The sequence below is a fragment of the Camarhynchus parvulus genome, chromosome 1A, assembly GCF_901933205.1.
Source record: "Camarhynchus parvulus chromosome 1A, STF_HiC, whole genome shotgun sequence".
Classification (NCBI taxonomy): Eukaryota; Metazoa; Chordata; class Aves; order Passeriformes; family Thraupidae; genus Camarhynchus; species Camarhynchus parvulus.
The window spans coordinates 21967932-22028879 of record NC_044586.1 but is presented as its reverse complement, the minus strand read 5'-3'; the positions used below and the strand labels follow the sequence as shown (position 1 = coordinate 22028879).

At 53.3% G+C, this 60948-nt stretch overlaps 6 protein-coding genes across 6 annotated transcripts; 2 read left to right on the top strand and 4 right to left on the bottom strand.

The window, feature by feature from the left end:
* Positions 1 to 369: 369 nt before the first annotated feature.
* Positions 370 to 16480, bottom strand: TRIOBP (TRIO and F-actin binding protein). The gene is made up of 14 exons (XM_030960821.1): positions 16428 to 16480; positions 12745 to 12801; positions 12328 to 12396; positions 11821 to 11910; positions 10075 to 10184; positions 9070 to 9625; positions 8353 to 8463; positions 4966 to 5113; positions 4354 to 4465; positions 3734 to 3893; positions 3290 to 3403; positions 2908 to 2994; positions 1874 to 2031; positions 370 to 1175 (listed from the first exon to the last, which is right to left on the bottom strand). Exons 1-13 carry the CDS (start codon positions 16431 to 16433, stop codon positions 1876 to 1878), a joined length of 1776 nt encoding a protein of 591 aa, XP_030816681.1. The 5' UTR covers positions 16434 to 16480; the 3' UTR covers positions 370 to 1175; positions 1874 to 1875.
* Positions 16481 to 17814: 1334 nt separating this feature from the next.
* On the bottom strand, positions 17815 to 21575 carry LOC115910029 (TRIO and F-actin-binding protein-like). Its single transcript, XM_030959810.1, has 7 exons — positions 21466 to 21575; positions 21383 to 21403; positions 20626 to 21066; positions 19742 to 19874; positions 18400 to 19365; positions 18033 to 18128; positions 17815 to 17847 (listed from the first exon to the last, which is right to left on the bottom strand). The coding sequence occupies exons 1-7, from the start codon at positions 21573 to 21575 to the stop codon at positions 17815 to 17817; spliced, it is 1800 nt and encodes a 599-aa protein (XP_030815670.1).
* Positions 21576 to 29029: 7454 nt separating this feature from the next.
* On the bottom strand, positions 29030 to 32356 carry NOL12 (nucleolar protein 12). Its single transcript, XM_030960226.1, has 6 exons — positions 32215 to 32356; positions 32026 to 32131; positions 31880 to 31928; positions 31315 to 31457; positions 30343 to 30443; positions 29030 to 29798 (listed from the first exon to the last, which is right to left on the bottom strand). Exons 1-6 carry the CDS (start codon positions 32292 to 32294, stop codon positions 29627 to 29629), a joined length of 651 nt encoding a protein of 216 aa, XP_030816086.1. The 5' UTR covers positions 32295 to 32356; the 3' UTR covers positions 29030 to 29626.
* Positions 32357 to 33323: 967 nt separating this feature from the next.
* Positions 33324 to 40391, top strand: LOC115910170 (arf-GAP with dual PH domain-containing protein 1-like). The gene is made up of 11 exons (XM_030960087.1): positions 33324 to 33642; positions 34631 to 34761; positions 35640 to 35731; positions 35830 to 35912; positions 36618 to 36730; positions 37360 to 37506; positions 37920 to 38003; positions 38338 to 38400; positions 38910 to 38981; positions 39472 to 39703; positions 39791 to 40391. The coding sequence occupies exons 1-11, from the start codon at positions 33552 to 33554 to the stop codon at positions 39817 to 39819; spliced, it is 1137 nt and encodes a 378-aa protein (XP_030815947.1). The 5' UTR covers positions 33324 to 33551; the 3' UTR covers positions 39820 to 40391.
* Positions 40392 to 42897: 2506 nt separating this feature from the next.
* Positions 42898 to 44001, top strand: LOC115910426 (urotensin-2 receptor-like). The gene has a single exon (XM_030960577.1). The coding sequence runs from the start codon at positions 42925 to 42927 to the stop codon at positions 43999 to 44001; it is 1077 nt and encodes a 358-aa protein (XP_030816437.1). The 5' UTR covers positions 42898 to 42924.
* A 2333-nt stretch (positions 44002 to 46334) lies between these two features.
* On the bottom strand, positions 46335 to 50054 carry LGALS1 (galectin 1). Its single transcript, XM_030960389.1, has 4 exons — positions 49926 to 50054; positions 48320 to 48399; positions 46937 to 47108; positions 46335 to 46543 (listed from the first exon to the last, which is right to left on the bottom strand). The coding sequence occupies exons 1-4, from the start codon at positions 49932 to 49934 to the stop codon at positions 46400 to 46402; spliced, it is 405 nt and encodes a 134-aa protein (XP_030816249.1). The 5' UTR covers positions 49935 to 50054; the 3' UTR covers positions 46335 to 46399.
* Positions 50055 to 60948: the final 10894 nt, after the last annotated feature.

Below are 60948 nucleotides of genomic sequence, written 5' to 3'. Positions count from 1 at the left end.
ACTGTTTACTCTGCCAGCAATTTGCAGTGCCATGCACCCTTCCAATACCGGATTTACTAATGCAGCCCAGGCTCAGCTCTTCCTCCATGAGGCTCAGGGTCCATGTGGAATTTTGGGAGCAGTGCAGTGAAGCACATTATTTTCCCCCTCAAACCCAAAGGTGGGGCAAACTGCTGGATAACAGCACTGCAAGGCTCCTCTCCCTCTCTGGCCAGGAGTGCTCCTGTCGCTTTCCCTCACCAAATCCTGAAGAAAGGAAGCAACTGGTCACTACACACTAAAACCTCAAAAAAAATTACACACAAACACACACAGAGCCTTAACCACTGGATTTGGGCCATATGGCAAGACTTCTTCTCAAGGAATACATTTTTCTCAGCGAAAGGGGAAGATTTTATTAAGTTAAAAGTTGAAGGGCACAGCGGAGCAGCAGCAGCTGTCACCCTGAGGAGGTTGGCTCGGGCGGGTGCAGTAGCAGCCTCACAGCTCCTCTTCCCCAGAAAGGAGAAGTCCCGTGGCTCTGGGCTCCTGCCAATGCAGGTTCTTGCAGGAGCCAAAAGGGCAGCCACGGAGAGAGAGCTCGGTCATGTGGACTCTTGCCAAGGTGTCCGCTTTCAGCCGCCTCGGGCAAGCACACCCACGGCAGACAGCCCCAGCGGCTCCCCCTATGGCTTTCGTGTCTTCTCCGCAGGTCCCGGGGGTGGCACGGGGAGGGGGAGCACGGTCCTTGCCCTACATCCCAGGGGGACCGTGAAGACATTTGGAAGAGAGGGAATATTTGCCAAAGGTGGCTGTGTGTGGCCAGGAGAAATGGAGCCAGGAAAGGGGGAAAAACCAGGTTCTCTTCTTCAGGTTAGAAAAATGTTGGTGATGTAGTAAAACTTTTCCTCCTCCTCTTCCCCTCCTTTCCATGGGGAAAAAAATTCCTCTATAAAATATAATTTTCACATATAAAATCCTGAGGAAGGTGCATGTAAGGAGCCAGTCCAAACAACGTGCTCAGGTATGCAGGCAAAAAGGGTTCATCAAAAAAGCTTTGGGAGGGGAGTGAGGAGGTTGGGGTGTGTGGGATTCCTCACCAAGGTGGACATGGATAGGGATTCAACCTCCCTCTCCCCACGAGTGAGGAATGGAGCAAATACAAAACAAGAACAGATAACAAATGTAGAGCAGACCTAGAGAGAGACAAAACCAGACATGGTTTAGAAAGAGTCCAGTGAGTGCAGAAACGCCCTCCCTTCAGCTCCCTGGGGAGGTGGCTGTGTGGTGCCCTGCTGCACTCCCACTCATCTCAGCAGCCATCAGCAAGCGCTGGTGGAGCAGGGTGAGCCCAATACAAGCAAGAAGCAGAAGCACTCTGGACAACAGGATGCCCTCATTCCCATCACCCTGCTTCCCCCATCTGTGACAGAGATGCCTGCAGGTGAGTGTGGGAGAAGGACTGGGTCTAGTCAGGCCTGCTTTGATGCAGAGCTAAAATTATTGTGCTGCGATAGGGAAACCACTTCAAAGGTGAAGGGAGCAGAAACACTGCCTACACAGGGAATGTGTAACCACCCACGCTGTCACTCAAGCCACGGGGCGAAGGCCAGCATTTGCCTGGCTCCCACAAGCAGCCTGGCTGAGGAGTGATTGGTGCTGGCTGCATCAAGAGCACCATGAAAAGGTGGCTGGAGCCCTTGGGAGCACATCAGGGACAGCAGGAGGGCCAGCAGTGCAGGCCAAGAGGATGCGAGAAGCAGAGAAGGATGAGTTTAAGCCTAAAGTTTCAAAACTGAGTGGAACAGGAGAAACTGGCAGCTCCCACGGCCCTGCAGCAGCCAGTCTCAGGCACCTGCCCCCACAGGGGACAGCCCAGCGTGCCCAGGCTCACCGTTACTTGCTGTTGCACAGCGACTCCTTCTCCTGCAGAGCCGCCATGGCCAGGCGCAGGTGCTCCTTCAGCTGCTCGATCTCGCGCTCCGAGCGCACCTTAATGTGATTCAGCTCTGCATACACGTCTTGGTATTTCCCTGAGGCAAATCTCTTGTCCTGCCAGGGGAGGGAGAGGGGTCAGGCAGGGCAAGTTTCTCCTGATTTTAGGGAGGGTGGCAGCAAGGTGAGCCCAGCAGAAGAGCCAGCAAGTGAGGAGGGGAGAGCTAACTCTGGGTTTGAAGCCTATCCTAATCTAGGCCAGGCAGAAACCATTCAGAGGAAGAGCATGGAGATACCACTTTGCAAACACCAGGCCAGGGAGGAACGCAGAGACACTGGCCCCACAGTAGCAGCAGGGATGTACAGCACCAGGTTGAGGAGGTTATGTGGGCTGTAACACAGCTTGTGTGCATGTGGGGCAGCCACATGGGAAACATAATCCCACCAGGAATGCAGGCCACTGAGAGAGCTGGGTGCAGCTGCTTATATGGCCAAAAACTTATGTAAGTTATAAACTCCTGGAGCACCACTGAAGTCCAAAGCCTTTTCAGGTTCCCCTTTGGCAGAGGCCTTTGAAAATTCCTCTGAAGGAGCTGCTGCCAGTGGAGGGAGCAGCACACCCAGAAACAGTGCCCAAGGAAACCCGTCCACTCAGAGAGGGGACAGCTAGAGGAAGCAGCATGCCAGGCAGCCTTCATCCAGGTTTCCCACTTTGCGAAGGCGGCCTCCTGGCTTGTCCATGCTTATGTGTGCATACATCTGGGAAAACCAGCAGCTCTGTGACTCCTCCCTTGTACAAGGTCAGCCTTTGCCGGTCCGTGCTGTTGGAGCTGCTCTGTGCTCTGCAGTCAGCACAGACAAGCAGCACAGGCAACAGGAGGGTTTGTCTCGAGCATCCCAACAAACCCAGCCAGAGCCTGCTGATATGCAGCCCTGCTGCTTCCCTGCCTTCCCTCTCCTGCTCTTTCCCAATTGCTCCAAGAAACCACTGACCTTTTGCATCATCTGCAGCTCCTCCCGGAGGCACTGCACCTCCTTCTTTACGTACTGGAGCTCATTCTCCTTCACCCGCAGCAGCACCTGGGCAGAGAGGGGGGAGAGGAACCAGAGGTGACTCAAGAGCCACCGCCTCGGAAAGGCCGGCAGGCCCTGGCGCAAGCGCAGCGGCGGAAAAGGAAGGAAGGGCCAGAAGGGCTGGGGCAGGAAACGGCGCGAGCAGCCGGAGAGAGCAGCGGAGGGGAGCCTCACATTCTGCTTCCTGCACCGCTCCATCTGTCACCCCCTCCCACTTGCTCCAAGCCAAAGCCATCAAGAGGAGCAGACCCCCGGGACAGGCGGGGATGGAGGCAGGGGGCAGCCAGGGGGATCCCTGTACCTCCAGTTCGCAGGAGCTGCGCTCGTTGTTGTGCGAGGCACGGTCCCCAGAGCCCCGCGATGAAATAAAGCTTCGCAGCTTCCCGATCTCATCCGAGAGGCGCGTCTGCAGCTCCTGCAGGCAAAGCCAAAAGATGTCAGAGTAGCCACGGCACAGAGCTCTCCCTGTCCTGACCATTCCATCCCCATGGCAGCACTCGTTCAGCCTGGAGACCATGTTGTAACCATAGGAAATGGCAGCATCTACATCCAGCGAGTACACTCGCCATATTTAATGCCACAGTTAAGACAGTCTCTAACTCTTAATCCTTTTATTTATGATGATAAAATCTCAGAAGGGAAGAAATATGAACAAATAGGGGAGTTTTAACAGAGGGGCTGTGCTGTGTGAAGGAGGAGCATGCTCCAATGCTCCTCTCTGCTGGTAGGAAAGCCCTTCTCTTGCCTGATTTTTCTGGAGGAGGTCCTTCCCCTCCCGCTGACAGCGCTCCAATATCTGCTCCCGCTCTTCTGCCTTTTGGGTGAGCTCCCCGATTTCCAGGCACTTTTGGGAATACTGCTCAGAAAGCACCTGCAGTTCCCGCTTCAGCGACTCCACGTCCAACCTGCCAAAGAGGCACCTGCTCATTGCTGCCCCAAAACCCTTGCCAGCTCCTGGCCCCTGGCACTGCCTCCCCCCCTGCCATAGCCAGCCTCTGCCCACATCAGTCATTAGCACAAGACAATGTTCCCTGTGAACCCGAGCTTCAGTTCCCACACTCCTGCACATCAGCGTGGTGCTTCTTGGAGCTCCAAGCCATGCAGAAGAAATGGAGGAGCTTTCCATAAAGAAAACAGACAGAAAATTACTATAGGTATGAGGGAGGTGCGATAGGGAAAAGAGCCAAGCAAGGGACAAACTTCCCTACAGCTGCAGCAGCCCTGGGAGCCACTACCAGGCACCCACTAGCCCTGAGGAGGGAGCTGGGGAAGTGGCAGGAGGAAAAGCTCAGGACTAGAGCTGCAGACGGAGTGTGGTGACAGCGGCACAAGGCGGCAAGGGGAGTGAGAGAGATGCTTTCTTACTGGTGCTGCTTCTGGAGGGCTTCTGGGAGTGAGCTGCATTGCTGGAAGCTCCGTGTCCTGCCCAGCTCCTTATTCATTTCCTCCCGGTGGGCTTTCTTCAGTGCCTCAATGGCTGCAGAGGGGGACAGTGAGAAATGGGGGATGAGGCTGTGTCAGCCTCATGGAAAACACACCAGAGAACTGACTAAGCTCTCTCCACTGCAGGTTCCCAGATCCATCCCTGCAGATTCCTCCTCTTCCCCTTCTTCCCTCAGAGTATTCCTCACCATCTCCACACTCCAGGATAATCATGCTGCCAAGGGGACTAACACAGGGCACTGTTGGAGCTCTCTACTATTTCTGCCTTGCCCACCTACAATAAAGTGTTGGTCCCCTCCCACCCATCCAGAGGCATGACCCCATTTCCTTCAGGATCTTTACCACCCCATCTCCACCAGCGCCACAGGAGCGAGAAGCACCAGAGCTCGTGCTCCAAGGAGCGCCAGCCTCACACCAGTACAGTCAGCAGTGCGGTTCCAGAGGACTGGGACATCTGGCTTCTGGCAAGAGTCATTTGGGGAGAGGCAGGAGGGACCCAGCTGAGCAGAGGCACAGCTTGGTGTCTGCTCCTACCTGCTGCTGTTGCTGCCGCCTCCTCTGCCAGGAGTCGCTCCTTCTCCTGCCGCAGCCGCTCCAGCTCCCGCTGGTGGTGCCTCTGCAGCTCCTCCATCACTTGCTGGTGGGATGACTCCATCTCAGCCAGGCTGCGCTCACAGGCCTCCTGGTGTGAGGAGGAAAGGAGGTGTGAGAGACCAGCAGAGAAGGAGGAAGGGCTTGGGCAAGGACAGGCACCTGGCTGCAAGTGCAGGGACATTTTGAAAGAAGTGAGGCTACTTCCCAGGAGAGTCTTTTCCTTCTGAAAGTGAGGTGGCACTTTGTCATGGTTTGACACTGGCACAATGCCAGTGCCCTATGAAAATATACTTCCCTGGTGTTTGCTGTGAGATGTGACCAGGAAATAAGCAAAGCAGGCCTCTACCTTAGAAAAAAAAAGTTTATTAACTAAACTACAAAAGGAAAAAACCACACACACACACACACACGCACACACACACCTGGAAAATGAAAACTCCACGAAAAGCATTTCCTCCTCCCCCCCCCCACATTTCCAATACATCTTCCAAATTTCAAATCTCCATCCATCAGCCTGTAAATACTCAATTTCAGTCCATCAAGAGGAGAGGAGTCCTTCTTGGGGCCATGGTGACCTCTTCCTTGCATGCCCAGCGCTCCCACCACTGGACAAGGAACAGAGCTGCTTCAAGGGTTATCCTTTTAAGGGTGCTTTGACCAGTTCCGAAAAAAAAAGCACAGTTTCCTCATCACTCTCGGGACCTCTTGTCCCCCCCATACTTGTCTACCCCCTGGGGCCGGGGGTCTCCCAAAACTGAACCCTCTCAGTTCTGAGCCATCGCCTCCCCCTGCATGCAGCCTCTGTGTCGCGAGGAAGCACGGTTCTGTCCATGGCTGTACCAAAAAGAGTCCAGCAACCAGCTACTCCATCATCTCTTTCCGGCCTCTTCTTTACTCTCCCAGCCTCACTCACTGCTCCGACTGTCATTCACTTGCTCATTTCTTCTTTATCATCCACTCCATCTCCCCTCCGGGAAAGGTCCAAATGCTCTGTGAGGTCTTCATCGTCCAAAAAGGGGTTAACAAACTCCTGCACTCAGCCAGGCTCCTTCCTTGCTGCACTCCCCCCTTCCCCCTCCTTCTTCACAGGCTGATATCACTTCAAGGCCACAGGCCCGTACCAGCTTTCTCTCTCTCGTCTTCTAGCTGGGGGGGGGGTGCTGCCCAAATCTTCTCAGGGCCTCTCTCCCTCTGTCTCTCCTGGGGGGGGCTGCCCAACACCTCCTGGTGCCCCCACCACCCTTCCATCCTGAGGGGTCATGCCTACCTCTGCCAGGCTGCAGGTTTCCCCTCCCCCGCCCAGCTCGAAGCCGGGCAGGGGAGGCCTTGCCTCTTTGCTGGCCGGAAATCAAAGAGAGAGCCCAAGGGAGTGCTCTGCTTCTAACCCCTGTGTTCTCAGAGGCGCATCCACCCTCAGTGGCCAAGCCTGGTGTCAGTTTAGAATCTGAACACCTATTGGCCTCTGGCCACTCCATTCCCAGAAAACCTGCTTCCTGTAAACCCACGACACACTTTAATCATGAACACAACCATTTTACAGGGACACATGTCTTGCAATCCCCCTTTGTGCTTTATAGAGGAAGAATGTTCCTCTAGCTCTTAAAACTAAAGCAGCAAGACAGGAACATCCCTCTTGGTCCAGCAGCTGGGAATAACATGTCTGATACCACAAACCCAAACCTACACAGGGCTGCACTGCCTGCCTGGAAGAGATCAACAGTGGGAACTGCATCTCAGTATCTGCCTTTTAAATGAAGCACATCCCCTGGAATCAATGAAAACCGAGCCTCCTCTCCTGAAAAGTGACACCCTGAACTACCCTGTGACATGATGGAGGCTGCCAAAGAGCCCTCCCCACAGCCTAGCGGTTAGGGATCCTCCTCACACAGCTCTCCCTCCTTTCTGATGCCTCTGAGACCAGGGGGATGGTCCTTTCTATGCTGAGTGCTATGATTAACTCGGGTTAGAGCAAAGCAAAGAGGTTCCCACCTTGGCACTATGCCTTCACTCCCCCTCTAGGTTCTGGCAGAGTCTCCCTGAGCCTCTCAGGAAGAGTTTGTTCACCAACAAACTGTGCCGTGATGATTAATAGCCTGGGCCTCAAGGACATCAGCAGAGAGCTAAGACGTCATCACATCCCCCAACAGCTCCTTGCCATCCCATTCCTTCCCCACTGAGGACTAAGGCTCATACAAAAGACACTGGAACATGTTGTATGAATGCAAACCCTTCCTGGCTACTCCTCTCTACTGTGATGAGAGAAGCTAGGAAGCTTCACAGAACAACAGAGGAAAAAGGTGAGGAATCAATTTGGTGATCTATGCAGGGACCAGCTGCAACCCTTGGCAGACAGAGAGAGTGAATCCTTTGGGGAAAGGCCAAGTTTGGCCCCAGATGTGAAATGCAGGCTTTTTGAGCCAAGTTATTAGGAAGATAAGAAAGTTCCTCCCCACTGCTTTTGCTCTTTTTTTTGACCATAAAGAGGTCTGTAAGCTGTAAATATTAAATCATGATAACACAGAGACTGGTAAGGGCTGTCTGGGCTGGGTGCTACAAGGCTTCTGGGTTTCTTTATCTGTGCTAGGTACAGCCAACCCTGTGGAACAGACTTCACCAGCCCCAATTTCCTGCCCTGCCAACCCCCTCTGCCCTGGGATCTTCCAACACATAAGGCCCATCCTGAAAATCCCACTCTATGGTCAAACAGCAGCCTCCACACAGGAAATCCCTGTGGGATGTGACCCTGCTTGCTTTGGATCAGTCCATGAGAGGGGAGAATAAACAAACAAAGAGAAGTGAGAGGATGAAGCATGAGCAAATTCTGCTTTGCTGGCTCTCCCACGTGCTGTCCCAGCAAACGAATGGGCTGTGCTGTCAAAGTGACCTTCAGGGCTCGGGCTGTCCCCAGGGACTGACTGACTGCTTTTAACGAGACACGTGGGAGCCCCAGCTAGCAAGAACCACACGTGGTGAGCACCAACCAGCGGGGGCTCAGCAGGAAGCTGCTGACCCACTCCTGAGCTGGGGGATGGCTCACCCCCACGGGTGACAGCAGGACAGCACCGCGCCCACATGCAAAGCGGGACACAGATCCTGCACCTCTCCCCAAATTATCCTTCTCTCCCTTTATAACCCTGGCCCCTTTAAGGCCAGGCAACATGCACCAGCCTTTATGTAATTAACATTGATTACAAATGGGCCCAGTTAGGGTCACCATGGCAACCCAATGATTAGCAATACCTGCTTGGCAGTAAGCTGTGTGCCAGAATTTCCCAGTTTGGAACTGGGAGTGACCCCCCCAAACTCCGGGTCTGGCACTCTGCTCACCTGTGAGATGTACCCTCGGGGCACATGGCTGTCCCCCTGGGATTTTGCTGCCTCCCGAAGGCTCTCGTTTCTGGCCCGGCAGGACTCCAGCTGTGCCCGCAGTGACTGGATCTGTGCCAGGGAGGACAGAGAAAGATGTTCAGCCAAGGGTGGAAAAGTGCCATGGCCCGACCAATGTGCCACATCCAAACCCTGGGCTCAGGGATGGGGAGGACAACACATGGTCAGTGGAGGCCTCTGCTTCCCCAGCAGCCTGCCAAGAGACCACACTGGCAAAGCCAGCCCCAGCCTGGTTAGTGCCAGTAAGGAAGGGAGGAGACATCCCAGCTTTCAGAGGTGGATCCACGCTGGAGGAAACCACCACAGCATGGCTCCTTTCAAAGGCTGGCAGGTGAAGAGCTTGCAGGCTTGGGAATAGCCAGAGAAGAAAGGCTGTGAATGCACTCCCAGGAAACATAGATTCCACACAAGTAGTGCCACCAAATAAATTATCCTGGACCAAAACATGCTCTGGGGAACCTCTGCAGGTGTGTGAGAGCTGGCCTCTAGCCTTGCATTACCAGGTTCCAAAAGCTTCCATGCACTCGAGGAGCCAGAAAGAACTAACATCTCCCTGCACCCCTGCAGGAGGCTCTTCTGCAGAGCCTCCTGTAGCCAAGTACCACATTAAGGGGCCACCAGAATCCCAGAGATTTCAGAGAGGACGGATGCTCTTACCTCCTTTTTCAGCGCCTCATTGGTGTCTCCCTGGCCCCCCTTGCTCTGGTTCAGCAGTGTTGTCAAGGGCACCCTCTGCAAGTCCTTCAAGGGCAGGTGCTCCAGCTCCAGCCACTTCTTCTCTATCTCCTCATTCAGACGAATCCGTTGTTCCTCCGAAAGCGGAGGGGTGGGGAGGTCCTGCTCCCCGGCCCTGCGGGCAGGGTCTCCTGCCGGGCCATCGTTGTTGGGGACCCTGCCATCGGGGCTCTCGAACCACCTCCTCCTCTCCTCCGAACGGATGGCCAGATCCCGCTCCAGCTCCTCATACCTGGGAGCTCGCTCCGAGATCTTCAGGCTCCCTTTTGTCCTCTGCAGGGACCCCTGACTTCCAGGCTCTTGTGGCAAGGGAGACAGCTCCACATAGTCAAAGGCATGGCGCTGCCCATCCGCCTTCCAGTGACTGCCCTTGGAGTTCCCCTCGGAGCCCGAGCCCGGCCGCTGCTGCTCCTCCGTCCGGAGTGAGCCTTTCTGGGAAACGCAGTTATGGAAGTTCTCCTTGTCACAGTCAGGGAGCCTGAAAGCAGAGCAGGAACTGGTGAGGGAGAGGCACCGTGTGGGAAAGGATGCCAGCAGAGGCACTGCCAACTGCTCAAGGCTCAGACCCTCACTCAGCTGAGTCTTACAAAACTCCACCCTGAGTGCAGAGCTGGGCCTGTAGCATCCCATCTCCCAGGGAAATGGATTTCTCCACCAGGCAGCAAGGATACACCCTGGTTCCAGCTAGGCTGGTGGAAAAACCAATCTAAACTTATGTGGTGAAGCAAAAAGCAGGTACAAGAAAGGAAGCCATCAGGTTCTCAACCCCTGTCGCTGGCTGGTGTAACCAAACCACTTTCAGAAGGAGCAGAGGGCAGGGCTGCTCTGGTAGCAGTGACATTTCCAAAGAGGCCTTCCTTGCCCCTGCCAGTCAGGGTAGAGGGACAGCAAGGGAAAAGAGGACAAGCAGCACTGGGCAGCTCTTACTTGGTGACGTCTGGAGCACTGACTGGGCGCACATTCTTCCTCAGGGCCTCGATCCAGTTGCGCCGGATGCCAGAGGTCATCGCTGACAGGGTGAAGACGGCATCCTTTGTCTGCAACAGTGAGGTGACAGAGGCCCTCTCATCACCCAGTGGATGTGCAGCAGCTCCCTCCTGCTCCCTGAGACCCACAGCCACTTGTATACACCAGTGCTGGGCTGTTAGAAAGGCCACCCTCCGTCTCAGGCTCTTGGTGACAGGTGGAGGGATGGGAGAGGAAAGGTGGGAGGGGTGTTTGAGGGGGATCCTTTATGAGACCATCTCCAAGCAAAGGCAAAAGAAACCTTGCTGGCACATTGGGCTGTAGTTACATTTCTCTTCACAGAGAAAAGCAAGGCACAATTCTTCCCAAGAATATTTCTAGGTTTCACATTCTCTGAACCTCAGAGAAAGAAAAAACAATTCTTATGTCATTTACTACTCCTGTGTTGTTCACAAGTAGAATACATCATAGAAAATTGTTTACCTGAAAGGAACTGATAATTAGATTCTGGTCTGAGTGTTTTGATTCACTGACCAATTGAATCCAGGCGTGTGTGTCAGAACTGTTGGCTGACAGTCACAAGATTCAGTGCAGTGGAGTGCAATTAAGTGCTTAGCAGATTCAGTTCAGATGTAATGTAAAATAGTGTAATACATTATAGAATGATCTAGTATAATAAAGTAATTAATTAACCTTCTGATAAGATGGACTCCTCCTCATCATTCTTCCTCCTTCGTCAGGGGCAAAAATATCTACTATACTGGGCCAAACATGCACTGGTGCAATCCAGTTGCAGACCAAGCAGTCCAACACTCCTGCAAGCAGGGTCAGCTACAGCAGCTTGGTCTTAGCCTGTATTCAGCTGGGGTTTTATATCTCTAAGGAGATGTCCACAGTCTCTGCGGTCACTGTTTTACCTTCCTCACAGATAAAAAAGGTCTTTAGATTTTGAGGTGGAATCTCCTGTGTTCAAGCTGGTGTCCATTGCCTTTTGTCCTGTCACTGGGCACCACTAAGAAAAGTCTGGCTCCTTCTTTTTTGCCCAGCCCACATCGGGTATTTTTAGATAGAGAGATACACACGAGATCCTTTCTCCAGGCTGAAGACTCCCAGCTCTTCCAGAGGCTTTGTTCAATAGATGCTCAGATGCCAGGAGTCAGCTGCCAGCACGGGTGTACAGCAGCAGGGCACAGGGAAACCCAGACCATGAAGTGCCCATCCCTGCACACCCACAGAAATATCATTTCTCATGCTGCCTAAGCAGCCACCTCCTGCTGCTACAACAAATAGCCAAGGACAGAACTGTACTGGGGCTGGATCCAGGGTACAGGCTGTCACTCAGAGCATGGTCAGCCAGATTACATTGAGATCTGCAGTGCTCACCACTCTCCTCTGCAGCTGTGGAAAAGTTGCCTTGGCCAACACGTCCCTCAGACACTCCTGGCATTTAGCGTGGCTCCTGGACTGCCTCCAGCACAGCCTTCAGCCAGCCCTGCAAAGCCTCCTCCTCCTCCTTCCTTCCTTTGCACATAGGCAGCCCTGATGTCCCAGAGCACTGTCACCCACGAGCCAAAAAACAACCTTGGGCCACCAAGCTGGCACAGGATTTGTGTGAATTGCCTCTCAGCATCTCGGCACCGGCAGGATCACACATCCCCCCATGCCCCTTGGTGCTGCGGCTCCGTGCGCGCGGTGCCAGGCACTCACGTGGATCTGGAAGCCGTAGTTGCGCTGCACCGCAAACTCCGTCACATCCGTGCAGGAACGCAGGTCGATTTCTCCATCAAGGTCATCAGCCTGCAAGCACAGCCACCCGCTGGGACATCAGTGCGCAGCAGCTTTGAAAAAGGCCACCTCTTCCCTCACCCCACAGTTTCCTGGGAGCCAGGCTCAGATCTTTGTGAGCCAGGCTGTTCCCCAGCACAGCATGGCCTGTTCTAACCCAAGGGCTGCCAGCAGCATGGATGGAGAGCATCCCGCATACCCAGCCACAGGACCAGCCCTTCTCCCCACCTCCCGCCACTGACAGCCCCCCCAGACTCTGCCCCCCCTGCCTTCATCCTCTTCATCACCCTTTGGCAAAGAGCAGCTTGGCACCTCAGCCATCCCTCAGGAGGACACGGTGCTGTTGCTTATCCCTGGTCACACCAGAGCTGTACTCCTCTGCCCCTGGCCAGGAAGGAAGAAAGGGCTGGTGAAGCTGGCCACGCTTACCTCCTCTGCGTTTGAGTCCCGGTAATACCTCAGGCTCGAGTCGGTCAGCACGAACCAATGTTTCTTCCACTGCAGGCGTGTCGGGCAGGGGGAGGGAAGGGAAAAGACAGGAGGGAAATGGATAGGCAGTTACCAGGGAAAGCGTAGGAACAAGGAGGGACGCTCTGCACTATGACCTCTTGGCCTTCTCTTCCCCCTCCTCCCTCCCAGATCCCCCTCGTGACCCTCAGCTGGGAGAGAGGCGCTCGATGAACCTCTGTGTCCACACACCGAGCAAGGCACCTCCACCAAAAGCTTCCCACTGCCTTTCCCAGCAGGAGAGACCTCAGTAAACAAGGAGGAAGGAAATCAGCTGGCTCACCTGGCTCTCCAGCAGCAGGGGATAGGGGAAGAGGAAGACACTCATCTGAGGCTTACCTCTCCGTGCTCGTCCAGGATGGACATCCATCCCTTCTTGAAATTGAGAAGATCCGGCTGGAAAAAAACCAAAGAATTACTGTCTTGGAGTGACCCACAAAAGGGCTTTCCATGCCAGGGTGGAAGGTGAGTCCCCTGTGGCAGAACAAAAATGGGAACAGCCTTTTAGGAAGCCTCATGGAGCTATGCAACCCTATGGCAAAAGAAAACTGGGTATAGCTCTCAGCAGCAGTCATTCCTGTAAGAGGAAGCATGAGATAAGGGAAGAGGTTTAAAAAAAAGTAAAGGAAAATATGCAGCAAAGAGGTTTCCACAAGGTGCCTCAGAGGTATTTATTCAGAGAGGGGGAGGCAGGGATAAGGAGAGTGGGCAGAAGGGAGTGCTCCACCACCACCAATGGGACTTGCCTCAGAGATGGAGACAAAGCCACAAAGAACCAGACACGCCTTGTCCCAGCCCTGGCTGTCCATGCCCCAGAGCTACGTCCCTCTGGTAACTTCACCACCAATCATTTATTAAAAACATAGTAGCTCAGCTCTCACCAAAAACCTACAGGAGGCAATTCAACAGCTGTGAAAACACGTTGACTTTAAACGATGTGCCCCAGGGTAGAGATGAAGTCAGTGCCTGATCCTCTCCCCTCTCCCTCCAAGGTTCATCCCTTTCTGAGATTCTGAGAGTTTTTCTCTTACCTAGCTCTGTCTGCTCCCTCCCACTACAGAGTCTGCCCTCTGCCCAGCCACAGCTACAGAAGATAAGGATGAAGAGAATTTCACCCAGATTACCCTGTGCCACAAAGAAGTTTCCATGCACTCTCTGCCTCCTCCTAACCTCATGTCGCTGCTGCAGCATCCCAACCAGTTTATCTTCTTCCCAAGGTGGAGCACCAGAGAGCTGACTCAGGGGAACCTCTCTCCCCAGCTTTGCCCTCAGCCAAACAGGCTCGAGCTGGTCCCTCCTCCCACCCCTGCCAGCTCCCAGGAAGTTGCACCATCAAAGAATTCAGTCTAACGCCTCTTCTCCCATGGAAGTCAGTTTGCCAACCTGCCCCTTCTCAGGCAGCTGAACCAGGCAAGGACAGTGTTGGAGAAGTGACAGTACCAGAGCTGGACCAGCACCAGACCTGCCAGTCCTGTGGAAGCCACCAGCAGTCCCCACATGTCACAACCACCAGCTGAGATGGGGCTGGAGAGAAGGAGGTGGCTCAGCAGCCGATGGCTGCTCCACATGCCCTGAACAAGCCCAGTGGCCAGCCACAGCTGCCCCACAAGCCCAGCTCCCCGGCTGCACAGCCAGGCCAAGCCTGTCCCTGCTTTCATCTCCCTGAGCTGCTGCTCGCGGGTTACACCCAAGGTTGTGGGGCGGCAGGAGCAGAGTATGTGCCGGCCCACCCTGGCGCTCTGGCTATTGGCTCAAGCAGGAGCAAGGAGTCCTGCCAAGGGGAGGTCACCGCCTGCTTCAGCTTCAGGCCTGGCCAGAGGCATCCGGCAGCCCTGGGCTCCCTGGGAAGGGAGGGAAACCAGAGCAAAAGGACATGGGGGGCTCCCAAACCTCACCTCCTGCTGAGGTGACAGGCACTGCTGGCACCTAGGAGACAAGGGGGATTTATGCACCCCCATCAACCCAGATTTGTGGTGGCTCCACTGCTGCCCTGAGAAAGCACCCCAAAAAATAATTCTTTCTCTGCGGCAGCAGCTCCACCCTTTTCCCCATTATTCCTTCCAGTCCGGTGACTTAAGCTCCAGCTCTGAATTCAGAGTGGTGAGAGGGAAGGAAAGGAGACAAAACATCAAAGTACAACCACCCCCCTCCTGGGACACACGTGCACTCAACAGAAGAGAGAGAGATGGGCAGGCTCCATGGAGGCAGAAAAACAATATAGGGAGACAGTGGGGTTGTTGTACAGATCAGCTGGGTCTCATCTTATTTACAATCCCAAAGCATTAGGTGTCAAAATAATTAATATTAACAGGATGCATGCCGCTGGAAAAACTGCCACAAAGTCCTGCCAAAACTGCTGCCCCCAGTGCAGTGCTGGGGCGAGAAAATTCCCCTGGAGGGCTTTTCCCAAGCAGGCAAACTGCACAGGGTTTCTGCTTTCCCTGCCAGCCTTAGACACAAAGCTGCAGCTCTATAGAATTGTCTTGGAACCATTCTTGTCATAGCAGGGTCAGTACCATAAGTAGAGTCCTCAGTTGATACACAAAGTGCTTAAAGCCACTTTTCTTCCCTTCCCCACAACCAAATCCAGTTTCCTCCCCCAGCATAAAAAGCTCAGAGAAGAGTGTGGGGCTCAAATAGAACCCCTCATCCAGAGGAAATGGCCCAGCAGTGGGAGGAGGAAACATCCAGGAAAGCCGAGCTGCTGGGAGAGATCCGGGTGCCAGAGATGCAATGATGTGGCAGGATGCACCCCCGGCAAAATGCACAGCCCTGCAGCTCCGGGCTGTGGATGGCTTGGGAGGTGGTGGCAGTGATTTTGCCCAGTTGCATCCATACCCATCAGAGTTTTACATTCAGCCCCACAGCTGGCCAGGTAAAGGCACTGGAGGGGGTCTCAGGTAGCTGGGGACATAGGTGGTTTCTGGAAATACTGGCTTGCAACAGCAGGTTAAGGAGCGGCCGCTGCCTGCTCTGGTTGAAGAAGGGCTACAGGGAAGGTGATAACAGTCTGTAAGTATCCGAAGAATGTAAACACCAAAGAAGGAAAAGGGACAGGGTGGGAGCAAAGGAATTGCTCCCGGGTGGTACTGAGGCGCCAGGATGGAGAAGTGGAGGAGAAGAGGCTGCGGGAGGCTGAGAAAGCTCAGTGTCCAAGCAGGATAGTCAGGTGTGTCCTTTCACCACCAGCCTTTGTCATCACCCTGCCTCCTGCTTCTCCCAAAATCTCCTCAGCAATGCAGGTTCTGAGGCACTGCTTCCTCCCACCTCCGGGAGATGGTGCAAGGGGCTCTCAAGCCTCCCGGAAAACACAATGTCTCCTCTCCTCTAAAAAGGGAACCCACTTCATAAGGCGTGGGCCCAAGGCCAAAACACAAAGCAAAACCGCTCCAGCTCAGCTGGGTGAAAGCAAAATCACTCCCAGCCTGGAGCACACATGCAGCTCCCGAATCTACACGTGCAGTGAGAAGAGCCAGCGGACGACGGGCTCTCCCTTTCCCACCGCCCCCGTGCGAAGCGCCGGCGGGCACAGCCCAGCCTGTCACCTCCATTACCCCGCTCGCGGCCGCAGCCGCCTGTGCCAAGCAGAGTTGGCCCCAGGGGTGGGATGCTCCCTGCCCCAAACCGCATCTGCTTCCCACAGGGAGCCGGAGCTCCCCACGCCCGGGGGGACACCGATTTCGCATCCGACTGCGGTCATAGGTGCGGTGAGCTGGCCTGGCCTCAGCCCGGTCCACGCTCACGCTTATCGGGGTGGGGTGGTGCCCACCGGGGCCGGAGCGGCCACGGGAGCTCTGGGGGGGACCCCGGCGGTGATGGGGAAAGGAACCAAGGAAGAACCGGCACAGCCTCGAGTCGGAGGGGCAGAGTGCCCCAGGGAGCTGCGGCTACAGAGACCCCCGGAGGCGGCGGCTGACAGCTGGGGTCCCCCGCCCCCTCCCAGCCCGGGCTGTCCCCGGGCTCCGCAAGAGGAGTCCCCGCGACCACGGCCCGCCGAGCCCGAACCCCGAGTCCCGACTCACCGTCATGGCGGGGGCGCCGCGGCCGGCGGGGCCGGGGCCGGGGTCGCGGCGGGGCCGGGCGCTGGCAGCCAGGGCGGCGGGCGGCTTCAGCGCCCGGGCGGCTCCCACGGCCCCACCATGCCCGCTCCGCCGCCCGCCCGCGATCCAGCCCGCCGCTTTCCTCCTTTTTTTTTTTTTTTCCAAAGAAAAAAAAAAAAGAAAAGGAAAAGGAAAGGAGGGGGGAAAAAGAAAACCACCCCAAAAAACTTTTCTTTCCTCCCCCCAGAACTTCCTGGGAGGACCCGGGCAGGCCAATGGCAGCCGCCGCCGCCGCCCCGACCGCCCGCAGCCAATGGAGCCGCTGGGGCGGGCGAGGCCGCCGGTCCGCGCGGAAAGGGGCGGTGGCCCCGGGCGCTGGGGACGGGACGGGACGGGGGCGATGCTGGAGCTGAGCCGTGTCCCTTTCCCGCCCCGCTGGCCCGGGAAAGGTGAAGCCCTGGGAGGGACGGGTTCAGCCGCTGCTGCTCCGGGAAGGGACTGCCAGGAGCCCAGCCCTTTTCCAGGCAGGATTTGCTCTCAGGCTGGGACTTTTCGAAGGCAGGGATTTTCAGCAGTGCACACAATGGAGTCCTCGCCTTGGATCCTGAGGCTGCTCGGTTTTATCCAACCAACTGAACCTCTCTGGGCTCGTGGCAGGGGTGGTAGGAAGTCATGGGGAGACCCCCAGTGCCCCAGGAAAGCCATGCCAGCTGGCCTCGGGAAAGGTAATTGCTAGAGAGGGTCCCAAAGGAAAAGGGGAGAGGGGCTGTGCATCACAAAATGCCAAGCTCTACTATGCAATCACACCAAGGTGATGCTTCTTGCTGCAAGGCAAAGGGAAGGTGCCAGAGCTCAGTGCTGAAGAAACCTGGCACAGGTGGGGCAATCTGGCCCAGTTGTACAGGGTGAGCTCAGGGCTTTGGGCTGCTCTCTGGCCTGATGCAGGGAAGTGAGGGAGAGGATGTCACACGTTTCAAGTTTCAGAGGCCTTTGACAGCCTCTTTCCTGGCTGCAGTTTGTCCTTGTATAAAGAACAAAGACAGGTCCTAGTGGAGGATGACCTGGCTGAGATGAGTGATGTGCACACAGGGGGACAGAGGCAGGAACCTGTGTGTAGCTGCCAGCTATATGGGCTCCTGGAATACTTTCTGCAGCCCCCCATAGCTGCTGCAATGCCACTTTGCAGGAATGCCAACACAATACACTGTATCTTCTTTCACAACACTAAAGCCCACTTCATCCCTGTAAAACCCTCGGTGCCATCACAGCACTGGCCAACAATAAAGCAAAGGAAAACAGCTTTCCTTTGCTTTTTTCCTTTGCTTTTAGAGATTTTAGTCCCAGTTCTACTGTATGCCCTTCTCTGCCTTTACAAAAAGGCTCTGTGCCTCAGTTTCCCCACCTGAGAAACGGGTGAAGGACAAAGAGAAGGGGAGTGCTCATGAGCACGGCATTCAGGACATCATGGGAAGGCAGCACCACGCTGGACCTGCTCAGGTCAAGTGCTGGAGACCTAGGTCCTGCCCTCAGTGACCCCCAGAGAAGGGCAGCTGCCCTTCCTCACAATTCCCAGGGCCTGGCCCCTACCTTGTTGTGGTTCTTACTGGCATTCAAATGTGGCTGCGGGCTTCCTGAGGAGCCAGTGCTGCTTTGTGGTGGGAAGGTGCTTCCACCCAGCTGGGGCTGCAGGGGAGAAAGCAGGAGCTGAAGCTATTGGAGTTTAGTCCTCACCTCAGTTTCCCAGATCCGAGCATCCATCTCCTGGCGTGAGGCAGGGAAGAAAGCATCTTCCCTCCTCCCAGTGCCAGGTGGGCAGTACAGTTTCCCTGGAGAAGCAGAGGATCCGAGGGAATCAGGGTGCATAGAATTGCAACCCAGTGGACCCACCCAGCCTGTGCTTGCCAGTTTTGGGCCTTGCAGGGTCCCCATCATCTCTGGCTCCTGCCCTACTCACATGGTAAATGAGAAGACTCTTGTTCCCCCAGTCAGTTTCCAATGGCTTCTCAGGGTTGTGTGCATCTCGTGCGTGCTCGGGACCTTGCCAGTCCTCCTCCAGATGCTGCGTTGGACTCTCAGGCCTTCTCCAGCTGTCATCTGGCCGTAGTCCTCCTTCCAGACATCTAGCAGGGCTTTTCCAGTCCCTTTCCAGCTGGCGCATCACATCTGCATGGCACACGGGCATCTCTTGGCGCTTCCAGTCCTTCTCCCACACCTGTGCTTGGTGGGCATCCCCTCGCCCCCTCCAGTCCTGCTCCGGGGGTCGTGTTGGGCTTATGGGGCGCAGGGGCTTGCCTCGGCCTTTGGAGTCACTGCTGGTGCCCTTTGAGGGCTGGGAGGAGGTCACCTTTTCCCGGAGGCTCTGCCAGCTGCATTCTGATGCCTTCCTGGGCCCTGAGAGGTGCAACGGCTCCCCAGGCTTCACTCCTTGCCTCTCTGCGCCCCGCCACAAGCTGGGAGGGGAGATCTCCTTTTGGCTTTTCCTTGTGCTCTCTGTGCGTCTCCCAGGACTGAGGGCCCGTGGTGGTGGCCCTGCTCGGCTCAGCCTGATGTTACCTGAGCCCTTCCCAGCCCCTGCGGGGTGCAGGGAATCCCCCCGGCTCTTCTTCTCCAGTGCTTGCCAGGTGGCTCGGCCCCTCTCTGAGCCTGGGGGGCGGGCAGGCTCCCCTCGGCTTCTCCAGCTTTTCTCAGTGTGACAGGGAGGGTTCCCGGGCTCCCCTGCTCTCCTCTCGGACCTGCGGGCTGGGCTGGCGGCGCGTGGGCTGCGGCTGCCTCTCTCCAGCAGCCAGCCGGGGCTGGCAGGGCGTGGGGAGTCCCCCCGGAGCCTGCTGGCCTTCTCGGGGTGCCGAGCTGGGCTGGGGGAACGCCGGGGCTCCTTGGGGTCTCTGCTGCGCTGCTCGAGCTGCCAGGAGAGTCGCTGACCCTGGGTCACAGGGGAAAGAGAGCAGGGATCCTCTTTAAAAACTGCCAGTGAGCAGAACAAGATGGGATTAGGGCTAGCAGGTGATTTGGTTAAATGGTTCCCCAGAGAGCAGTTGCATGCCTATGCATGGAGCCAGTCCATACTGTAGAGAAGCCTCTTGCACCCAAAGGGTGAAAGGGTGCTGCATTTTGAGAGCCAAGGCTCTCAATCCATGACAGAAGGAGAGCTGGGATTAAAGGGAAGAGGGAGAAGGGGAATGAAAGAGAGAAGCATGTGGCAGAAGAAGAGGAAAATGTGACAGGAAAAAGTAACTCAGCTTGCAGAGTTGGGATGAGGTCCCAGGTCAAGTCCCTGAGCCTGTGCAGCCAAGCCTCACCTCCCTGGGCAGGTTGGGGCTGGACCGCCTCCGAGTTAGGTGGCCTTTGCTGGGTGGCACTGGCGTCTTGCCATCGAGCCGGTCCACACGGCCCTCCTCCAGAGCCTGGAAGGCCTCCAGCGTCTCTGATTTCCTGTGGGCACACACACTTGGTCCAGCTGCCACCCTGCTCAGCTGGGAAGCAGAGCCCCTGCAAACCCTGCTCCACCTTAGCCTGACCCCACAGACCTCCACCTGCCCCAGGCACTGTGTGCGCTCTCCCTGTCCCCACCAACCACCTCAGCTTTCATATCCTGCTGCCTCACCCATGTCTTCTTCACACTATTCCTCAAGCTTCCCTCTATCTTTACATCACAGCCACTTGCCCAGGATACTTTTCCATTCCCTCTCTATGTCCCCTCCTGCCCTGTGCTACCAGTCCTGGAGCTGCTCTTGCTCCTCCAGCTAAAGCCTAAACAGCTACTGGGTACTTCTTGGCATCGCCTATCATTTCCTGAGTGAATATGAAATCCCTGGGGAGCTATTGATGCTGGGATTGGGGAACACCTCTTTCCTGGCCCTTTAACTGTGGGGAGCCCTGCTTTGCAGCATGTCCTGCAGCTTCCAGGTGGCTGTGAGGATGAGGAAGGTGGGCTGCTCTCTTCTAGCAGTGCAGCTTAGCTCCACCTTCCCAACAGCCTCAGCTGCCCACGTACCGCAATGGAGGAGGCTCTGAGGCTAGATCCAACCCTTGCTTCGAGGGAAACTTAAGCACAGGTGAAAGCTGAGCTCTGCCATCTAGCCCTGCCTTCCTCCCGAAGCACTGCGATTCAGAGGGGCGCCCCCAACAGCATGGAAGGGCAATCCCCTGCCTCTGACCACCGTGGAGTCCCATTACTTCTCACCTGCGTTCGCATCCAAATATCCTCTCCACCTCCACTCGGCCGGGGCTGAGTGTCCGGGAGCCGTAGCGGTTGGCAGCGTCCCGCTGGCCGAGGCGCCTGGGCTTGGGCAGGTCTGCCAGCACCGTGTACTGCTGCCGCTCCAGCCCGTGCCGCGCCTCTGCAGCCCCACTGCCGGGCTGCCTGTGGGGCTCCCGGCCCCGTGGGCCAGAGAGGTGCCCGCTGGCACCCAGCAGGTCACTGCGGGCCGGCGGGGAGCCAGCCGCGGCACGTGGCACGGTGGATGCCCAGGGAGGGTCAGTTTTTCGGTGCTTTGGCCAGCTCTCCTCAGGCTTCTGGCTGGCAGGACGGCGCTCTGGGACGGGGAGAAGGCCGTTACTGGGGGAGGCACGAGCGACGCGGGATGCCACCACGTCCACGGCAAAGCAGGTCTTCGGAGGAGAGCTAGAAATGGTCCAGGAGGGCAGAAATAAAACCCAGACTCCCTCGAGGCAGGGTGGGAGCACTGGAACACAGCACTTCGAGCCCAGGGCATGCCAAACCATGCAGATAGAGAGCACCCGAGACGCCCACGGTTCACAGTCAGCACGCACACAGAGGGACTCTCACATAGTGCCCATGGATGTGTTGAACACTTCCTGGGACCAGAATTAGATAAAGAGATGCTAAATCTAAAGAGAGATCTGCCTTGAACCTCAGAGACCCCTGGGTGGAATGCAAATCAGAACCAGGATCTCACACAGGAGCAAACCAAGAGTACCTGCTTTCAGTGGACAGATTTCTTTCCTAAAGCCCTGGGCTTCAGTTCTCACCCAGGATCCAGAGGGAACAGGCTGAGCCCACCTGGGTCTGTCTGCCTGTGGGGCTCGTGACCGCACCTCCTCCTTATGGCCCAAGTAGCTCATCATGTCCCGTTTGCCCGATCCCAAAGTGTTGTCCCACAACCGGGTCATTTCCCCTTCCTGGGAGACAAGATAGGGCAGACCTCTGCAATGGGGACTAGTAGCTTCTGTGGGCTGCAAGGAGGTGAGAGTATATATGAAAACTTACAGCCTGTTCAGCTCAAAGCTGCTGGTAAAAGGAACCAGAAGAGGAGCTGTGTGAGTATATGATACCAGACCAATAAGAATAAGAAACAACATAGAAAAGTTCTGGGAGTATCCAAGAGCAAATCTCATGAGCTCTTTAGGGGGAGAGCCTCCTTTGTAGGGACTAAGAGTCTCAGCTGATCCCGCCCTTGCATCTCAGGACCTTAGAATCATAGAATATCTCAAGTATTAAGGGACCCATAAGGATCGTCAAATCCACCTCCCTGCACATGATGGGCTCTTTCTTCCACCTGCTCAAGGCAGGAGAGCCAGAGGGGCAAATTCAACATGTCTGTGTGCCCAGGAACCTGCTGAACGGGCCCAGCAAAAGTGGCATTGAAGGGCCAAGGGAGCTGGGGAGACCAAAATAACCCAAACCACAAGAGATGCCCGTCTCACCCTGGCAAGCGTGGAGTTGGCTTCAGCACAGGCGCTGGGGTCGGTGCCAGTTTCTCTGTGCTCACCCTCAGCTCCGGGGCTGAGTGGGGGATATCGCCTGCTCTCGTGCCAGCTGTGGGGCAGGGAGAGAGGACAGCTGGTGGTCAGCACAGCCCGCAGAGCTCAGGGGCGAGTGATAGCACGGGCAGCCCAAGCCACACTGACTCACTCTCTACTGGATGGGCAGAGGCTGGCAGAGCCCATCCTGAGACCACCAGCCTTGCTCTGGAGGGAATGAGGATGAAGGAGACTCTTTCAGGGGCTCCCTGACCTCTCCAGGGACAGCCCAGAGGAATGGTTACAGGGCATGGCATAGGGGTTTCTCAGTCCTTTTTCCCAGGCACCAGTGTGCAGAGCACCAGGGAAAAGGCAGCTGATTTTCCCCTGCTTGGCTTCCCGCTCCCCCTCCTCCGTTCTCCCCACCAGAGGGGCTGGTTGGAGCAGCAGGGCTCCCGGCTGGTACTCACCGCTCGGCGCCCTCGGCCTGGCCCACACACACGTATACCTCGCACTGCGGGGCTAAAATGTGCAGGGAGTCCCAGGGCTCTCCTGGGGCTGCGTCGCTGCAGGCATCGCGCCCTGTCACCTCCGTGGCATGATCCTGCGAGGGAGAAGGGGTGCAATGGTGCTGTCAGCGTGCCAGGGATCAGGATGAAGGCTGCCCCTTGGAAATGCCTATTTCTCCTACCTCCTCCGAGAGCAGCCCAGCCTCCAGGGCTCTTGATACCTCTCCCAGCCCACCGTTGAGATTTTTCTCCTACATCAAGAGGCCAGCACGCTCCTATTTGATGCTGAATGCTGTGGACATCCCAGAGACTGCATGTGTGAGGGTTCAGGGAAACTGCCCCCCCATGCTGGCACCGATGCTGCTGGTAGCTGCTCTCCCTCACCAGCAGGATAGCTCAGGGAGAGGCAGTGGAGCCAAGAGGAAGGAAGATTTTTGCAGAAAAGGCTGCAGTCCCAGCCTCTGCCTCTCTCTGTCAGGGCTTGCAGGCGTCTCAGTGTCCTCCCTGGCCCCCGTTACCTGCGGGGCTTATGAGCAGCAGTGGGGGAGGCTCCGGGGAGCCGGCTGTCTGCGCCGCTTCCCTCCAGCGTCTCGCCTGCACCAGGATCCACTCAGAGCTGACAGCTCTGAGCAGATCGAGGGTGAAGGGCTGAGGTAACCTTAGAGGGCCCAAGGCCAGGAGGAGAGGGGGAGAGGGTGAGAAAGAGAGAGGGAGGCTCATTACTATTTCATCATCCCTGGCCAGTCGCTCCTGGAGGACGTCAAACAACACGAAACCCTCTGTGAACATGAAACCAGCTGTTGCCCAGTCAGAGACAGCCAAGTAGCTTGTGTGTCCAGTCCTGTCGTAAAGGATCGTGTTGGATCAAGGTGTCTGGAGCCCAAAAGCCCATGAGATTTACCCCTCTCCTGCCTTCTCCTCTGGGAACATCTTGCTGAAGCTGCCTCAGGGACAGAACTGAGCCCTGGCCCCAAGCCAACAGCTGAGGCCATAGGGAATCGACCAGGACCATATTTAAGGTGAGGCAAAGCTGTAAATGCCAGCAAGCGTCAAGCAGAGATTAATACAGGGCGGGTCCCTGCTCTACCAGCCTCCAATTCCCTCCTTGTAGCTTTGCATCTGTGACAACCCTGCTTTCCCTTCCAGGGAAAGGCTATTAAGCCCCTCATATCCAGTGTCCAGCACTTCCCTGCTCACCTTGGTTCCCAGCTTTGGTCTGGCACAGTTAAATTAAGCATTCCAATGCCTGGAAAGGAATGCCCATAGAGGTTTTCCCCACCAAGAAATCTCGAAATCCTGGCCGAGCCTTTGTCTTAGGGATTTCTATATCCAAAAAGGCAAGTGGAGTCCCAGTATAGAACAAAGAGGCCCTTAAGGAAGTATCCATAGCCTGCAGGTGGGATGGAGGAGCTCACCTGGACAGCATGCTGGTGAGCCCCTGCGGCTCGGAAACAGTGCTGGCACAGGCTCTTTGCAAAGATGTTGGCTTCAAAGTTCATGCAAGGCACGTCATCCACTGAACCAGACATTGTGCATAGCAGGGACGAAGATCTTTGGCTGATGGGCTACTGGCAGGGGCCAGCCAGGAGAAAAAGGAAGAAGGAACAGCAGCAGCAGAAGCTGTGGAAGCAGGAATGTTATTTCCAGGCTGAAGTTTGCTGCTCCCAGCTGTCAATATTGGAATCAAAGGGAACTCAGGTACAAGTTGATTCATGCAAATACAGGTAATAAAAGAATGTGCTCTAGCAGAGACCTCTTTTAGAAGGGGTACTGCACCCTGAAAGAACTGCTGACACCTCTCAGTTTGAGAGTCCTTGTGAACAGAGGGAATGATGCACATGTCCTACTATTTTGTTTGATGGAAATGTTCTTTCTCTCTTAAAAGGCACAAAAACTAAACTTAATTATGCTGGTCATAAAGGGATGGCTCTAAGCAGCTTAGGAAGTTTGGAAGCCCGCTGAGACTCTTGTTAATCCTGATAAAATTTTGAGACCTGTAGGACAGTGGACTGCAAACTGTGAAGGGAACAAGCATTGCTAGCACGACAGCTGGGATCCACATTTCTGTTCTGTTTTCTCGCAAGCATCCTGCCCACCATCACCTCCTCTGTCCTGCAGAGTTTGAGAGTGAGTCCTCGGATTTGAGAATGTGACCTCAGCTGGGAGGGTTCTGCCTAATTAGCCTGGAGGAGGCACCAAGAGAAGGACAGGAAATCAGACCAGCATCTGAGATGTGAACATGCCACTGGTGCCCTAAACATGGACATTTGACTCAGAGCAGCTGATCAAGGCTATGGCTGCTCCCCAGAACAACTAAGGCCAAACGTCAATGCCAAAACAAAGCTATAATTTTTGTTTGCCAGTGCACTCATTTTCAGTACAGCAAGTTGCACTAGGTGCCAGCCTTGCAGCATCCTTCCTCATACTGGGGCATGTTTGCTTGATTTGTTCACACAAAATGCTTGACAGTAGCCTAAGCATTTCCCTGCCAGGGATGCAGCACAAAACACACCAACATCGCTGCCCGCCACTGCCCATGGACTGCCACCCGTGGCTGGAGCCCCTGGTACCCCAGCGCCTGATGGGCAAATCATTACTCCCCACATCCCTTGGGGCCGACTGTCGAGATAATCAGGATAAGGCTGCGATCCCCAGGGTCTCTGGCACGCATGCAGCCGGCCGTTCTCGGTGCTCCCAGTACCTCCCAGTATCCCCAGTACCTCAGCTTCCCCTCGGCTCCCAGCGCCTCGCCGCCCGCCGCGCTCCCCCTCAATGAAGCGGGCCGTGGGAACCTCGGGGCGCGAGGCCCCGCCCCCTGCCCTCTGATTGGCTAATACCGGGCAGCGATTTGAATACCGCCTCCTGAGTGGCCGGCGGCGGCGCGCGGCCATGGCGCCCCGGGCGCGGGCTCCCACGTGTCGCGGGCAGCGGGCGGGCGGCGATCGAGCGGCCGGGCCGGGGCCGGGGCCGGGGCCGGGGCCGGGGCCGGGGCCGGGGCCGGGGCCGGGGCCGGGGCCGGGGCCGGGGCCGAGCTGCGGCACCGTGCTTTGGATCGGCCTCAGCCCTTCCCCTCGGCCGCAGCTCCCCAGGGACCGCCTCACCGCCTGCCGAGGGGCTACCCAGTGCTCCTCCCAGGCAGTAATCCCGAAGCCAAAACAACGGGTTTATCCGCGAGCACTGAGAGAGCGAAACGCCACCGTGTCCAGCACAGCTCCAACAGGGGGTCATGCCTACCTACAGCACTCAGAGAGATTTGTCTCACGTGGGCTTTACCTACCAAGAACAAGCCCTGCCCGACCCTCGCTGTTTCCAGCAGAACGCCCTTTAAAATCTGTCCTCCACTGCTCCTTCTACAATTCAAACTCCTTTTCTTCCCGATGCTGGTAACAGTTACAAAAAATTCAATTTCACCTTTTGTTCATTCATTGGGGCAGTCTGTAACCCACTCCTCAAACCTATCTACATCATACAACCCATTATTCAGCTCCCTTTTAGTCCCCTAAAGTTCTCATCACTCTCCCAGTAACTTTTTTCCTCGAGTTCGTTTCTGGAACACAATGCTGGAAGCAGCAGTGTGGCTGTACTGAGTACAGCCTTGAGCTTGACACACGACAAAAGCAATAACGACAGTGCACTGATTATCACACAGCTCATGCACACACTGAAGCCATTCCTCCTTTTTGCTGTGCTCCAATTTTCCCCCAGCTGACTGATCTTTTTGGATCCCAGTCTGCATTTGATCCTCTGTAATCCCAATTATATTTCTGTATGTGCATGTGTGCGTAACTGCAGTCTAGCCAGTGGAAGCCATCATGCATGGCAGCCCCAGTGTGGCAGCCCATGTCAAAGCTCTGCATCTCTGTGCCAGCCTGGGGCACGTGCACAGCACTGCGCAGGTGCCCCAAGTGAGAGCCACATGTGAAATGCCTGTGGAAAGGGGCTTCACAGGGAGCTGCTGGCCTCTGCTTTTCCTTTATGGAGCAGCAACTGCACTAGCATGTTGATTTTTGCAAGTACCTCACATTCTGCAAGTACCTTACATTTGGAAGCAGCCTCCTCCTGAGCAGCTAAGGGAAAACAAAAAAAACCCCAAATGCTCAAATCTGTCTTGAAAACAAGTGGAAGCAGCAAAGAAGAATTTAGAGTCAGAGTCTGGTATGAACTCTGACATGTCTGGCAAACACTTCACTCACTAACTTATGTGCAAAAACTCATATTCTCATTTCAGTATATCCAGGGGTAGCCTGACTGTATACCCTGTGCATAACAAAACCAGCAGACTAGGGCTGAGTCAGTAGTTCACATTATAGAATAAAGCTTTAATCAATCAAATGGAGAAATCAATAGTGTAATGAACAATCCTGATGGTTAATGCTGTATAGGATTTAACAGTTCTGTTCTCAGTTTTTCCATACACTTTTTTGCTTTTTTTTTAATTTGAAAACTCATTTTCTAGCAGGAACTCAAAGATTTCAGAGATTGGAAGGGGCTGTTGGAGACTTCAGTCGACATTTGAGAAAGGCTCAAAAATGTTATTAGGCCAGGGAAACAGCAAACTAAAAGTGAGATTCTTCTAGATCATCTGGCAACAAAACGACAAACACTGAAGCCACTCTTAGCACCTCATCCGGAATACAATGAGGTCATCCAGCTCTGTCCCAGCTACCGTGCCAGGCTGCCTACAGGCTGGGGAAGGCAACTGATCCACATTCCACACTCCACACTCCAGCAGATTTCTCAAACAGATAGTACATTTCTTTTACAGTGGCCATCCCAGCTCCAGAGCAAACTCCTTGGGTGAGGAAGCACACAGGTCACCTTGTCTGTATGACCCTATATATACAGGTCACCTTCTGTCCACAGTCACTCCACAAGGCACTGTGTCCTGGAGAGAAGGAAAAGCTGCTGTACGATCCAGACCAGGATGTCACCCTGCCCTCCAGCTTTGGGCTGCAGTCCTCTTGATGTGATATACCTCTTCAAACAGAACTTCCCTCTTCTTCTCTCCTTCATCCCTCTCAAACCCACCAAGCACAGAATGCTCTAGAACATGTAACTCCCAAACCAGAACAAGAAATAGGACCTCTTGGATACTTTGGCTGAGATCCAGTTCAGCATAACACTTTTGGCCTTGCCTGAGTTGTGTTTTTGCAGCTCTGAAACACCCAAGAACCCCAGGTGAGACAGGTGGATAGGTAAGCTCACCCATTAAATCCCAAGACCTTTTTGGAGTGGTCTTTAAGGCAGTGTTAAAAGGTGAGGTGAGAAAATCACACAGACCTTAATAATGTGACTGAGCTGCTCTGTGTTAGTGCCCAAGAACTCAGCCCAGGGTGGGACCCTGAATCCAAGCATACAAGGCACCAGTGATAACAGCGTCCACTTCCCCAGCAATTACCTTCTTCAGAGGGGAAAGGGAAGTGCAGGGGGCCCCATTCCTTACGACAGGCACGTGTGTTGTGTGCTGCCGGGTTCCCTCCAGAAGCCTCCCTCTAGCAGAAATTGTGCTGCTGCTGTCAGTGTTGAGATCAAACCCTCCCCCTTCACACTGGAGAACAGCTCTGTGTGCACACCCTCCAAGAAAGGATGGAGAAACGCATCAGGCTGCTGCCATCCACTTTAGCAGCTGGTGGCCGTCAGCATTGTTCTGATGTTCCTCCATGCAGCCTCAGGCACTGCTTTACTCTTTTCCCTCCCTTTTCTGGCATGAGGAATCTATTTACTTGCCCATTGCTGGGTTGCAAATTTTTCTGGTGTGGGTTTTGGACACATAGGCCTTTTCATTCTTTGTCATTTCCTTTTCAGTGCACACATGGCATGGGAGGAGGCTTGGCTGACAGAGGCAGGATACTCCAGGATACTCCAGGACAGAGGCCAGCATACTGCCTGGGCTCACTCTCCTCCTCAGAGGATTCACTCACAGTTTTGCCACGGATATTCCTAAATCCCAACCATACAATTTTTTTCCTTCCCCTGCTGAGGGCAACCACAGTAAAAAACATACACTGAGGTCCTAAGAAGAAAGGCAATTAGCTGCTAATAACTGCAGCAACCCTGAGGTAAAGGACAAGGGCAGCCTGTGCCACTCCCACCCGCAGAGGGCCACACACACACACAGCAAGGGCATTAGGGCATTTCATACTCCCCTGAGCTATCGCAGTTAGGATCAGCATATTCAGCAGACAATGGAATGAGCCATTCCTGCTCTAGCTGGCTCTGCCTTGCCACAGAAATAGCTCCTAGCTATTCCATTTTCCAAGCACCAGTGGGTTTCAATATCCTTTAAACACCAGGAATTACCTCCCCCTCTTTTCAGTTGGTGCTGGCACTAGCACAGCTCCTCTTATGCTTCAAATAAGTCACAGATTTTTTTTCTTAGCAAAATGATGTCAAATTTATTCACAAAGTTACCCAATTTCACCTGGCACACATACCAGACAAAAAGTACCCCTGCATTCAGGTGTGGCACTGTGTTGTGTGGTGAAGAAACACAGGAGACAAGATGACACCATGTCTCCATGGAAAAAGGATTTACTGCACAGGAGAAATGCCAGGGCACTGATGCAGGAGTGCAAGCAGAGCTCTCCCAAGTCTCTCAAATTGCCCTGACAATGATGTGCCTGTTGCACCCTGCCCCAGATCCCCTTCTTTAATAAAGCCAAGTATCAGCTTTGAAAGGGGGGGCCAAGGACAGAAGTAGAGAACATGACCTTCAGCAGAAGCTTTTAAGAGATTCTGTGGTACCGAGACACTTAGCTGGAGATCACTGCAAAAATAAATGGGCAGAGTGTCTAGTGACCCTGGCCAGTGCTCAGGAGGCTACAGAAAGGCCGAACTGGCCTGGGTTAATGGCTAGTCAGGATGCCATGTAAACAAGGTGCTTGCCCACAATGACAGGGTCCCAAAGAGCAGCAGGCCAGATGTGCAGCACTGTCCCAGCTGGTGGTCTGAACATCAGTTTCTCTTTCTCTGTTAATCCTGGTCACGGCCCATTTTGCCAGTCAGTCTCCGACGCTGAGTCTTGGTGGTTCGCCCTGTGCTGGACTTCTGGATTTTCTTACGTGAGCCTTGCCCACGTTGGGATCTCTTTCTTTTTGTCTTCTTCTGGCTGTGCATGTGCAGCGTGGCAGTAAGAGAGGAGATTCTGTGCAGGGTAGAAAGAGAAAAGGGTTTGGGGACCAAAGCTTGCAGAAGGAAGGCAACACCACAACAATAGCTGGAGAGCTCTGTGTGGCCCAGCAGGAATGGATGTCAGACAAAGCAAGACCCAGAGGGACTCTAAGCTATGCAGGAAACCTGCAAGTCTCCGTGTGCAGTGACAAGACCCCACAGAGTTAAAGCAACTCTCCACACCCTCAAAGCAGTTGTAAAACCAGGATACAGAAAAATGTGGAGAACGCCTTAATTTCAGCTTTAGGAGCCTCCGACCTTCAGCCCTAGACAGCAGCTGCGCACGCTGCGGGATGTGGCGCGGCGGAGGAGCGGGTGAGAGGTGAGGACGGAGCCCGCCGTGCTGCCGCTCTTCCCGCGGGCACCGGGGCGTGCGCGCCGCGCTCCGCCAGCGCCGCCTGCCGGCCCCGCCCGGGCAGCACCGCACCCGCCGGCGGCCACGCCGCGCGTCCCGCAACCCGGCACTCGCATCGGCTCCCAGAGCCCAACAGAGAAGGCCTGAAGGAATCTGTACATACTTTTCAGACAGGAAGGGGTTTCTGGACTTCTTGGGCATTGTTCTCACAGGCTTGTTCTCCACCTCTTCCCCTTTCTCTTCTTCAGATCCATCAGTTTTTCCCTTAAAAATAAAGCACTTTTGTGATTCTGATGTTTCCACTGCCTTCTTGGTTTCATCCTGTTTTGTGAACTAACTAGTCACAGATGAAGATTTCTTAATTCTGCACACCCCTCACTGTCCAAGTGTCAAGGTTTCCTACTGCAGTCCTGCAGAAAGGCACAACCAGAGATATCCTACAGTAATCCACCCCAAGATCCAAAAACTTCAGCATGATCTTAATGGCCATGTGATTGAAGTTTAAACTTGAATGAACCAAAGGTCTTGGCTTTTGCTTAAATTACTGCCAAGACACCTCTGAGAGGACTTTCAGATTAGATGACCTTACAAATATAAACACAACCAAGACCTGACAATCCCTATGAAAGAAATACAAGCTCTTAGTTACAATGTATTTTGAGAATAAAAGTGACCACAAACAGAACTGAATGGTTTCCTTATTTGTGGCCCAAGCACGGGATTATGGAGAGAAAAATGCCTCCTCATGCTGACAGTAATATTTCTGAACAGGACACAGGAAGGAGGTCAAGGGCAGATCATTTGGCAAAGTCTGAAATCTTGCTGCTTGTCTCGTATCAGCTTTTAAAGTATTACACTGTTGCTATCCAGTCCAGTAACACTTCATTTAACCAGGGTCAGTCGGGACTAGCAAAGGGTTCCAGAGAGGCGTGGAGTGAGCTAGTCATACAGAACATTTCCTTCTCCTTAGAGGCCCAGTTTAAATTGTGGAAAAATAGAAAAGTTATGAGTTTCCCTTTTCATCCCTGTTCCCACCCGGCTGCAAGGCCTTGGACATACTCGGGGACCACCAGCCCTACCTCACCAGCCCCAGGAGTGTGTACAGGTGATACAGAGAGGTAGCAAGAGGTTTTACCAGGGGGCTGCTCAGTCCCAGCTGGCGTGCCCCCGAGAGGTCCAGGTCGCTGATGGTGGTCACTGTTACGATGTGGTTTGGGTGGTCGATGTTCACAGACTCTGTCCGCGATGTCACCAAGTGCTCCAGTTCATCAGCCTCCTCTGGGAACACAAGAAATCCTACACTGCAAAGTGCCCAGCTTTTTATGGGATAAACTCACTTGTTCCTGATGCACCATGCTGGGCTGGGGTGACACCTGGCCTTGGCATGCAGGGATAAAGGGCAGAGGGCCTTGGCACTGCAAGCCTGGAGGGCAAGCTCCTTCTCCCCCCTGAGGGGACCTGGTGACACCTTGGAGATGTCTGCCTGCTCCTTCCTTTCTGTACGAGCCCCATGATTGCTGGGACAGAGGGCTGCGGGGTCACCGCTCCGATTGCTGCCCAGCTTATCTGGGGAACACGACAGGGCCGAGCAGCTGTTGTGGGACAGGGTACGAGCATCCCTGCCCCAGCCCTCAACACCCACTCAAGGCTGCCGGCCCACGGGCGCCCACCGCCCTCCCCACCGAGGGCCCAGCACGTACCGAGCGCCTCCTCCCTCTCGCTCAGCATCTTCAGATACTCCTGGTGCCGCTGAGGAAGGGAAATAGGTCATGGGGCGCCTCTGCCCGCCCCTCCTGCCCCGCTCCCTGCTCGCCTGGCGAGGGGGGACACGACACCCTCCCCTCACCTCCTCTTTAATTTTCCTCTCCTCTTCCTTCAGCTTCCGTTTGATCTCCTCCAGCGCCGCCTTCCTCCGCTCCACCTTCCGCTTGTGGAAGCCGGTCAGGTACTCCCTGCCGCCGACAACACAGAACCACCCGGCTTTCAGCGACCGGGGCCGCCTTCCCTCCCCGCCCCGGGGCCCGCCCGGCCTCACCTCCGCCGCTCCTCGTCGAAAGTCACCACCAGCCGCCTCTCGCGGCCGCCCGGGCCCTTCTTGTTCTTCTTGCGGCCCATGGCGGCCCCACGTTGCTGCCGCTGCTGCTGCTGCCGCCCGCCCCTTCCGCCGGAACGCCGGCAGCTCTGCCCGCCGCCCCCGGCCCGGGCGGGACGCAGCGCCCAGCGACACTGACCTGCGCCTGTGCGCCTGTTCCCGGCCCTGGAGTCTGGCCTGGCGTGCGCGGGGTTTGCTTCAGGCGTGGGAGCCTGCGGCTGCACTCCCCTTCACCTTCCTCCCCGCAAAAGATTCTGTGGCGCTGCCTTGTGCGGCCACTCTAAGCCAGAACATGGCAGTGTAGCACCCGCTCTCAGTGTAGCCTGAGACTCGTTCTGACACTCCAGAGTGTTTTGCATCAACATCGCTTAAATAAATGCCGCTCTTCTGAATAGTTAACATCTGCAGTTCTTCAACTGAGCATTCTTCAATAGATCTCTGAGTTTATTTCAAGATATTGTCATTTCTTGGGGTTAGCAGAGCATGTGCTGCTCCTCTTATCCGGGGAAGGCAGCTATGGAGATGGGTCTTGGCTCTGACGCTGTGTCCAAGTCGCAGCCTCTGGCTGGACAGCCATGATCTCTGTAGTGGTGGAGAGAGGTACTGGCATGAGTTGGTGGGGGTATCAAGATTGCCATGTTCTGATGGCTTAGAGTGACATTGGCTGATCTCCTGAACCTTTATTGCTCCCCTGTTCTGCCTTAAAAATGGGTGTAATGCCTGTGTGGTGGCCAGCTGACTTCGGTGGAAGCTTCTGAAGTGTTGTGGGGGCAGCCAAAGCCAGCCCCCCCAGCCGACAGAGCATGACGAGTCCTGACAGTCCTGTCACAGCCTGGCAGTCACTTGTCCACAGCCAGCTATCCTTTATCAGCTTGCTTGCTGCTTTCACTCTTTTCCTGGTCTGTCCTTTCACCAGCAGAAATGTGGAAAAACCAGTTCTGTGGTTAGTTGCTGCACTTCCCTCCACGCCCATGGGGCAGGTCTCCTCCTCCTCCTCAGTCCTCACGCACAGTCTGGGTGCACTTCAGCCTCCAGCCTCTTTGCCTCTGCCTGTGCTCAGCCGGCTCAGGTGCACCGACAGGCCTCTGTACCCTTCCCATTTACCGTAACCTTAGGCTTCTCTTGCCTTCCTCTTTTCCCCCTGGCTGCCAGATCTTGTCTCTCTGGTGGCTCCTTCTCTCCTGGGTAACACAGTGGGTTAGCCTGCAGGTGCATAAGGTGCAGGCAGCTGCCCTCCTGGCCCTGTCCTGCCCTGCCTGGAGGGATACCATTCCTAGGCGATGGCTGGAGGGAACGAGCGGAGCATGAAGGCCCTGAAGGAAGTGTGGCAAAGAGCAGAGAATTCTTTGTGTGCGGACTGCGGGAAACCAGGTGAGTCCCCGAAGGATGCTGCAGGAAGAGTTGGAAGCAGGGAGCTGGGGCTGATCTCTAGCAGCCACTTAGTGCTGGCTGTCTGGACTGCACAGGAGCCTGGGCTGGAGAGAAAGGGGAGGCATCGCTCTGGGTATTCATTTCCTCTCCCTTCAGGTGGGTTGGCAAGGGAGGAGGGAGAAGATGCTGCCATAGCACTGGTGGGAAGGACAGGGATGTGGGAGTGCCAGATTATCAGGGGCTCCATGGCTGCAGCACCGTGGGTTGTAGTCACGTCAGATCGCAAATGCAAATCAAGGTCATGCCCAGTCAGGACCTGACAGGAAAGCTCGCAGTGAAATCCTAACTTCTCCAGAAAGAAGGCATGATTCAGGAGGGCATGGTCTCCGCCATGACTCAGCTCTGAACTGACAACCTGCCACAGCTGCCTAGAAAATTTCATTTACTGAAGGGCTTGCCCTCTCAGAAGGGTACCCAGTTTGAGGTCCTACAAGTGCTGCTAAAAACACCCATCATACACCTCCAAAAGGAGCGTACTACCCAAGCCAAATTAAGACTGGGAAAATTAGTGCAATTTTGCCCTATTTAATTACCCCAGGAGAGTTTTAGATTCAAGGTTGTTTTCCACTTCCGGAGCTAAACACTGTTAGGGGTTTGCTGTGATGCACTGAACAACTCCTGGGGCCTTTTCCCAGAGGTGGTTTCATTTTCCTCTGAGTGATCCTTTACACAAAGGGAGTTCACAGAGCACTTTGGGGTTATTCAAGATACAGGTCATTAAAAATTCAGCAAAGTGATTGGAATGGGGAATGAGGGATCAATAGCTGTGGTTTTTTTCTGACTGGCATCCATGCCTTGGGCGTTAATTACTCAGCTCAGATGAAACTGTGGTCATCAGCTCCCTGTTTCTCAGGACTACATTCTCAGGTGAGGCATATCTCCCAGGGATATTCACCACTTCTAGTTATATCCTTTTCTATATTCTCAGATCCTGACTGGGCATCCTCTACTTTGGGTGTCTTTATATGCCTCAGCTGTTCAGGAATTCACCGCAACATCCCTAGCATCAGCAAAGTCAAATCCCTGAAGATGGACTACTGGGATGATGCTCAGGTGCAGGTGAGAGCTTTATCCCCATGGGTAGGGCAGGTGGTTTGGACTAGGCTATACACTCAGTGTCCTGGCAAAATTAGTCCTTTGACCTCACAGAGATGGAATGTAATCTGGTTTAATCAGTCTCTTTTCTACTCGTAAAAATCAGGGATAACTCCCGACAACCCACTGGTAGAGGGAGGACACACTTGCCTTATGTGTCTCCACATGTCCTATTACTTTATGGCAAATGCAGAACTCTTGCAATGTATCTTACTAAGGCTTAGGGTCTTTGTTGCTTCAGATTGTTTTCCACTGGCCAAGACCATCCAGCCTCAATATCTCCTCTTGATTTCAGCAGTCCAAGGGGAAAATCTTGGGCAATTCCATTCTCCAAGAAAAGTTTCCAGATATAATACAATCTCTTGAGAAAAATGGCACTTAGGAGACCTTGATTTTCTTCCTGTTACAGCCCTCTCAACTCACTAATTTTCAGGGGACTGAAAATATTTTCTGGTGATCCAAAGAGAATAATCTGTGTCTTGTTGCTCTTTGGAAGAGGTTGGACTGTCCTTCCAGATGCCATTGCAGAGCGGCTGTCGAACTCTCCAGGACATGTGGGGCATGGCAGCAAATCCACTGAATGTGTGTGCACCCAGCCTTACGGAAGTGACATTTATGGCACTCTATTGATTCAGGTGCAATCACTGTAATGTCTGAGAGTAGATGAGACCTTTGAGACCCACCTTTCTGCAGCCAGGCTGCTGGGATATTGCAATGGAGGGGAAAGAGAATGCTCCATTAGAGTTTGATATGCATCTGACCCTGTAGTGGGTCAGGAAAGAAAAGGTCCAGCATGAGTGTGCATCAAAGGCAAGGCGCTAACTCTCTGTCTAACTCTGCAGTTTCTGGCCAAGCATGGGAATGCTGTGACTAAAGCCATATATGAAGCTCACATCCCTATTTACTATTACCAGCCAACCTACAATGACTGCCAGTAAGTTGCTGCATGCAGAAGAAAAGGGGGAAGGGCAATTCTCTGTTCCTCTAATTCCTCTAGTTCGTTTCTGGGCTACCTGTCCCCTCTCTCCATAGAGTGCTGAGAGAACAGTGGATACGGGCCAAATATGAACGCAAAGAATTTACTGAGCCAGGAAAACAGCTGCCATATTCTGATGGTAAGAGCAGAACACAGCATCAAAACTTCCTGCCTGTTGTCTTTGCTGGCAACTTCTGAGTGTCATGAGGTGTCAGTGTTGCAAATCCCACAAGTACTCCTGAGCACCCAAGTGGTCATTAAAGGGCTTCATTTTGGGTGTGTTAAATTGTGGACAACATAGACTGGCACAGGTAGCTTAAAAGCCTGGTGTTACCAGGTGGCATTTTTCAAAGACATTTGTTATCTTGGTGGAGACAGACACCTGCAATAAGGAATATCTGTTCTGCTGCGTGCCACCCCCTATAACCATGGCAGCTGTCCTTGAAACAGTGCTGCCAGCCCTGTGACAAAGGGCATTGGAGCCCAAGAGGCTGCAGAGTCAAGTGGGAAGAGTTCTGGTCCCACACCACAGTCTGCATGGGCTAGGACTCCAGTGTTCACAGGAGACAGCTCTCACACTGTCAGAGGTAGTAGTAGGAGCAGGACTAGGAGATGGGAAGAATCTGGGAATGTCTTTTGGTGAGTGCTTATCTACACTGCAAACATGGGAACACACCATCTTTAGTTGTAAGTCAGAGACGAAACATCTGAAGTGTTTACTCTCAGCAATAGTCCATCATGTTCTTTGTCCCAGAGGGGTGGCTGGGCCCCAGGCTGCATGCAGCTCTCTGGTGCCTACCATGCCTGTGGGGAATGTTATTATAAGTGGCTTTTCTGTTCCAAGGGGTGAAGGAAGGCATCCTTTGGAAGCGAGGCCGAGACAACGGGCAGTTCCTACCCCGCAAGTTCCTCTTGTCTGAGAGAGAGGGATGTCTGAAGTATTTCACCAAGCAGGATGTGAGTATGGTGGTCAACTCCCACCTCAGTGTGTACTCCACCCGGAGCAGTAGGGTCACAGAGATGTTCTGACTTCCTATACATGTTTCTGAAGTTGCCTTGTTCATCCCAGCTCAGAGATGACAACAAAGCATGTCACTAAGGAGAAGGGTCCCCTTCCTACTGTCAGAGTGACTTCTCTTCATGCTCTCCCTTTGTGCTTCCCTCACTACTGAGAAAAAGACTGATCTTCCTTTTCACTCCTATCCTGGATGTGTAATCCTGCACCATTCCTGGAACCAGCCTCACCCCATTGTGAGCCAAGTTGGCAAAAACCTTTTCTGTGGTTGGTTTTGAGGAGGGCTGCTTTTCTGCTCATTCATATCTCAGAAATGAGTGGGGCAAGAGCTAAAATGCTATCACAAGGGAGAGAATGGCTCAGGGTAGGGAGAAGCAGGACATGCCATCCAGAGAAACCTGGACCAGCTCCAGAAGTGGGCTGATATGAACCTCAGAAGGTTTAAAAAAGCCAAGTACAAGGTTCTCCACCTGGTGAGGCCTCTGACCTTGCCTTACCCCAGGTAATCAGTAGCTCAGATCTCTTTCCTTCTAGGATTGCTCATGCATGGTCAATGCCATTCTCTTTTCAGGCCAAAGAACCCAAAATCAATGTTAAAATAGATGTAATTAATGCTACATTCCAGCCAGAGAAGATTGGGAACCCCAATGGCCTGCAGATCACCTATCTCAAAGACAATAAGACCCGGAATATATTTGTCTACCATGAAAGTGGAAAGGTATCTGGTTTTAGCATCAAACCCTGCAAAGCCATTGAGGGGATTTGAGGAGCTGCTGATATTAAATAGTATGAAGCATGGGTAGGATGGGGTGTGTGAGTGTGAGCTGCTGTAGGTAATAGTGTGGGGGTTCTGGCTCTGTGTTTGTGTATCTGTGAGAGAGTTTTGCTGCAGGGAGCAGGGCAGGAGCACTGGCTGAGTTGGTTTGTGTGGGAGGAGTTCTCTAGAAGATGTGCTGCCTGTGCATGTGGGGAATGGGGCAGCCGTGCTGGCTGTGTGCCTGTGAGGGAGATGCTGCGGAGGGAGAGCTGACTGTGTTTGTAGTTAACTCAGGGCTGGGTGCAGCTGGGTGAATTTAGATGCCCCTCTGTTGCTCTGGCTAAGCTTTCTGTCCTGTCCTGTCCCACCCTCAGGAGATAGTGGACTGGTTCAACGCCATCCGCTCAGTGCAGTTCCATTACCTGAAGGTGGCATTTCCCATTGCCAGCGATAATGAGGTAAGGCAGCACTGGAGCTCCTCCTGAGTCTCCTGCTGCTTACATGATAAAAGAGCTCGTTAGTTACTGTTGTAACCCCAGGTATGGAAGTGGAAACTGCAGGGTAAAAGACAGAGGGATGAGAAGGTGTTTTTCAAAGGGCCTGTGGTGGTCAGAAAATAGCTGCTCTCTGCTGTTTCTGGGGTATTTTGAAGGCAGAAGTGATGCCTTGCTAGGCAGTTTGGGAAATATAAATTTAGAAGGTGACTGAATTTGGGGGAATAGAAGGGTGAGGGAGAGAAATTAATAGCGATGAGGCACAGCTAAGGGAATTTTACTCTTGCCATTTTGTCAGATCAAAAATCGTCTGACGAGAAACTTCTTGAAGGAGGGATACATGGAGAAGACTGGTCCCAAGGTGAGTTGCTATGGTAGAAAAAATCAAACAGGGGCCTGCCAGAGGACCACTGGCTTTCCTTACTTCAATGTTTTTCTCCTGCTGTTTCCTCATTCCCCCCTGACTCTTTAGACACCCATGGGAAGAGTGTGTGTGCACCAAGGGAGGGGAGGATGAAAGGAAGGGGAAGGACACATATGAAAGTAGATGAAGCCAAAGTCCCTGTTTTCTCCCAGAGTGACAGATCTCTCTGCATGTGTCTGTGCGTGTGTGACCTTACAATTATTTAGTGTCCAGATTTCTCCTGTCTCAACTCTGGGGTCCTTCATCGAAGTTCAGGAGTTGGGGACAGCAGCTGGGACTGAATCACCTGACACCGACCCCACTCTCAGCTCAGAAAGGGCGAGGAGGAGGTTGCTGTTACGGCAGGGGCTTGCTTCACGCGGTTGGGATGAATTTGGGGTATCCATTCGCACTGCTCGCAGCAGAGGGCACTGTCCCCTCACACATGTCACCTGTTCCCTTCACAGCAGAGAGAGGCCTTTAAGAAGCGCTGGTTCACGCTGGATCACCGCAGGCTCATGTACTTCAAGGATCCTTTGGTGAGAGGGAGATGTGACCGCCGGCAGCTGCAGGCAGCGGTGCTGGGGCAGCGTCAAAGTGCGCGCAGAGTCCGTGCTCTGCAGCGAGAGGGGCTTGCAGGTTTCCCAGCTGCTATGAATGGACTCCGGGTCTTCCCCTTTCCACCCTTTTTAGTTCATCACATGCTTTCTGTGTTTGTTTCACTGCCTGCAAACAATGGGAACACGGAGGGCAGCAGTGTAAAGGTGGTGATGGGAGGGTGACACAGAGAGATGAGAGCAGCGGTTCCTCTCTCAGACCTCTTGAGATTTATGGCCTTATTTTCTTCTTTTCACTACTGCCTTTGAGCACAGGCTCACTGCTCTTCTGAATCCCCTGACCGCCTCCAAAGCCTTTTGCTGCTACGTCCCCAGTGCTCACACACTCTCCTCCTGTCCTTAGGTGCCCTGTAATGATTCTCTTGTTCTTCTGGGATTCTATAAATCACTGTCTTTCCCTCCTGATGTGCAGGACGCCTTTGCTAAGGGTGAGGTGTTTGTGGGCAGTGGAGAGAATGGATATAGTGTCCAGAAGGGATTGCCTTCAGGGACACAGGGCAACTTCTCTTGGCACTACGGCATCACCATTGTCACCCCTGACCGGGAATACCTCTTCACCTGCGAGACAGAGACTGACCAGCTGGAGTGGGTCAGAGCCTTCACTAGTGTCATCAACCAGGCCATGACACCACAGGAATATGCAAGTAAGTGCCTGGGTGCTGTTTCCTTGCCCTCCTGCCACTCCCATTCAGGGTATTGCCCTAATGCACCACCTTTTCTCTTCACTACAGTTGAAGCCTACTTCAAGTTTAAATCCTAGGAAGCCATGCAGGAATCTCACTGTGACTCAACTCTACCTGGTCCTATTGGGTGGCTGTCAGGACAGGAGAGGAGATTGACATCAGAGAAACACAGTGCTCTTGGAGCACCCTTTGAAGCACTTTTGCCCCCATTGGATATCCACTTTGTTTTGAGGGCCCGATTAAGCTGCTTCTTTTCAAGTGCAAGATTTTGTGCGTCTGAATCCTCAGTACAACCTGTCCCTGTTAAATTGCTGTCATCTGGCTGGATGCTGACAGGTCTTGCCTGTCAGTCAGGCCTTGAAAACTTTGGTACTTACTCTGTTGGACGTGAGACCCAGAATCACTCCTGCATGAAACTGCAGACGGGTACCCACCTGAGAGAAGAAAAGAGCTACCTGGCTGGAGCCAGGCACCACAGCGGGTTACAGGGGCTGCTGGACTAAAAGAGCCTTTACAAGAAATATCATATCTGCAGGTGACAGAGATGTGAAACATCTAGATATTTGACCAGTTAGTGCAGTGGTTGAGAAAGGTCACTTAAAACATGTAACCTAACAGCCAAATGTGAGGCTTGTTTCCTTCTGCCATGTATGGGCTTGAAAGCTTCTTCAGATGACATTTGTGTGCAGACCTTCCACCAAATGCTTCAGAGAAGATTAAGAGATCATCTCAAAAATAATGTGGATATACATTTGGGTATGTGGATATACATTTGGGTATGTGGATAACGTGTGCATGCACACACATAACAAAAAGTGATGGAGGTGGAATACTGCCCTAGGGAAGATACTGTGAGGGATATTCATGCCACTGAAGATCAGCTGCCCAACTTGAGTCTCTATCAGACCAATGGAGAGGGGTTGGGTCTTGCAGAGAGGAGCTGATAACATGTATAGAGTTCAGAGTCTGCTGTCTCTATTAGAGCCTAGGGTTGATGCTGAATATAGTAACACATGGATCTCTTCTCCCTCATCCCCTGTATGTCAAAGGCCTGGCACTTTCATTCTGACCTGCACACTGCATATGTTTATCTTGTCCATCATACATACATATCTGTATGTTCATGTTCTCATAGTAAGAGTTAGCCTAAAACACAAAATCAACCCATGATTCATGTCTTAAAGCTCATCTCTTAAAGCTCTCTTGGGAGAGCTGTGCTTCACATGCTGGGAGGAATGGCTGAGTTCTGCTGGTGACTGTAGTATCTGATGTGTTTGCAGTTTTATCAGGCAGTGTGAGAGAAGGTATCTCGTGTGTTAAGGGGAGCTAACTGGAATTAATAAGACAACCAGTATTTTAATTAGCTCCTAAAGAAATAATTTAAAAATACCATTGTAATTTATTTTAACTTCCTAAATTAGCTGACATGTTAACTGCTGAGGTATGAGGTTGTTTCTTGGAAGAACGTACAGATGATTGAACAAAAAGCCATGGCTGTTCATTGTATTTCCTGGGGCATGTGGGCTGTGACTGTTCCCATCAGAGCCAAATGGGCAGACTCACGGTGCCCCTCTGCTTCTGGGGACCCCACTCTGTGCCAGGACCACCACAATCTGTTGGGAGCATCAACTTCCTGGATGAGTAGAAGCATCACTCACCCTACTACCATGGTGCAATGGAAATATCCACCTAAAAGTATATTTTCACTGCCTTTTGCTGATCTCTCCTAGTTTGGAGCATGATTTTCCTGAAAACCAAAGGTCATTGCACAGTGGGGGGAGTACTGATGGGATGCCTCCTCCTCCTCCTGTTTGCTGCTGAATTACCACTGCTGGATACGAGCAGAGGCATTTGACTCAGCTACAATGAAGCTATGGCACATCTGTCTCTGCTCCGCAGATTCTGTCCCACCGTGTCTTCCTCGAGACAAGGAGGCTCAGATGCGAGTGAGGCAAGGGCCGGGTAGCTTCGGGCGCGGGTGTCATGTGGTGATGTCTCGCTAGAAGGCGGTGGTGCCTAGCGATGCGCTGCTGCTCCCTGCTCTGCGGCCGGGCAGCTTCCCGGGGCTGCGAGGGAACGACGGGGAAGGCTTAGAGGAGGAGGATGGTCTTTGTGGAGAGGAAGGAAAAACAGAGTCTAAAACACCCAGTCCTTTGTGTCTCTGGGAGCTTGCTGCTGACTTGAGGGCAAAGGTGGAAAAGGGCCAGGACAGACAGTGTGAGAGGTCCTACCATCTGGTGGGCCTGCTTGCAAACTGGGGACTACATTGACAACACCCGAACCTCAAAGAGCCCTGAAGAGCTTGGGAGGGAGTGTGGGACAGGTTCTTTCAGTCTGGCTTGGCTGGGGAGAGCTGTGTGGCTGCTCTCTGCCTATTGCACTTCCAGGGCTGGCCCTTGTTTCTCTTCTAAAGCCACAGCATGATGCTTTCCACCCTCCCTGCCAGATTATGGAGTCTTGTCTTTCAGTTGTCTCCTGTCTCAAATGAGGACAACTGTACAAGGAGAGATGGGATAAAGAAAGGGAGGTAAGAACAAGAAGGAAGACGAAGCAGGATAAAGTAAGATATGGGGGAAGAAAGCATGTCTGCCAGAAAGAGGAGGGAGCCAGTGGGGCTCCTCAGCTAGTGGCTAAAAGCCCAGTGTAAATTTGGAACTGTATTCACACTGGTCTGTGAAGCTGTGAGTCAGGCACATTCCTCCATGCAGTGGTCAAGGTGGCTCTCAGGGGGTTGGTTCAGCGAGGCAGGGCCCACCTCTCCAGAGTCTGTCTGAGCTGAGCTGACAGACTTAGGAGCAGAAATCTGCTTGTTCATCCACTGTTTCTGTGGGGCCACCAAACTCTGGAGAAGCAACAAAGCTAGTGAAGAAAAGAGACATTTCCTCCTGGCTGGCAGAGGTTCCCTTGCATGTATTGGTCTTGAAGGAAAAGGCAGTGTCCCTTTCTTGGCTTTTTCATGGTTAAGGAAAACAGCTGGACAGAGCTTGTGATGGACAACATCAGCAAAATGGACTGGGCAGCTGGAGGTGAGGAATAGACTTCTGGAGCATCCTGTCTGTGTCTGATGAACTCTCCCCATTCTTCCCTTGGCTGCTTTGCTGTTAAGATAGACGTGTCCTGTACAGCGAGGGTGGAAGGCAGGAGGAAGGAGCTTGATTTGCTCTTGCTTAACTTACCCAAAGATGTCTTACAACACTTCTCTTATCAGCCCAAGTCCTAGAGAGGATCCCAAGGGTGGCAGTTTCTTGGAGGAAAGCAGTGGTGGGGGTGATGACAGCAATGTCCTGGGAGGGGACAGCCCGGTCACAGGGCCGCTGGGTGCGGTGCTGCTGGTCATGTGCCTCACTGGGATGGTGGGGAACGTCTACACAGTGGCAGTGGCCTCTGGCAGGGTGGCAGGCTGCTCAGCAGGCTCCTTGGGGGTCTACATGATCAACCTTGCCCTGGCTGACCTCCTGTACCTCTCCACCATCCCCTTTGTGGTTTGCACCTATTTTGCCCATGACTGGTTCTTTGGGGATGTGGGTTGCAGGCTTTTGCTCAGCCTGGACCTCCTCACCATGCACGCCAGCATCTTCCTTCTGACCGCCATGAGCCTGGAGAGGTACTGGGCAGTGGCCAAGCCTCTGCGGGCCCGGCGGGCCAGCAATGCCTGCCGTAGGCTGGCCAGCGCCATCCTCTGGCTCCTCTCGCTCCTGCTCACGGCCCCCATGATGGCGATGACTCAGCTGCGGGAGGGGGACGGCCCCCGCAAGCGCATCTGTGTGCCCACCTGGACACCAGCAGCTTTCCGGCTCTACCTGACGGTGCTGTTCGGCACCGGCATCCTGGCACCCGGCGCCGTGCTGGGCATCGTCTACGCCCGCCTGGCCCGCGCGTACCGCTCCTCGGCCTGGGGCCTGGGGCTGCCGCTGCCCGGCCGGGTCCCTGCCCGGCGGCTCCTCTGCAGGATCTCTGCCATCGTGGCGGCCTACTGGGCCTGCTTCCTCCCCTTCTGGGCCTGGCAGCTGGCCAGGCTGTACCAGGGAGAGGGGCTGGGCATCGGCCCCACCGCCCAGGCCTACCTTAACTTTGGTGTCACCTGCCTGGCCTATGGCAACAGCTGTGTCAACCCCTTCCTGTACACCCTGCTTGCCAGCAGCCACCGCCGTGGCCATGGCCGTGCTGGGACGGACATGGCATGGCCTGCAGCGCCCTCGCAGCAGCTGCAGAGAGCCACAGCATCCCCCTGGCTTTCAGAGAGCTCTCAGGGTCTGTGAGGGAAAGCAAGGTGTGAGCAGGCTGGGAACATCTGACCTTTGGTTGGGTCATGTTGAAAAATAAAAGTGTGTCACCTTCCATGCCAGCATGCAGTGTCTTCCATCAATGTTGTTGCAGTGCTTTCCCCTTTGCATGGCTGCTCATCCTGCTCAGCTGGGTGGGGAGAGTGCTTGTCTCAGGGATCCCGACTCCATCCTCAGATCCATCAGCTCTCACACACCTTGCAGCCTCCACCTTGCACAAGGCTGGGGAGTGGGTGGAAGGGAGCAGTCAGCTTCGATATGTCTAAATTATATATCTGGGGAACTTTGCCACCCCTCATCTCCTTGCTAGCAACGGGCCAAGCCATAACAAAGTCAGGACAACAGTGAGTCATAGATTTCACAAGAACTGTGAGTCACTGCAAGAAACAGCCACACTAGCAGGAGACCTCACTGAGGTTCATACTCCTGTGGTAAAGCTACCACTGAGCTTTCTTCAAGAAACCATCACAGAAAAATCTTTGAAGAATCTAAAGAAAGATTGCCAAGCACAATTAAGAGGCATTGCGAGATTCCCCTGTAGTACAGCCCAGGGAATCCAGTACCTCTGCTCAGCTTTCAAGATCAGCCCAGCAGAGGAAGCTGCCAGGAGAGAGCTCTCCTCTGTGTCCATCATGACAGTTCATGGCACCCTCACTGGCACCATGGCCCTGCTGTGGCTGAGGGAAACATCCAGTTCTCTGGCCTACCAAATGTACCCCAGTGTGCCAGACTGTGCCAACACCACTGTGTAAACTGAGCCAGGTCTCTTGCCTTGAGACCATTCAGCCTAGCACAGCTCATTTCCATACTGCTGAGCCTCTCTTCTCCAGAAAGGATGACTTCATCCTTATCACGCCATGGGAAGAGTCCCCAAGTTATGCTGTCCCCCTGCCATGCCTATGTGCAGGGTGGCAATGCTAGATGTCATGTTTACAATTGTAGATGTAGCCCTAAAAAGAGTGATGTGATCCTCCAAAGCAGATGGGCTTTGGACAACACAGGACTTAAGAGAGATCCAGCTGCAGGGCCTCAAGTTGCTTGTACAGCCCAGGTGCCCCTACCTTTCAGCTAAGCTCTCATCTTATCTCTCTTCCTTCTCAGACTCACAGTTCCTAGCAGCCCAACCTCTCTCTGCATGGGCAGCCAGGACACAGGACCTGGCAGAGCCTCATGAATTATGAAATAAGACTGGCAGGTACAGCTGCTGCAGGGGAAAGTCCCTGTTCTCCAGCTGCTCTGGAGACTGCTTAATGTGAGGAATTAGCCCAGCCAGGCCTGCAGGGAATCCTGTAGTACATCAAATTGCTAGTACTTTGTGTTGCTTGTGGCCAAGCCTTTCATCCCAGAGCAACCTGGTAACTGCTGTGCACTGTGGATAGGGCAGATCCCACCTTTCCTACACCCACTAGGCACTGCATGCTCAGCAGCAGCACCAAGGTAGCATTAGACTGAGAGAGACCCCAAGGCAGCTATGGAGGAACATCAAACATGCCTGACTGCCTCAGTCTCCTCAGAGTCTAGCCTTCATTTAGACTGAGAAGTGCTTGGGTTCACATGGGCCAAGTAAAATGGGAACAAAAGTGTAGAGCCTACATCCTTCGCATCCCACCCCCCAGCTGGACATTGCTGCCTCCCTCAGCTCTGGATGGAACAGGCAAAGCACAAGGGGAACCAGACACCTCCCCATTACTGCCCTCCTATAACACAACATTTTGTGCTCCTGTGGTTACTGGAAGAAAGGATTTGGATGAGGAACCCTCTACATGCTCTGCCACAACCACCCAGCAAGGCAGCTTTTCTACTGTCTCCATATAGCAGTAAGAGGTCTCAAGCAGACATAGGAGTAGGAACAGCCTCTACAGAAGGCTGCAGCCAGAACTAGTACAGTTGAGGACTTTCCCCTCACTCCATGCCCCACTAGGCTCAGCTAGCCCAGCCACTCAGTGCTGTCTGACATCAGCCAGGAGTGCTTAGTTTAGGTAGAGTTAATTTATTCAGGCAGTGTAAGGTGTCAGTCTAGACCTCAACAGCTTGTGACCTTGCTTAAAGGATGCTTTTACTCTCCCCTGAGTGACAATTAGCCCCAATGCCTCCTCCTGCAACTCGCCCTGGACTTTTAATCTTCTGTATTCCCAGGCTATTAACCTTCATCCTCTTCTCCAACCATGACTTTCAAGGCCCAAGGCTGGGACAATTGAATCCACTTCGGGTACTCAAGCAACACTGGCAACCCCTATCCACCCACTCCTAGCAAGGTGCCCAACCCATGAGGACTCACAATATTAAACAGATTAGATTTTGAGACTTGGTACACCAAAACTCTTATTTATTGATTGCTTTTTCTGTATCTTGGAGATGGAGGTGTCAGAGGAAGTTATTCCCAGCTGATGGACTGGAGTGTGAAGTCCCCTTGTGTATCAAAGTAGTCAAAGACAGGGAGGTTAAGCCGGTTAGGGAATGTGAACTGGTGGCCTGGCAGGTGGACTGTCACATCATTTTGGTTGACAGCAAAAGTGATCTGCAAGGCAAATGGAAAAGTTAGAGAAAGTTTCCTCGAGCCTCTGCAGCATTGCTGTGCCACCCTCCACTTCACAGGGTGAACAAGCTCAGCAGAATAACCTGTTCATCAACACCAGGAGTGTTATTCTGGTCTCCCAAGAGATGCCCATTCCCTGCTCTGTTCAATAGCAACATCTTTGAGCCAGATGGAGCTTAGACATTTGATCCCCACCCTCCATCAGAGCTCAGAGCCCTGAGTGGTGGCACTGGCCAAGCAGGAGAAGCCAGCCACCTCCTGTACAGACAGCACTGAGACAGCCCTTGCAGCTGGGTGCCCTGTGCCAAACACCCTCCCTTCACCACAGCATGTACAGAGAGTGTATATACATATATAAATATAAGCATGCCTCACCTCTGCTGTGCCCCCTTTCTGGAAAGGAAAGACAGCCTCCCTGTGCTCTGCACCCCACTCTTCCACCTTCTTTGAGTTGCACACGATGGTGTTCACATCGCCATGAGCATCAAAACGGGGATTGAAGTGAAGTCCAAGGAGGGTAGCATCCTTGCCCAGATTCATCACAAAGCTGCAGAGAGAAAAAAAAAGCAGACATCAACACAGCTAAAAAAAAAAATTAAAAAAATCAATACAATAGTAGCATGTTTCTCATTACCACGAGCATCCCTGGGTCTGTTTCTTCAAGCCCAACTGAGGGTAACCTAAGAGAAACCCTTTGCTAAATTGCACACCTTCCCTAAAAGGATAGTGCTGTGGCAGTAACGGGCACTTTTCTGGGTGATAGGCTGCAGAGTACCATCCCTGGCAGAACACCACTTCCTCAAAGCTTTTTACAAGAGAATGGTTCAGTACACAGTGCCCTGAACAGAGTTATCATACACCCAAACCGTCTCACAAGGAGTCAGTTGCTTTCCATAGATTTCCTTTCAGTCCTGAACAGTTAGCTGGTGCTGCATCCTGCCTGACAGCCACTGCCTTCTCCCATCCTGCAGGCAGCTGAAATAATGACCATGTCATTAGCTATCCCAAAGTATCTGCAACAGCAGTGGGAGGACGTTTCCTAGCCTTGTGTCCACCTTGCCTTCAGGCCTCTCACCCAGATGAGAAGAGGCACATTATTTGGCAAGAGAAAGCCTGGGAGGCTTCACTCAGACAGTATCAAACTTCAAAGGCACTGGGAAGAGCTGGGACATGTTTCCTGGAACACCGCTAGTTCTGGTACAGCAGCTACAGGCTCCACCTTGCCTGCAGAGGGCCCCCAGCCACAGACCTGCACAAGGGCTGGGGGCTGCTGCACAGGCTTCGCTGGGATCCCAGCCACCCCAATCCCTGCACATTAGGGGTACATTTCCACTTCAGGCCACCCGCCTGCTCACCACCTTTCCTCCCTCTTTCCCCACTGCCATGTGAGAGCACCAAATCCACTGGGGCACCATAAGTGTCCCTACTCCTGGCATCTTCTTGCAGGGGAGAGGATGTGGTGGAGCAGATGATCTCAAACCAGATCTCAGTATAGACACAGCTTCCATTTCCTTCACCCTGCACTAGAAGGATGTGGTCACTGCCAGCGTGTGCAGCTGGAAGTTCACATCTGCTTTGGCTTAGCCCCTTGGCAGTACTGTGTCTGCAATGTGCATTAGGTGATGACTCACTGGAAGCACTGCTGGTGTTAACCCCTTCTCCTCTTCTACCCAAGGGACAGAGTCCTTTTGCCACCACCTTTTGCAGACCCCTCAGTGTGGTGCCCTGGCCGTGCCTGGGCAGCACTGCACAACTCACCTCTTGGCATTTGGTGCAATTTTCCCCTTGACAGTGAGGCGCTGGCCAGGCTTGAGACCCAAGTTGGAGCACACTGGTCCCTGGGAAATGTGGAAGCAGAGATGTTAGCTCAGTACCTGCTGGCTCACTTGTTCTGCTTGGCAGCTTTCCCTGCTGCCTTACAAGACATGCTTTGCTTTGGACCCATGGAGAAACAGGGAAGCTCCCTTGCCCTAGGGCATGGCAGCAAGGACATCCCAGAGAGGTTATCCCAATCACATGGTACCTTTGATTGGAGCTCGATTTCCTAATCTATCTCCTGCTGCTCTCATCAACATATCTGTATTTCACAGCAGGGAAGTGTAAGCACCTGCACACTCCAATCACACCCACCCCATCCCAAACACACCCATGTGCCTTGCGGGTCTTGTGTCATCCCACACAAATCTGTCTGGGATGGATGGCACGGATGGAGACTCCACTCCCTTCCCCTAGCTCGTGTTTGAACTTCAAGCCTTGCCCAGGTCCAAGGACTCAGACAGCTTGCTTCCCATCTCCCAACAGCTTCAGCTTTTTTATGTAGAGTCAGTATTTGCAAGAACATTCTTCTTCTGCTCCACAGAGACACTTGCCCCCCACCTTCTCTCTAGGAAGACCAAAGCATCCTGGCAAACCCATGTGTATTCATTTTTCATCACAGCAGAGTCAGGACCTCAAGAATACTGAAAATCTTTTCCTATCCTACCTTAAAAAATAAGCTTGCTCTTGGGACAATCCCTGCTTAATCACCCTCAGCCTAATGAAAGGCAAATCAAAGAAGGGCAATCGCTCTTCTAACACAAGCGTCTCCCTTGCAGAACAGCTAAGGAAAGGATCTTGGAGATCCAACCCCCCTGCTAAAGCAGGTTCACGTAGAGCAGGTTGCAGTGTCATGTCCAGGTGGCTTTTGAACACCTCCTGAGCAGCAGACTTCACAGCCTCTCTGGGCAGCCTGTTCCAGTGCTCCGTCACCCTCAGAGTGAGGAAGTTTTTCCTCATATTCAACTCTAACTCCCTTTGTTTCAGTTTGTGCCTCATGCCCCTTCCCCTGTTGCTGAGCAACTCTGTACAGAGTCTGGCCCCATACTGTTGATACCTGCCCTTAAGATAACGTCTCTAACTTAAGGTACTTGAATGCAGTCCCTGACATTCACAGAACACTTCTGTATGGCACATTTCTTCCAAGAAAGAGAAGAATAACAATTCAATGACTCATGAAAACTTCAGCAGAAAGCAAGCAGCAAGGCTGCCCAGAGAAGATGCTCAGACAGCAATAAATGTTACTGCAGCAGCTTCTCCAGACTAGAGCTGCAGTAAAACAGGTTAGGACTCAACCCAGGGAGGATCCCCACACGTACTGCCCCAAAGGGATCCTACAGGAAAAAAGAACCACTGCTGCCAGAACACAAAATAGCAGCTAGCAGTCTGTAGTGGATGCAGCAGGGATCATCCCTCACCAGTAGCAGGCACCCAGCTCTAACAGACCCTCTGACACTGGGGTTGACGTGCAGGCTAGCACAAGCACCCTCACCCCCAGCCAACACAGTCCCACCTGCAGCAAAGCTGCCCCGTCCCTTTCCCTACTCACGCAAGACATGGTGCTGCTCTGCAGGGTACTGCTCCTCTCCTCTAAGGCCCAAGGGTCCCAGGCAAGTAGCTCCTGGAGCCCCACCCTTGCCTTTAAATAGATGGAGAGCTGAGCTGTCCCAGCCCTTCTCCAGCCCATGCACCAATGGGAAGGGGAGCAGGGTTGGTTTTGGAAGGAGGCAGCTCTGTCTAATAGACCCTCCCTCCTCCCACACTCACCCAGCCTCCTCTCCAGGATGCTGAACGCAGCCCTTGCAAGCAGGCTGCGGGCCACTCCAGGAGGAGATCCAGCTGTGTGTGGCCATGAACCCCATGGAAAATAGTTTTACAATGAATGTTTTATAATGCAAGGCTTTTATCCCACATGGAAAATGGATCGAGACTTGGCGGGAAGGGTCTGTAGTGCGGATGGGGATCTTCAGCTCTGGTTAAATCAGGAGTAGAAGAAATGTCACTGAGCACACATAGTGCCTCAGAAACTCTTTGTAGTCCAGGTGAAACCCCAGTAACAGAGGACTGAAGCTGCATCCAGAGTCACCCAGCCGCACTATGAATCCTTTCTGTCCCCAGAGACTGCCCAGCTGCTGACCCAGCTTTTACCATCCACTTTTGTAGGTATGGGAACCAAAGGAGGGAAAACAGTCCTTTTTCTACAGAACCCATAGGCACCTTCAAAGCTGTACAGTTCATCTTGGCTGCAGGGCAGAGTAAGCCAGGAGGAAGCTGCCTTGAAAGGTTGGGAAGAAATTATCTGGAAAAGTGCTGTGCCTGGCTCTTGATTCTACCCTGAACACAGCTAGGGGCCTGAGGAAGAAGGGGATGGGGGCAAAATGCTTCTATCACAATAAGCCATAGGATCTATATGTCTTTTATCTGCCTCTGTCTTCTCTCTGTGGCAAGTATGATTCACTGGGTGAAAGGATTCCTTTGGAAAAAGTTACCCAATTACTACATGGCTCAACTGTAATTACACTGAAAGAGGAGGGAAAAATTCAGGCAGCATGCCAAGCCTGTGGCTTAGAGCTCTCCTTGTCTTGCATATTTGTTTCTAAATCACAAGACACTCTGTGATTTCCTTAAGAGGCCCCAGAACTGAAACTCTCTGAAACTATTTTTTCTTCTATGACTGTGAGGCCCATCAGTTCCCTCTCTGCTGAGGATGTGAGTCCCCAGCCCTGTTACCCCCCTCTAGTATGACCCTTGAGGGTGGCACTACTGAATATTTCCAGTTGATGCCATCAATGCCAGCAGAGGTAGCAGGGAGACCCTCTTGCCTTTCTGTTGGAGAGGACAGAAACAGACTCCAGACTTTGCCCAGCTTGCTGATCACTCTGTGACACAAGAGGGCTAGTGTAAAGGCCAGAGAGGTCTTCTCTGCTCTGACATGCCTGCTCCCCCTTTCTCCTTCTTCACTTGCCTCGGGGTTCAGTCTTGAGCCTGATCAAGGGATCATGTGGCGCAGGATGAGAAGTGCTCCGTACGAGGAGGAGAAAAAGCAAATAGAGTCAGCCTCCCTCTACTTGGGATGTGTGTGTTATCAAATCAATTCCTTTCAAATCCAAGGTTGTGTGAGACTAAACCCCAGGCATCTCTCCAAGTACTTGGGCTGCTGCTGTAGCCATGGTCTAGGGGGCTGGACTGGTAGGGACTGTTGGATGGGGAAGGGAAATGTGTAAATATTTGCTCTCTTGGAGATGCAGGTGGAAGGGGCCTTTTAAAAGTTATGGAGTAGGTTCTGTGTTTTCTGCAGCATTTCTGGCAGCTGAGCACTGTGACCAAGCTTTAGCAGCCACCAGGTCCTTGAGTTATGTCTGTCCAGGGACCTTCCTCCAAATGCTGCTGGGGAGATTAGAGACCAGCTAATGGCTAAGAGATGATAATGAAGGAAGAGCTACCATTCCAGAGGAGGTGCTTAAAAAGCTTTTCACATCAAGGAAATTCAGGTTTCAGGCTTGACTCTACCTCGGGCAGCCTGTATTTGTCTGATAGAAGTCCAGGTGTCTCCACTGGTTTCCATGAAACCTTGAATTAAATGGCATTAGCACAACAGGCTAATACCACAGGCAAGGGGGCCACAGGGTGTCCCATTGCCTGCAGGCCATGGGCCACCACCATCAGGACAATGTCACATCTGCCTTCCTGTTGGAGACATCATGATGAGATGGCAAACTCTAAAGCTCCAGCATCAGCGTGCTCACAAGGGATGGCTGAACTGAGGGGAGGAAAGGTTCCTGCTCACCCTGGTGTCACAGCAGGCAGGGATGGTGTCCCCAGATGTACTGACACCTACTCCACCACGCTGGAGACACAGAGGTGCTTGCCTGTGATTTTCAGGAGCAATGTGGTGTAGGAAGAGCCACTGTGGGTTGAGAAGGGTAGAGCCAGACTGGCTAGAGCTGGCAATCTTCACCACCTGTCACCTCCTTCCTTATCAGTGTGCAGTGGGCCAGCCAGGGGATGTGCCAGCAGTTTAGCACCCATTTGATCTGCAAAGATGCAGATGAGGAAGATGAGGACAGATCACAACAGCCTACAGTGTCATGGGCTTGTGTGGGAACTCTGCACAGGGACAGGGCTCTTCTCCTCCACCATTCCTGCCTCTCCTCACCAGAAGAGTTTTTCTGCATAACATTTCAAATCCTAGCTTTGTACCGGAGGGACAGTCACTGATCTGCATTGTAACTTGGGGAGCAAAGGTCTTCTTTGCTCAGTCCAAAGGGAGTGAGTGGATGTGATGCTGTTGCTTCAAACAGCGCTCTTGTCCGCGCCAAACTCTTGGCCAGAGGGAGCCATGAGTGTGGAGAGAGGAGTAATGACTGTGGGATATGACTTCAGCAGTGCCTCACCTTTGGTTATGAGGGTGAGGAAGGTGGTGTTTGCATCTGCACCTGCTTTCTGCAAACTGGGGTTGTGTCCTGGACAGGGCGGGGCCAGGAAAAGGGGGTGTAGAAGAGCCAGCTGCCATGATAGGGACAGACCAAATTCACACAGATGTTCAAGCCCAGGCATCACACCAAGCATGTACTATGCTAGGTGTAGGCACCCTACTCAGGTCCTGACCGTGGGCACCTCCAGTGTGGCCTGTGCTTCAGTCAGCTGCTACCTGGGAGCAACTGGCTAACCTCTTGCTAGCCTTTCCTTGCACAATCTGCTCACTCTCCTTGGAAAGTGCAAATTGCCCTTGTGAGCAATACCAGGCAGTCCTCGAGCTTTTAATGCCTTTGGGGCCTGAGCCCATCCCCCAGTGCTGGCTGTGACCCAACATTCCCATACAAGGGGCCAGACATCCCTGTCTGTCCCTAGGGCTGCTCATGTTGCTCATTGGGGCTCTTCTCTCAGGGCCTCAGCCTTCTTCCTACACTCTCCTTGGCACTCAGAGATCCCAGGCTGATCTCCCTATGCTGAGATGGCACGTTTTCTTGAGATCACAGCTTCCCTCACGAACATCCTCACACCTCCCGACCTCCAAGCTGCAATACACCTTAGGTTGAAGAGGGAAACATGATTGCTGAAAGAGAGTTTCATCACCGTGAGTAGCTTTGATTTAGAGCATGCCTTCTGGTCTGGCTGATAGGCACTGGTGTGCCTCAGCACAGCCAGACTGGTGCTGCGGGCTGAGGGCTGGAGTCCAGCTAGCGCAAGCTCTGGGGTTGAGTTGGAGCATGGGCCGAGACGAGCGGTGGCTCGAAACAAGGTGGTTTGGCAGCTGCCAAAGGAGAAGCCCAGTCAGGCAAGTGTCTGAAGCAAAAGAGCAAAGATCTGCCCCAGATCTTGTGAGAGCTGCAGCAATAGAGGGGGCATCCTGAGGGATGACCTGGGAGGAATGGGAAAGGGCCTGGCTGAAAAGCCTATGGACCAAAGCCCGCTTGTACATTGTGCTCTTCAGCTGGCAAAAGCCTCTTTTGGCTGCAGTTAGTCTTGCAGTGATTTGCAACACCTTTCCACTGGGAGAGAGCCTTTGTACCTGTTCAGCCACTTTGTGTTATGTGGCCTGTGGTATTTTAAACTAAGAATTAGGTGTGCTATACGTAGATTTATTATGTTGCGGACACAGAGACTCACATCAGGAATGAGCCACAGCAGGATCTCCCAAGCTTTGACTGCTGAAACATTTCCAACCACATCCAATTTCCTGGATTAGGAGCCGTCTGTGAGGCTCCAACTCCTGCTGACTCCAGAATCCTCACTTTCATTAAATCAGTATGGAAATATGTTCCCAAGTGGTAAAGATAATCCTGCAAATGTTATCAAAGCGTACCTGGACAAGTGATTTATCTGGGCGAGCCTGATGTTACAGCTTGGGGAAGCAGGAATGACTCCTTGCACTAATGATGCTGGGATGTGTTAGACACACCTCTAAGTGCATCCCGAGAGGTTCCCAAACCCATGGGCCCCACCTCCTCCCCTGCACCTCTGGCTGCTCACACTGGGCTCCATCTTGCCTTTTGGGGTGCAAAGTCTGCAGTCTTTGCAGCACTTGGTGGGGAAGAGAGTGCTCCTGGTGTGCCAGTGGGGTGGCATCCCTGAGGCTGTGGGATGGACGCAGCACCCTGGCCAGGGAGGAAGGGAGGGAGCTCAGTGCTGGGTTGTGGCCACGGGCAATATGGACCAGCCTGTGTCAGCCCACAGAGGTGGTTGGCCCAAGCTGTTCAAGTGCTGTTCTGGCATGTGAGATCAGCGAGGAGACACACTGATGAGGGATAGCTCCTCTGTCTGCTGGGCAGGCAGTGGGACTCCTCACCTGACCCTGCTGGAAATACTGACAAGTACAGCAAAAAAGCCTTTGGTTACCTTGGAGTGAAGGATCCTGACTGCCAGGCTGGAGCATGGGTTAGCAGATCTTTAATCAGGAAGGCTCCAGGCCATCTGCTCTTCAGTTTAAGGGCACTTGGCCCAGGGCAGCACAGCAAAGGCAAGTCAAGGAGGAACGCTTCAGGAAAGCACGTTCTTGGTTTTGACACAGAGGTTGCTCACAATGACATAGCCCGGACCAGGAGGGTTGCTGCATGTAGAGTATTTCCAAGAGCTACAAACACAGGTTAAACAAAGCCTGGCAATTGCCACTGAGCCGGAGGGGAACAGCAAATTGGGGAGAGCTGGACAGTGAATGGAGCAAGTCTTAAGTTCTGTTGTGAACAAAGTACAGTTAGGGACCTCATACAACTCTGACTTTGAAGCCGATAATATTTTTCTTATTTTAAAAAAGTGTAAAATCTACTTCTGACCGGTGGCATGAATTTCCAATTTTCTTCAAATAAATCAAGGCAAAGACATAGAAGGAAAGTTAAAGATAGAAGTGAAAGTGAGTTGGGGTGCAGCGTGTGTTGTTCAGGTTGTGAGGGCACTGAAGGCAAAGCTTCAAACCTAACCTATAAGAAATGACAAATTTTGAAAGCAGGGCCGTGAGCTCAGCAGATGCTGACTATAGAGGGGCAAACATTGCCTCTGCTTGTCTGGATGTTGGCTAATGACTTCCAGAGGGCCTGCAACATAAGCCCTGCACCACACTGCAGGATTGAAAGGTATAATTGTGCTAAAATATGACGCCAAGAATTATTCCTGTGCTGCTCATTAGTACTGGAAGTTCAAGGGCAAGGAAATGTAGCTCCATGCATGAGGGTCAGATGTTTCATCACAGGTGTGCCCGAGCAGGAGACCTGCTGGCTATTGCCTGACTGTGGCCACCGGCTCTGTGCTGCTGCAATACCCAAATTGGTGTCCTTGAGGTGCCTTAGGAACCTGCCATTTATTGAGCCTATTTCAAGCCTAGAAACAACCTGCTGAGGCATATTTGCTGTCTCATTTTTTGTCTTTTGTTAAAGTGACTTTTGAGATGCGCTGGGCAGAATTTGTTTGCTGTACTTAGTATGCAAATTGTAAGTGGATGCTGTGTTTGAACATGTTGCAGCAGCCCAGGTGCTGGTTTCAGGTCTTCCAACAAACAGTGCTCAGGAGAAATATGTTCATGGAACACAGGCACGTCCTCCTCCAACACCCTTGAGACCGAAACTCAGCTGCATGCCATTTTTCAGCAAGCAATGTGTGTAAAAACCAGTGTGGAATGATAATCCCGAAGAAAGGGGTTGCCGTGAGCAGGCTTTGCTGCCAGGAATGACAAGAAGCCTGAAAACACCTGTTTGGTATTTTTTTGTGTGTATGGGAAGTGGTACCTAGGGTGTGGGCTGTGATGTTAGTCTCCACACATGCCAGAAACAGCAGCAGAGGTGCTCAGGAGGTGAGACCGGCAGGGAGCCTGAGCACATCAAGTTTTACTCCCTGAGACAAACCCTGCTTGGGCCATTGCATCTGCATTCATCTGCAGCCAGCCTACGAGCTGGTATTAGGGGCACATCTCGTGCTTGGAGAGCCTCCAAAGCACATGGGACCGCAAGGCATCAACAGAGCTGAACAGAAGCCAAGGCAGGCAAAAGACCAACTTGGCCTTTCCAGAGGGGAATGGGGCCCTACCAGACAGCAAGGGCTGGAGAAAACAGAATTGTGTTGGGCAGACATGCAGCTGCTCTCCCTGGGGGTCCTGTGGGGTGGGTGGCACAGCTCATCATTTCCCAGCATGGATGCATCCTTCTGGCAGGGACAGAGCTGATGCAGCCTGGGACTGTCCTCCACAGCTTGACTGGGGACCCTGAGTCCCCCAAAACACCCTTGGGGGTTTCAGTAACATGTGCCATCCTCCACTTGGTGCCCCAAACATTTAGGTGTCAGTGAGCTCTGTTAGGCAGCTGCTGCCTGCCACCCTAGAGCCAGCTGGAGCAATTATCCTGGTAGGCTGTCTGTTATCTGCCAGGATCAGCTGCTGAAATGGGCGGGTGTTTCAGCAGGGCTCGGCATCCTCATTTCCCTGAGGCTTACACTATTGGGGGGAGAAAGTGCAGGCCACTTTCTGATGCTATCACAGTTTGGAGGCTGTGGAAAGCACTGGGATGTGTCATTCTCTGCCATGCTGCTGGTTCCCACTCCTTTGCAAGGGGGCCCAGACATCCTTGAGGCTGGTGTGACACACACACACATCACTGCTGTGGCGAGGCTGTGTTGCTCTTTTGGGAGTTTTTGCAAATGGATCCTTCCAAAGAAGCCCTTTGCAGAGCCATCTCTGCTGCTGCCACCAAGAACATCCACCACCCATCATCATGTCCCAAACAAGGGCCTGCTCTCCCTCCCCTCTGGCTTCTCCAGCTTCCTTTGCACCCTGGGCAGAGAGCAGGTGCTGAAGCGGCCCACCAACACCCAAGCTGGGCTTTGCCAGCCTGCAGCACCTGGGAGGAGCTGACCTTTGGTGCTCAGCCCAGTCCAGGTGTCAGCTGTCCACACCTCATGCAAAAGATAGGATCCACATTGGAGATCTCCTTGGTTCCCTCCTAGAGATCCTGAGCTGGGGCAGGTTCACAGCAGCAGCTGATGAGGGGGTAATGCAGGTTGTTTTGTCAGGAGCACGAGCTCACACACCCCCAGCACTGGCAGCACAGACATACTCTCCCTCTCTTCTGCCCTGTGTTCCTGGGCAGAAGCTCCTGTCCCAAACAAAGATTGGGTTATTTTTCCAGAAGAAGGCCAAGGACCAGCTCGTGTCCCAGTAGAACCAGGTGACTTGTGAGAAGGGAGGAAGGCATGTTGATGCACTTACTGCCAAAATGAACAACATGGCTTTGTTCTACAGGATTGTAGTCCTGCTCTTGTTGTGTTGGACATGGAGGCCAAGCGCTGACTAACTCCTGACTGTTGGTGGAGGGGTAAATCTTGACATGCCAACCAACTGCCTGACCATGTGTGAGGTGGGGGGCTTTTCTGTGGGACAGTTTTGAGGATTTTATTAAGCATATTTAGCTCATGGGCTGCTGGTCGAGAGATGTTTTGGTAGAGAGTAGGATCACAGATTGAGCAAGGGGTTGATGAGATGTAATATCAGCTTCTGATGCCCCTTGTCACAGTGTGAAGCTGGGGGAAGAGGGATGGACGTTCCCTTGCAGCATCCACACGCCGGTGCTTTGGTGGCAAGTGCTGCTCGTGTGAGCATGAAGCCTGCTCTTCTCACCCAGCATGGAAGGTAAGGGAGGGTCCATCAGCCAGCCAGGTGTTTTTGGACATAGCCTCCCTTCTCAATAGGCAGCTAGTCTGTGAGGCATGTTCACGCTGTCTGTTCAGCCCACAGCAGGCTCACCAGACACACCATGAAGCCAAGGGCCACTGCACCATCTAAAAGTTTCCCTGCAGAGGGTGGATTACGTTCAAAAACCTTGGACATCTGAGAGGTACTGGCCTCCAGGTCCTCAGGCATTTGCTCTAGAAGCAGGCAACACCTGGGATTCATGATTTCCATTCCCACCAAAGCAAACAGGGGAAAACCAGGCAGGTTCTCCTGGTCTCTGCACTGGCTATATTTAGTCAGGCAGGTTCAATTTGTGATATAATCCACCTCCTCTCATTTAAGGGGAAGATGGGAGATGAGAGAAGTCCCCAGGTCAAGCCCAGGTAATCTTATAGGGAAAGCTCCATCTCTACAGGGTCTGCTGTTGTATAACCTTGCCCCGAGTGGATCAGGACCTTTGCAGGACCTCGCCCTAAGCCAAGCTCTGGGCAAGGCATCCCCCATACCAGGCAGGGTGAGCATCCTGGACTTGTTTCACTGGCTCTGCTGGGAGCAGAGAGAGATTGCTGCTGGCAGGAGCCATCCAAGGGCCACTGCTGGGTGCAGATGTTGGGTTGGAGCACTGTGAACTTGGTGCTGGGCAGCCCCAAAAGAAGGCAACTTCTTTAGAGCTCAGTTTTGGCACGCCATGAAGTGCCTGCCAGCCCAGGGGCATATGGAGAGGTCCAGAAATGGGGGCCAGCCTCCACACCCCTCGGTGACTGCCAATCTGCTGTCTGTTCAGGATAAGAGCTGTTGGGGAGGGAAGTCTCCCTGGGCAAGCAGGCATGAGCCGTGACTTTCTTGGAGAGAAACAAGCAGGGGGCAGAAGCCCCAGCCCTCCCAAAACGCACCCCTTCTTAACAATGGTACTGTCAGCAAGGACTTGTGCTGTGTGACAGAGCTCCCCATGGCTCCTGGGGACTTATCTAACCCCTAACAATATGCAGGGAGACACGCCATTCTGACAGTCCTTCCCTGGAAAACAAAGGCATTTGTCTCTCCTTGTGGTGTTCTGTTTATTTGGGGGAAAGGGAAGGAGAAACAGCAGAGAGCAGAACAGGGCCTTGCCCCACGTGGTGCTTTATTCATCTGCCCTGGGGGTGCAAGCTCAGCTTTGTGGGCAGGGGATGTTTTACCTGCTGAGCAAGTCCATGAGGACCTGTGCCCACTAGTAGGAATGAGCGAGCAGGGATGAGTGGTGGAGGGAGAGCAGGGGCTGGGAGAAGGACCCATCAGGTCTGGTGGGGTCAGGCTGCTGAGGGACAGCCCTATGAGGAGACAGAACTGCTTCTCCAGGCAGGAAGGCTTGGGTCTGAGGAGGGTGGTCAAACATACAATCAGCCTGTCAAAATCAGCCAAGGCATTCAGTCTTCCCAAGCTGGCAACCCAGCCACTTGGCACAGACTCCCACCCCACCTTCCCTGGTCCCCTCTCAGAATGACCCAGCCAGTCGCTTTGCCTGAGTGCCACAGAGGAAAGAGGGCTCTGTTCCCCCTCTCCTCCTGCAGTGCTGAGGGCTGCGGGATGACTGCCTGCCATGCTCAACTCTCCCCGCTGGTGGGTGAGGGTACCCGTGAACTTGCTTGACAGGTAAAACCTTCCCTCCCTGGGAAGTCTCTCCCTGCATTTTATGACTGCTTACCTGTGAGCCAAGGATGCCTTTTTGGCAGCTCCAGGAGAGGGCCCGGCTGGGTGCGGAACGCTGTTTTCTCTGGGATTTTATTACTTGCTTTGTTTCTCAGGGTGTCTCAGTTGGCCTTCCTTCAAGCTCACCATTGCTTCATCACTATCCACTCTTTTCCTTCCACCAGCCCTGCACAGACCCCACACACAGCAGAGAAACCACAGGCAGCACCTGGCACTTTCTGGAAGTTTCTCTGGCAAAAACACCCACACCTGAGCCTTGCTACAAGTTCTGTGTAGACTGAACCATCCTTGTGATGTGTCTCATGGGCTGGGAAGGAGATGGGGTTCATGCAGGGCCTCTGCTGCTCCTGCATTCCCATCTCCTTATCCCTGGCTCTGCTCAGAGCAGCCCTGACAGAGAAAACCCAACCCCTCAGACCCATTCTTGGGAATCACAGGGCTGATGAGGTTTGGTCAGGTCAGCCTCAGAGATGCTGGGCTCAATCTCTTGAAAGCATGCAATGTGAGGGAAGAGCATGACTGACCAAAGCTGGTGTGCTGCTGCTGCTGTCTGGGGAGCAGTCTCAAGGACTGACCCTGCATGCTAACCAGCTCCTCATCAAGTTGCCATTTCCCCTTTGTGAAGCTTGCTTTCCCACTGCAGAAAGGTTAGGCTGTGCCTAGCACATGGTACATCTTAGCTCACTTGGGGACTGATGGTTTTACCTCTCAGGGTGAAACTGAGATGCTGGGCTCTGCGCTGCTGTTCCCATACAGAAGTGGGAATGTGCTTGGCCATGCTGTGAGCTGACCATCCCTCTTTAGGCAGGAGGGTAACTTGGCTCTGAGTGATGCTCTCCTGGGGACACTGGACACTTTCTGGGAAAGGAAAGCTCTTGGCAAATAATGTTCCACGAGTACTCTCTAGGCAGGGGGTGAGAGCTGCTGGAGATGGGATGGCCTAGTTTGCTGGGCATGTGCTCACCCTTTTTCAGGGGAGACTCACACATGGTTCAGAAAAGTTTGCGTCCTCTGGGTTTTTTTTGCCTGGCACAGGTCTGCCAAAGGTAGAATGACACCCTGTATGTTTGTTGGGCCTCCCTCTGTGCTGAGTGCCCAAGGAAGGGTGGCTCAGCTCGGCCATGCGGAGCCCCAGAACTGTGCCAGAGTATGGATACCTGCAGTGGGCAGGGAGGAGTGAACCCCAGGAGAAGCCAGAAAGCAGAAATGTATTACATTTCACAGCTGAGCT

Coding starts and splice junctions, on each gene's coding strand:
- TRIOBP (XM_030960821.1), bottom strand. Junction 10,185..11,820: donor ACTACGGCTTCCAGATCCAC/GTGAGTGCCTGG, acceptor TCACTGTTGCAG/ACAAAGGATGCCGTCTTCAC. Junction 4,466..4,965: donor GGCGGCAGCAACAGCAGCAG/GTAGGAGCAGAC, acceptor CCCCCTCTGCAG/CCATTGAGGCACTGAAGAAA.
- LOC115910029 (XM_030959810.1), bottom strand. CDS start 21,575: ATGACCCGGTTGTGGGACAACACTTTGGGATCGGGCAAACGGGACATG. Junction 21,404..21,465: donor CCACAGGCAGACAGACCCAG/GTGGGCTCAGCC, acceptor GCTTTAGGAAAG/AAATCTGTCCACTGAAAGCA. Junction 17,848..18,032: donor CCAGTAAGAACCACAACAAG/GTAGGGGCCAGG, acceptor CCCGTTTCTCAG/GTGGGGAAACTGAGGCACAG.
- NOL12 (XM_030960226.1), bottom strand. CDS start 32,294: ATGGGCCGCAAGAAGAACAAGAAGGGCCCGGGCGGCCGCGAGAGGCGG. Junction 32,132..32,214: donor TTCGACGAGGAGCGGCGGAG/GTGAGGCCGGGC, acceptor TGTCGGCGGCAG/GGAGTACCTGACCGGCTTCC. Junction 31,458..31,879: donor CGAGAGGGAGGAGGCGCTCG/GTACGTGCTGGG, acceptor TTGTGTTCCCAG/AGGAGGCTGATGAACTGGAG.
- LOC115910170 (XM_030960087.1), top strand. CDS start 33,552: ATGGCTGGAGGGAACGAGCGGAGCATGAAGGCCCTGAAGGAAGTGTGG. Junction 35,913..36,617: donor ACAGCTGCCATATTCTGATG/GTAAGAGCAGAA, acceptor TTCTGTTCCAAG/GGGTGAAGGAAGGCATCCTT. Junction 36,731..37,359: donor AGTATTTCACCAAGCAGGAT/GTGAGTATGGTG, acceptor TTCTCTTTTCAG/GCCAAAGAACCCAAAATCAA.
- LOC115910426 (XM_030960577.1), top strand. CDS start 42,925: ATGTCTTACAACACTTCTCTTATCAGCCCAAGTCCTAGAGAGGATCCC.
- LGALS1 (XM_030960389.1), bottom strand. Junction 47,109..48,319: donor ATTGCACCAAATGCCAAGAG/GTGAGTTGTGCA, acceptor TTCTCTCTGCAG/CTTTGTGATGAATCTGGGCA. Junction 46,544..46,936: donor AGAAAGGGGGCACAGCAGAG/GTGAGGCATGCT, acceptor TTTGCCTTGCAG/ATCACTTTTGCTGTCAACCA.